The 72,089-nt window shown below is 34.8% G+C and overlaps 4 protein-coding genes across 7 annotated transcripts; 3 read left to right on the top strand and 1 right to left on the bottom strand.

Annotated features, from left to right (window-relative positions):
* Positions 1-11,756: 11,756 nt before the first annotated feature.
* Positions 11,757-21,302, top strand: LOC132285138 (monothiol glutaredoxin-S15, mitochondrial). Of its 2 annotated transcripts, none has more exons than XM_059787304.1 (7): positions 11,757-11,877; positions 12,034-12,154; positions 15,545-15,679; positions 15,851-15,950; positions 19,907-19,973; positions 20,865-20,943; positions 21,023-21,302. In XM_059787304.1, exons 2-7 carry the CDS (start codon positions 12,068-12,070, stop codon positions 21,080-21,082), a joined length of 528 nt encoding a protein of 175 aa, XP_059643287.1. In that variant the 5' UTR covers positions 11,757-11,877; positions 12,034-12,067; the 3' UTR covers positions 21,083-21,302. The 2 variants fall into 2 exon arrangements, with proteins under 2 accessions (XP_059643287.1, XP_059643288.1); XM_059787305.1 differs by having other exon boundaries at positions 11,771-11,914.
* A 2,904-nt stretch (positions 21,303-24,206) lies between these two features.
* LOC132285136 (ABC transporter G family member 32-like) lies at positions 24,207-36,274 on the top strand. Of its 3 annotated transcripts, none has more exons than XM_059787301.1 (25): positions 24,207-24,588; positions 25,380-25,500; positions 25,591-25,679; positions 25,762-25,846; positions 26,334-26,493; positions 26,617-26,693; positions 27,534-27,587; positions 28,029-28,119; positions 28,218-28,519; positions 28,606-28,884; positions 29,217-29,533; positions 29,640-29,800; positions 29,878-29,981; positions 30,773-30,932; positions 31,286-31,405; positions 31,494-31,591; positions 31,677-32,009; positions 32,083-32,373; positions 33,224-33,307; positions 33,413-33,546; positions 33,632-33,859; positions 34,241-34,412; positions 34,513-34,767; positions 34,899-35,207; positions 36,061-36,274. In XM_059787301.1, the coding sequence occupies exons 1-24, from the start codon at positions 24,314-24,316 to the stop codon at positions 35,169-35,171; spliced, it is 4,263 nt and encodes a 1,420-aa protein (XP_059643284.1). In that variant the 5' UTR covers positions 24,207-24,313; the 3' UTR covers positions 35,172-35,207; positions 36,061-36,274. The 3 variants fall into 3 exon arrangements, with proteins under 3 accessions (XP_059643284.1, XP_059643285.1, XP_059643286.1); XM_059787302.1 differs by having other exon boundaries at positions 31,497-31,591; XM_059787303.1 differs by lacking the exons at positions 24,207-24,588; positions 25,380-25,500; positions 25,591-25,679 and having other exon boundaries at positions 25,763-25,846; positions 26,341-26,493.
* An 8,392-nt stretch (positions 36,275-44,666) lies between these two features.
* On the bottom strand, positions 44,667-45,230 carry LOC132281388 (uncharacterized). The gene has a single exon (XM_059783096.1). The coding sequence runs from the start codon at positions 45,228-45,230 to the stop codon at positions 44,667-44,669; it is 564 nt and encodes a 187-aa protein (XP_059639079.1).
* A 9,907-nt stretch (positions 45,231-55,137) lies between these two features.
* LOC132287153 (protein TIFY 8) lies at positions 55,138-70,386 on the top strand. The gene is made up of 7 exons (XM_059789673.1): positions 55,138-55,327; positions 55,486-55,791; positions 56,460-56,638; positions 56,753-57,204; positions 57,302-57,389; positions 69,159-69,390; positions 70,054-70,386. The coding sequence occupies exons 2-7, from the start codon at positions 55,524-55,526 to the stop codon at positions 70,149-70,151; spliced, it is 1,317 nt and encodes a 438-aa protein (XP_059645656.1). The 5' UTR covers positions 55,138-55,327; positions 55,486-55,523; the 3' UTR covers positions 70,152-70,386.
* The last annotated feature ends 1,703 nt before the right edge of the window (positions 70,387-72,089 follow it).

Below are 72,089 nucleotides of genomic sequence, written 5' to 3' on the forward strand. Positions count from 1 at the left end.
ATTTTGAGTTACCTTTTTAATATTTTTATTTTTTATTTTTCTTTATTAAGTTGACTTGGATTGGGAAAAGGAATATGGTTATTATTTAGCCTATAAATACACAATTATAGGTTGAAAAAGGAGTGAAAATATATCACGTAATATATTATAGAGAGAGAGAGTTAGAGAGAGAAAGAGAAATAGGAAAAAAGAAGGAGAAAACCCTTTAGAGAGAAGATCAAGGAAGAAGAAGTTAAACTTTCAATCCGAAAGTTTAAGGCAAGTTCTTCTTCTATCTCTTTCCCTTTGATTCGTGTTTCTGTACATGCCTAGGAAATTCCAGGTTTTATTAAACACATAAAATTAAATAATTATGCATGTTTAATTGGTTTAGAACATATGTTTTATGAAATTGGTTCATATTTGTTCTTGTGTTATGAATTGATAAATGCATGATTTTGATTTGATTTCCGGTGTGAATTTTTATATGTTTACATTATGTATTTTTTTCATATCTGTGGAATAATGGAACGTAGAAACATGCCTAGGATTCCTGAACATTAAATAGGAACTAGGTTTGGGTTTAAATAAATTTAAATAGACTCAATCATAATGATGCTTGCTATTTGAATGTTTTAAACAAACGAATGAATTTAATCTTTTAATATGTTTAAGCAATTGAGATTAAATGTGTAGGATGAATTGAATACGGAGAATGCTTATTTGACGGTATAATAAAATATCATCATGTATAAGATTCAGTTTGTGTAGGACATATGATATAGGAAGCTTAAATAAATAATAAGTCATTCCTATTTTGTGATAATTTGATATCATATTATCATAGTTATTTCTGGATTGTTTGACGTATTTCCTTAATCGTTACATTAATGGTTGGATTGTGTGGTTTAATGCACCGGTATGGGACGGTGGCATTCTAGGGACGGATTAACTTATCAGTTAAGTCCTACTTATTTTATATAAGAGAATGGATTAACTAAAATGTTAAGTCCTACTTATATTCAAGTCAGGTCAGCTGAACAAGTTGAATGACTTATGGAGGATTAATTTATTATATAAGGGAATGGATTAATTAAAATGTTAAGTCCTACTTATATTCAAGTCATGTCAGCTGAACAAGTTGAATGACTTATGGAGGATTAGTTTATACTGAATAGGATGGTTACTAGATTTTATATATATAAGTATGGTGCCATGATATGAGCTTGAGTCTCAGGATCAGTGGTTAGGGTGCGTATATCGCCAGGGATGTATAGCTAGTTATAGTGTAGCTGTGTACCCTGGTAGGTCTAGGTACTCATGCCCACTATATGTGCGTTTTGCATGTTACGTACTATTCAGGTTGAGACAACCCTATAGTCTAGTGAGGTTCCTTTAGTGTGTATATATATATATATACGGACTACTAGTTACTGTTGGATTGACTATGATGTATACGTGTATCGGATCTCTGCTTGGACTATAGTAGAGTAGAACTTGTTTGTGGGCCTAACCCACCATTATTTTTCAGGTGTTCGTCAGGAGTAAAGGTTGTGCTGAGCGGGAATCAGTCTACTTCATTCTTCCGATGCTACATAGGAGTTCCTTTATGATTCAGTTTCCTGATTTAGACAGTTATTGCTGCCATTTGTTTAGTTTGATTTTCTTGGGGTCCACACAGTATAGATTCCCGAGTTGTATTTTGGAGGATCAGTTGTATCAGAAGAGTTTATTAATTAATGGAAATATATTCTGAGGTTTATTATTAGATTATCATTTTAGTTTCTTGTCAGCATTTTATTTATTCTTCTTTATTTTTTTGTACTTTGTGTTCGTTTATTATCAATTTGTTTTGATATCCTCGGGTATTCGGGCGTGGGCCTGGCCAACCCGCATTCGGAAATCCGGGGGTATCACAGTTGGTATCAGAGCACTCCAGGTTCAAGTGTCCTTAGGAGTGTCTTTCGTTATGTGACTTCCGCGTTGCGTCTCTTAAAACTTAGAGCCCGTATTAGGATTCATTGTACTCTATTTACGGTTTGTTAGGAGGAGCTGATATCAATTATATTCTATAGTCATAGAATGGTTGGCACTAGGAAAAGGATGGGTTCAAGGCAAAAGCGATAAAGACCCAAAGGAGTAAAGGAGTACGTTATCGATTTCGTTGCCAGAAGGCAGAGTTAAGGATCGATGTTTAGGTTCGTTTGGCGTTACTTTAAAAGTATAAGCCAAGGAAGGATTTAGGTGTACATGATAGGTCACCGCATATCAGGGCCAACACGACTTCAGTTGATCTCAAAAAGGAGACAAGCGAGGAGTAGGAGCTGAAGAGGATCCTAATGGAGGATATTTATGTGCATCTAATACAGAGGGTACTAAATCTTGAAGATGGATGATCGCGCGAGGTGATCTGAATTGCTAGTAGTATAGCGAATGTTATTAGTAGAATTGGAGTTGATCAATCTACAAATAATTAAGCTTTCTTACCATCTCTAAAAGAGGTATATAAGAAGTATTGTTCAGGAGTTTGGGGATCGGATGTGTTCTTATCAGAATGAAATACATAATTTTTAAATCACATACAAGAGGGCATAGGTATTATGTTTTGACGTTCTAATTCGCTTTAAAAAGCCAAGTTAGACAGTTTACATTCCACATATAAGAAGGATGAGGGTTAAGTCCTTGGTATTTGCTTAGGCAAACATTTGTGTTTTTAAGCTATGTTTTAAAGGATATGTTTCGAGGTTGGATGATTATTTACGAAACTATAAAAGAAAATTTTGAAACAATCTAGTAAGGTTGATTTCAAATGAGACTTTCTTTTCTAGAAATAACGATGTCCTAAGCAGAAGTATATTTTGTTTTATTGTGTTTATCATACGTGTTTTATTTTTTTGTTAATTACTCGGGATTTGGTATGTGGTTTAGTTGGGGACACAAGTGTGTGATCAGCTAACTATTGTTTTAATAACATGGACTAATAGCACTATTTACGCTAGATTTGTGAGCATAAGGTCGTAGGATTTGGTAGACACACATAAATCTAGCCAATCTATTGGACCTGGACATGTGTCATTATGGTATGTTTTGGGATGGGATAATTAAACCATCACTACGAGTCAAACAATCTAGAACGATTAGTTTGATATATTTTACGCTAGGTATGGATTCGTATCATATTACAACGCCATGATATTGGTGATTGTTAATGTTTCGGTATGCATGAGGTAGTGGTAAATAAAGATTACTATAACGCCATGATAATATATCAGAGGTGCTGGATTTGCTGAACATCTTCTTGAAAATTTCAGAAGTTGTTACCAAGTCGGAAGGAGGATTTAGTATTGGATTAAGCACTTATTGGAATGACACCGAGTGAGGATAAAAGACTGAATAAATATTCATCAGTAAATTCTTAATCAATAATTTATTCAAGAGGGTGTGTCATTAGGAGGAATTTGCCGGTGTTGCACATAGAGGAAGAAACTAAGACTCTTTATTTCCATAAATAATATGGAATTATATTTTTTTTTAGTCATAATTTGCAACAATTAGCTGTTACAAGGAAATTGATGACTTATGTAGAGGATGGAAAGATTTCATATTCTTTTGAAGTTAGACAAAGAAGTCGGATTGTCGTTAACTTATCTTAAAGAAGCAGGGTGTGTCAAAGATAAGATGGTGAGACCAAACACTTATATAAAGATGAGGTGCATGGTATATATGGAAAGGTCGTAGTTTGTTGACTTTTGTTGAGTTAAAGTCATAGTTGACTATTGATAAATGGAATTACCGATTGATTTTCAATATCGGCAAGTTTATCATGAATCAGTGGTGGATAGATTTAGTTACAGAATTCGCTTTTGAAGATACTCCAATTTAAACGTTGGGTACAGACGAAAGCTAGTGGTACCAGACTAACGGTACTTTCTATAGACAAATTGGATGGAGGATACACGGACTGAGTTTCACAACTTTTAGTTCTTCATTCTGGTGGAAACATGATGCTTTACGATAGGCAGGAGAAGGGACATAGTGATTTATCTCCAAGTCTAATATTTATTAGATAGTAGAGATGGACCATCAAAGATCACTAGATCCTTTGCAGCCATTTCCTATACTAAAGTGGAAATGAGAGAGCATTTTACAGATTTAGTAGCGGGATTTCTGATTTTACACAAGGGTCAGGATTCTGGATGGGAAATTGGTTGACTAATACATTAGGTCAGCTTGATTCTTGTCTATTTCAAACTGCTAAGACTTCAGTTCATACGAATAGAATGGATCACGAGACGGTTTAGATGGATTATAGTGGTGATTCACACTTTATATCAAATTCCGTCTGGTGGAAGCAATGATGTAAATGGATGCTCTCAACAAACGATAGAATATTTAAATTTTTCGATTAGTTGTTAAGTTATCAGATGCATTTATAGCAAGTGTAATAATAACACTTGTTACTACTACGGTAGTTGAGAATGTCAACTTTGAATATTGGAGCTGACCTTAGAGACGGTATTACCTTACTCAGATGGAGTTTAAGGTACTCGAGGAGGATTTAGTAGTTTCTGTAAATAGTGATATGACGATCGGGCGACTAAGCTGGAAAGTTTATAATTTTTCTTGGTGTGCTCAGACGGTTAGAAGGTACATCATGACATCAAATGTCGGTTTTGGTGAACAGATACGGATAAGGATGCATATATAATTGCCCTAAGTGTAAAACTTGCTACAAAAGTGGAAAGTTAATCATCAGATATCGTAAGAATCTTTAGCCACTTCCTATAACAAATATGGAAGTTGAATTAAATAGGAGTGACGGTCGGTGGGAAGGATCGACATTGATTTGGAATTTCAATTTTCCAGGTGGTGGATTGAGAAAGATCGCTTGAGGATATAAATTTGAGTGATGCTTATTTTAGAAATTCATAGTAATTCTATAGTTCAGTGATAGTGGTGTTATAGCATGTGAATGTCCATTATAATGGATGCAAAGTGCTATTTCGAAGGAGCTTTATAACGATTTTGGAGCAGCAGTTTTGCTTCATATCTATAGACAGAGGAATTAATCGAGAGATTAAATTAGACTATAAAGGATATGCTTGAGGCATATATCCTATGTTTTCATGGACAATTGGAAGCATTTACTTCGCTTTTCAGTTTTTGTCTGTGGTATTATTGGCACAAGGAGGTTGGGGTGACAACATTTGAGGTTTTGTATATTACCTCGTAGATACCTCTCATTTGTTGGTTTGAAATGGAAGTAAGGGTTGTACAATCAGACCTTGACTTCATTTAAAAATATGCCGGAAAGAGATACTTTCCTTTGTATTGAACTGCGCGTGGTTAGGAGGCGACAATGGGCTGTTGTAAATAGTTGAACTCGTATACTGGAGTTTTTCTATCAATGAGTAGTTTGCTCGTTCTGTTTTCCATGTAGGAAGAAAGACGATTTTTGGAGAAAGGTCAATTTTACTTATTACATTGACTTTTAGAGGATTGTGTTTCGCAATTGAGGCAATCGCCTATGAATTAGCGTTACCAAATTATTAGCGCTGGGTGCATAGGAGTTTGTTCATATATTCTATGGCACTTGGAGCTATGCAGATCATTCCCTTGTCAACATGGGAGGATTACGTTGTTGTTTGATACAACTTATGCATTGTATGATTATTGTGTTTCTTAAAATATGGGAACCCTGTATACCATTTGGTATATTGGAGTTAAGTGGAGCCCTCATAGTGAGGTTGCATCTACTTAGGACTAGGAGGATGTTTTTTTGCTCATAGTTTCCAAGCATAATGGAAGAAAGTAAGGGCGAATTCCGAGGACGGAATTCATTTTGTTAGGGGGGAAGAATGTAATACCCCTAATTTTAAAATGATAGTCTCGGTATTTATTTATTTGTTTTAATTATATTTTTAATTATTTAATTGATTATTTGACTAATTGTTTATGTGTTTAATTGAATTAGGTATTACTTGATTATTTGATTATGTGTCTATGTATTATTTGTATTTGTCTATGTATTAATTGTTTAATTAGATTACGTACTTAAATGGTATTTTGATTAATTGTAAATTAAATGTTTTCGTTTCTTTTATTATTTTATTTTATTTTTCTTTTATGGTTATGGTTAGTGGTAATTGGCCAACCAATTGGGTCCCATGGACTGCTTGGATAGGAGGTTGGATGGGTATGGATAATTACCCATGGATAGTTGTATATGTATATATATAGATATATATGTATATACATATATATAAAAAGGAAAGTAATTTATTAATATTATAGTAACTTTAGTATTAATAAATAATCTGATGTATATATTTTATATATTTATATAATAAGGATATATATATATTTTATACGTAACATGTTTTAAGTTACCTTTTTAATATTATGGTAACTTTAGTATAAATAAATAATATGATGTATATGTTTTATTTATTTAATGAGAATACAGATAGATTATATACGTAACATGTTTTAAGTTACTTTTTAATATTATGGTAACTTTAATATAAATAAATAATCTGATGTATATATTTTATTTATTTAATGAGGATATAGATAGATTATATACGTAACATGTTTTAAGTTACCTTTTAATATTATGGTAACTTTAGTATTACTAAATAATCTAATGTATATATTTTATTTAATTAATAAGGATATACATAGATTATATACGTAACATATTTTGAGTTACCTTTTTAATATTTTTATTTTTTATTTTTCTTTATTAAGTTGACTTGGATTGGGAAAAGGAATATGGTTATTATTTAGCCTATAAATACACAACTATAGGTTGAAAAAGGAGTGAAAATATATCACGTAATATATTCTAGAGAGAGAGAGTTAGAGAGAGAAAGAGAAATAGGAAGGAAGGAGGAGAAAACCCTTTAGAGAAAAGATCAAGAAAGAAGAAGTTTAACTTTCAATCCGAAAGTTTAAGGCAAGTTCTTCTTCTATCTCTTTCCCTTTGATTCGTGTTTCTGTATATGCCTAGGAAATTCTAGGTTTTATTAAACACATAAAATTAAATAATTATGCATGTTTAATTGGTTTAGAACATATGTTTTATGAAATTGGTTCATATCTGTTCTTGTGTTATGAATTGATAAATGCATGATTTTGATTTGATTTTCGGTGTGAATTTTTATATGTTTACATTCTGTATTTTTTCATATCTGTGGAATGATGGAACGTAGAAACATGCCTAGGATTCCTGAACATTAAATAGGAACTAGGTTTGGGTTTAAATAAATTTAAATAGACTCAATCATAATGATGCTTGCTATTTGAATGTTTTAAACAAACGAATGAATTTAATCTTTTAATATGTTTAAGCAATTGAGATTAAATGTGTAGGATGAATTGGATACGGAGAATGCTTATTTGACGGTATAATAAAATATCATCATGTATAAGATTCAGTTTGTGTAGGACATATGATATAGGAAGCTTAAATAAATAATATATCATTCATATTTTGTGATAACTTGATATCATATTATCATAGTTATTTCTGGATTGTTTGATGTATTTCCTTAATCGTTACATTAATGGTTGGATTGTGTGGTTTAATGCACCGGTATGGGACGGTGGCATTCTAGGGACGGATTAACTTATCAGTTAAGTCCTACCTATTTTATATAAGAGAATGGATTAACTAAAATGTTAAGTCCTACTTATATTCAAGTCAGGTCAGCTGAACAAGTTGAATGACTTATGGAGGATTAATTTATTATATAAGGGAATGGATTAATTAAAATGTTAAGTCCTACTTATATTCAAGTCAGGTCAGCTGAACAAGTTGAATGACTTATGGAGGATTAATTTATACTGAATAGGATGGTTACTAGATTATATATATATAAGTATGGTGCCATGATATGAGCTTGAGTCTCAGGATCAGTGGTCAGGGTGCGTATATCGCCAGGGATGTGTAGCTAGTTATAGTGTAGTTGTGTACCCTGGTAGGTCTAGGTACTCATGCCCACTATATGTGCGTTTTGCATGTTGCCTACTATTCAGGTTGAGACAACCCTATAATCTAGTGAGGTTCCTTTAGTGTGTGTATATATATATATATATACGGACTACTAGTTACTGTTGGATTGACTAGGATGTATATGTGTATCGGATCTCTGCTTGGACTATAGTAGAGTAGAACTTGTTTGTGGGCCTGACCCACCATTATTTTTCAGGTGTTCGTCAGGAGTAGAGGTTGTTCGTGCTGAGCGGGGATCAGTCTATTTCATTCTTCCGATGCTACATAGGAGTTCCTTTATGATTCAGTTTCCTGATTTAGACAGTTATTGCTGCCATTTGTTTAGTTTGATTTTCTAGGGGTCCACACAGTATGGATTCTCGAGTTGTATTTTGGAGGATCAGTTGTATCAGAAGAGTTTATTAATTAATGGAAATATATTCTGAGGTTTATTATTAGATTATCATTTTAGTTTCTTGTCAGCATTTTATTTATTCTTCTTTATTTTTTTGTACTCTGTGTTCGTTTATTATCAATTTGTTTTGATATCCTCGGGTATTCGGGCGTGGGCCTGGCCAACCCGCATTCGGAAATTCGGGGGTATCACATATATCACCACCGACCTCGAAATTCAGATCCTCACCGTTGGCAAATTAGTCGTCGGTCATCACGTGACTCAGTCCGCTTCACCATCTCTGCTGGTTTTCACGTTGATGGAGCTGCAACTGGGTATTTCTTCACCGTTCGATTTGGTCACCACCGTTAGGTCGTTCATGCTCAGGTCTTCTCGCCATGGGTGTTTGCAATCGCTGAAACTGGGTCGCCAAAATCTTCACCTCTTTCGTCGTCGACAAGCTTAAACCCACTAACCTCTTGACCTATTAAAAACCCTAGCTTCTCATGGAGACGAAGTTTAATCACAGCAGCGACGAGGTTCGGGTTTAATCACGGCGACAACGTGGTTCATGGCGACGGCAGGTTCATAACGACATGATTCATGTGCTGGGTTTCAGTTGGGTGTTGTGGCTTTAGGTTTTGTTTTGGGTGGGAGTGGTGGTAATAGAGGTGTTTAGGGGTTGTGGTGATGGAGGTTTTAGGTGGGTGGTGGTGGTGGTGGTGATGGAGGTTTTGGGTGGGTGGTGTTGAAGGCTCTTCTAAGTCAAACCCAAACCGATTGTACTACTTTAATTCACGAGAACTCGCCAAATCTTCTAACCATTGTTAACCAAATTAATTTCCGGTGACCACAAACCCAAAACCCATCAAACCGTCATCTTTTCCGGCAGATCCCTGTGAAAAGAAAAAAAGAAAAGAAAAGAAAAAGAAATGCAATAATATTAACAATTTTATTGACGAAACAAAACCACTTGCTTGTGAAATTGGGGGTTTCGATTCTCTCGATTGGTCTTGCTTTTAGACTCTTCTCTCTCAAGCCTGTGGGTTTTTTAAATGTTGCAAAAACCCATTTTCTCCAGAAAACTTGAACACACAACCACCACATAGATATATAGTGTGTGTATATAGATATATAGTGTATATATGTGTGTTTGACTATATTTATTAATTTTGTGTATAAATTAAGGTTTGGTGAGGGAAAGGAAAATATTGTATATGTGTGCGAGTGTGACCGGTTTTGGAGGTGGCGGCCATGGGTCTGTAACATTCTTGATTGATTTTGGAGAAGATGAACGTAGAGAGGGGTGAGGTGGGTAAAGGGTATTTTTGTCCTAAAAAAAATTAAAACATCCTACTTGTAAGTCAACAATTAGTCAAAGGGGGTAACATAGTCATTTTGCATGTAAAGTACTTTGCCCACCCATGAAAAATGACATTTGGGGTGTGAATGAAATACTAAACCACTAATTCAAGTATAAGTGAAAACTAAAACCAAAATCTTCATTTAGCTGAAATATGTCTTAACCTCAGGTGGTCTATGTGTAATTTACCCTAAAATTAAACATTAAGAAAAAAAGAAAAAGAAAAAGGTTAGGACAAGTCTCAAATTTTAGAGGGAGGCAGGCCCATAGGTACGAGGAAGAAAAAAATAAATAAATAAAAGTTTGGGCAAGTTTTTCAGACGACACAATCTGCTTCGATACTCCGTAGGGCTCAACCTCCGCTATCGCCTCAGGCTCAGGTGACACCGTGACAAGGTATGTTCATCCTCTCTTTTCTCTTCTCTCTCCTTCTGCATGAATCGATCTTTTTGTTTTCCTCTCCCTAAGTTCACTCCAGTCTCACAACAGCAGCAACCATACCCATTCTCCTCATAATTATTTGCATTTTCACATTCAATCCTACGAAAATTAAGGATCCCTTCTAGTGGGTTGAGGACCTGAGGTAATAATTAACTTTTTCGATCTCTAAATTGTGCTCATACTTAAAAGAGCCGAGTTAAGGGTTTTTATTTTTATTTTATATGAAGATACATGCCATCATTATCGAAAAAAATTTTACTTATAAAAAAAAAAAAAAAAAAATTGTTTGTGTCATCAATATGTCATTTTCCAAAGTTTTTAGATAAAAATAAATTGAACTAATATTGAAAAACATAAACAAATTGGAATTGAAAATCACAAATTTTTGACAAAAAAATTCAAGCACTCCTTTGTCTATAGGGTATTCCAAACCTCACATTTCATTTTAGAAGATAAGCTACATACTTTAGGTAAAGTTTAAGACTATGTATGGTACACCGAAAAAGAAAAGATAGTATAAACATCAGTGATGAGAGAAAATAAAAGAAAGTAAATGATAGCATATTGTCAACCACTTATTGTGTTTGATGAATTAATAAAGGAAAAGAAATGAAAAGAATTAATATCCAAGTTTGGAAAAAGAAGCATATGACTGGATAGTCTAGAGTGTTAGTGCCTTCGGTGGACTTTGGAATGTCAGGCTTTGACTCTTTGTATTTATTAATTTAACACTTCTTGCCTTCGAAAAAAAAGAAAAAGTGAAACTATTTTAATTAATTTATTACCATACCCTTTTTCATATATTTTGTCTTTTATAAAAATAAATGCAAATTTAATATTAGCAAAATTTTATTAAAAATGTTAACCTTTCTTCTCATTGACATGCCTAATTTTTACCCTTCTCGTCCGTTTCTTTTCATTTACTTTCAAAATCTATACCAAATATAATATTCACCTTATTATAAAAAAAGTAGAAAGAACTATTAGGGATGACAATTTATTTCGACCCGTGGGTTTCCGCCCCGCCCCCGCCCCTAATGGGTGGATTTGGTGTTCCCTTAAATGGGTTTGGGACAAATATGGTAAAATAATTGAAAACCAGAAGCGGGTTTGGGGAGGGGGCGGATTTAGTGATGAACCTGCCCCGACTATATATGTACCTCTAATTTATATATATATATATATATAATATTTTTAAGACTCTTGTTACTTTGCTGGAAGTGTCCGTTAATATATTAATATTTATTATTTAGTAATTTAAAAGTTGGGTCAACTTATTTATCCGTCCAATTTGAACACATTGGGCTAATTTTATTTACTACGTAATAAAAGTGACATAACCCGACCCGTACCCTCTGCGCCCCGCAATTAAATGGAGTACATGGGGCTGAGTCGGTACTTTGTTTACCGGAGTAGGGGCGGGGTGGTATAACAATTACAAACCAGTTCTAGAGTAGGGGCGGAGTTGGTATGATTTCGCTCCTATGCCATCGGAATTATTTGAATATTTCTCATTTTTTAAAATAATTTTTAATTATAAAATCGAAGGTGAAATATGTAAATAATCACTTTTTGAGTTTTTCGTGTGATTTATTAACCATAAAGGAGTTAAAAGTTGAACATGTACCACGTCCTTGTTGCCAAACCAGAGAAAACCCTAACCAGGCAAAACCTACTCCGCACTACTTCTCCGACACCATAGAGGTATCCATTTCCTTCTGGATTCGGATCGCAAGTCCATGTAGGAGAGATTTATATATATAGATGTATATGTATATATATTTATATATATCTTGAAAATTATACAGTAATTAGCATTATAATTGTCTAAAATTAATTCGCTGTTTATCAATTGTACAGCTAAACAAAGTTTGAGGCAACAGATTTCGTATATATGACAAACATCATGGCCAGGTCTTTATCGAGCGCACTCTTTAAGGGTTTTGCGGCTCTTCCATCAGCTCGTTTGAGTACTACACTTGTGAGTTTAGAGCTTTTCTGATTGTAAATTAGTTTTTTTAATTGAGGTTCTTTGATTAATTTGTTTGGAATTGATTTTGTAATGCAAAAAGAATATGAAATACAGGATGTTTATGCTAGCGTATTTGTTTCTATATGGGTTGAAAATGTGAATATATATATATTTCGTAAGTAAAATTTTATTACCAAATGTGAATAAATTGATTTTAAAATAAGCTTGCAAGGCAAATGTGCAACTGAGATGTTACAATTTAGATGACAGGGAAACTGGTATGCAGCCTCAAGGGGGAAAAACTTGTTGCTAAAAAATGTTTGAATCACCCAAGAATATGGGTTTAGTAAGATTGTATTTAGATGCACCAAGGCTGGAGAGTGGATATTGTTATTTGATTTTTCAAATGAGGCAGCTAAAACATGGAAGGAGGGACAAGTATTTTAGGATGGGGGAGTAGGGCTGCAAAAGGATTCAAGCTGAGCCAACTTTGGGATTTTTGGGCTCTGCTTGCCATACTCAGATGAGCTTGAGATTGGCTAGTCTGAGCTTTGTTTTTCAAATGAGGCAGCTAAAACATGGAAGGAGGGACAAGTATTTTAGGATGGGGGGAGTAGAGCTGCAAAAGGATTCAAGCCGAGCCAACTTTGGGATTTTGGGCTTGGCTTGCCATGCTTAGGGGAGAGCTTGAGATTGGCTAGGCCGAGCTTTGTTTTTTATTTTCCTCTCCAAATATTATTTTTTTTCTTTCTAAATACAAAATACATGGATGATGTGTAAGCGTACGTATCGATTCTATATATATAATACAGGAAAAAAGTCTACAGAGAATATTACAGGAACAGGGATATGATACATATATTTGATACATAATGGAATAAAGTGAGATGAGATATACTTACCAATTGTGATCTTCTTCGCCTCCTTTGATGTTCAATTCTGATCACTTTTAACTTTAGTTGGAAAAGAGATGCACAAGAAAGAGACAAGAGTAAGATGGAGGCCATATCAGAGATAGAGATTGCAAAACATGAGAGAAACAAGGGACATCAGATTAGAGAGTAAAGCAGGAGGAGGGGGGGAGAAGAGAGGATAATATTACAATCTTATCTATAGCTGGATGGATATAAATGTATGACTTGGGCCTTTTGACCACAGTGGGTATAAACATTGTTTGTTTGGTTATAATAAGATATGAATTTAAGACACCTAACAAGATATGGACTTGATGGACCTAAAGTTTTTGAAGAAAAAGAGGCTATTTGACTGGCCTATATTAATGGGTTATATATATATATGTATGTATGTATACGTATTTTACCAAGCTCAAAAAGAGTCCTTAATCAAGTTTGTTAATGGGCTTGTTCATGAACAAATGAGCAGAGAGATGTTTGAGCTTAGCTCGTTTAATAAACAGGCCTCAGAAAATTTCAAGATTGGTTTGTTTACTGTTGACAAGGCCGTATACTCTAAAAGCTTAGAGCAGGTGTAACTTTAAAATGTTAAATCCTCTAACACATCCCCTCATGTGTTCTTAATTATCAGAGTGACTGTGATGTTTGAACTTAGGATCTTGCCTGCTCTGATACAATGTTAACTACCGTCTACTCTAAAAGATTTAGCTTTAAGAGTGGGTGTAACTTTAATATTTTAAATCCTCTAACATTTACCAAACAAACGAATACTAACTGAGTCCATATTGGCCGAGACAAACAGTTTGGTTCATTTGCAGCCCTAGGAGGGAGTACTTCTTATTAGGGAATAATGTGACTTTTATTTGTGAAACAATAAGTTGACTGTATGACAAAATATGTGAATTAATGAGTTCTCTATGTAACAGGTTTTGTTGAACTGCTAGCTATATTTGTAATTGATTTGTTAGATGGTGAGATACTTTCATTACATTACTCACTTATGAAATAACATAGGTTGAAATACGATGGGTGGTTCTGACTTATCAAAAAAATAAATAAATACAATGGGTGTTTTTGGTATTCCTTCTCTTTTAAAGCCAATCTTTTCTCGCATAGAAATCTAATCATGCTAGTACATCAATTTGTAATAAAAAAATTGGTTCCGGTTGAGTTCGATTTAAATCCCTTTACTAGCAAAAACTAAATACTGTTTTTTGCAATAGGGAAAATTACCCTTAGGTGTAATTAATGGACTCTAATGATATTGACATGGAAGGTGGTTTCTCATAAAAATGAAGGTAAGAAAATATTTGAGATGAGGTGGAAAAACACTCTATATATTGCCTGTCTTGCCCTTTGGGCTTTGAAGCGAGATGACCAGAATTCCCCATTTAACTATCTACCATCATTAGCAACGGTACATAATTTTGTTCACAAAATTTAGTATTGGTGCCCAAGCTTTACCATAGCTTCTTGCTATTTCTCCCTTGCCTTCTTTGTGTAGGCTTTTAGTTTAGTTTTCTTTGGCCTTGTTTTTATGTTCTTGTATTGCAAGGGTATGCCCTTGTCGTTAACCTTCTACTATGCTGTTTATATCTATAATTTTTTTCCACATTATCTAGGGAATTTTTTTTAGTATTGGTGCATAAATTTTTGTCACTAAATGTAGTGCATAAATTTTTCACTAAATGTAGTGCATAAATTTTCGTCACTAAATATGGTTCATGCATGCATTAAAAGTAGTATAAACACATTATAAGTGGTACATTAGTGCATTGGTCCTTAGCTGTCCTAATATATTATGGCACCATTGAATAAGTTTCTGTCACAACTAGCATCGGTGCTAGTTTTATTCACAAAATTTAGCACTGGTGTGTGATTGGTGTACCACTTTCTGTGCACCGTTGTATCGCTTTTAGCGATTGAAAGTCACACACGGATGCATAATTTTGCGGATAAAGTTATGCACGGATTCAAATGGTGACAAAAAGTTAACTGAGGTGATTTTGGTCATTTTAGTTCAAAGCCCGAAAGTGAAAGATGGAAGAGAAATTCAGAAAGCCCATGAATAGTACCTCATTGTATAGAATTTTTCTTACACAAAAAATTGGTGTTAAAACTTTAAAGTATGAATTCCTTTGTTCCTTACCTTGAAACTATGAATTAAATACGCTTGCATGTTTTACTAAATTTGAATTCACAAAAAATTGTGGTTTCTTATCAAGAAATTGTGAATTAAGTACTTTTGCATGTTTTATTAAACTCAAATTCACAAAAAACTGTTGTTAAAGCTTAAATTCCTTTGTTCATTATCATGAAATTGTGAATTAAATACGCTTGCATGTTTACTAAACTTTAAAGACTTGATACAACAGTTGGTGTTATTGAACTTAAAGCAACGGGCGCACCAGATCATCTGTATACAATACATCTTTATTGACCACACCAATGGGGTGTGTTATTTGTTGTTTTCATTTGTTAATAGGGATCTGTATCATTCTACTTGCATGGAATGCAATTCTCAACTACTGTTCCCAATGATCCTGACACACATGAGGATTTCAGACCCGCTAATAAGTTTGAGAGTTCTGGCCTTTCCTTAAAGGACATTGTTGAGCAGGTAAATACTGTCATCTGAAGTCTTCACATCATATTTGTGAAGTATGCTCCATAAGCTATGTGTTTTCCATGGCCTCCTGTGGATTATTTATTTATTATTGTTACTATTATTATTATTTTGAATTTATATTTAAACTGTCCATATATTTCTTGTGGTTGGCTTCTTATGTAGGATATAAAGGACAATCCCGTGATGATATACATGAAAGGGGTGCCTGAGCTTCCTCGGTGTGGATTTAGCTCTCTAGCAGTGAGGGTGTTGAAAGAATATCGTAAGTATTCAAATGTTCATCCATTCCTTGTTTTAAGTTCATTGAATATAAAATTATTGAAAGAGATGAAAATTCGATTTTATCCCTAAAAATGGGAATCGGGCAAGAATACGATTTCACCCTTAGAATGAAAAGGTGAGTAAAAATAAAATTTTACCCTTTAACTTGAAAAAGAGATAAATATATATGCGTGCGCGCGCGCGCGCGCGTGAAGGAGAGGTATTGTCCTTGGTTAAGGTATGGCTGTCCAACCAGTTTTGATATAATGGACTTGCGAGAAGCAAGTAATATCCTTTGGATTAAGCTTTTGCTAGATCAAAAAAATATACATATACGTGTGAAGGAGAGGTATTGTGGTTGGTTAAGGTATGGTTGTCCAACCATTTTTGATATAACGGACTTGAGAGAAGCAAGTAATATCCTTTGGATTAAGCTTTTGCTAGATCACAAGAAATGGATATTAGGCTTATCCCAGACTACATATTGTGTTTCTGATCAGTTTTGCAATGCAAAACTCTAAGGTGGGTTGTGGGCTAAATAGGAAACGAATAAAACAAGCAGCACACCACGTGCATTGAGTCCTATGAGCAATAGAATGCTCATGCCTTGAATGTTAATCCATTTCTTGATTTAAGTTCATTGACTGATAAAATTATTAAAAGAACTCATAGAGTGAGGTAACTTTGTTATGTGAACTTGACTCATAAAGTGAATATTTGGTTTAATCATGGTAATAAAGCAAGCTTTTTATTTCTAAAGCTGAAACAATAAATTGCTTGGACCTTTCTGTTGTTCATAAAGAACTCGTTATCTTTTGTTAGTTATTACATCGTTAGATTTAATTATTTAATTTGGGGGGTCATTGTTCGGTGTGATGGTAGAAGCTCGATTTGACAAGCGTTAGCACAGGTTTTAATCGAACTGTAGTCATGTTGTGCAAAATATTGCCAACGGTCCCCGAGCGAGAACCCCTGCTCCTTGGTACAAAAAATACAATGATATCAGAGCTTTTAAGCTCGAGATTCCAGGAAAGCTGGACAGTATGATGATGAAACATTACACTGGAAAGTTAAAGATCATGTTAACTCTGAAGGGATAGGACTCAATTCATGTTAACTCTGAAAGTGTAGGACTCAAAAAAGAAAGTCCCATTATCTCTTTAACTTAACTCTGTTGAGACAACCTGTTACAGGTATCCCTAAGGTTCTCCTTCCACAAGAAAAAAAATCGTAAGTCATGTCCTCATCTTTCGTGAATGGATTAGAAAAAGAATAATATGTTGTCAGTTTAAAGAAAGCGGATTCATAGTTATCGTGACACCACCTTTATTTTATCGTTTTCTTCAAAATGTGCATATGTGCATGTCTAAGCAAACACATTTGCGAGCTACCAGAAGTTGGCAGCAGGCGTTAGGCTGATGGTCTCTTCAGCTTAAATTAAAAACTTCAGAAAATTTGCTTGAATACACCTTTTTACTGTTACCAAAGAAAAATATATGACATTTTAATTTTCATTTTTTATTGGATAAAAATCAATTGCATACCCATGATTTTTTCCACTCTCTCCTGGGGTTGGACAATGTCCATATTCCTGGTTTCAATTTTATTAAACCTTATTTTAATTAATGTTGGAGATGCATAGAATCACTGGATTGGATGTTATTTAATTTACTACTACTATCTAATACGAGATTCTTTTCATATAACTATATATGTTTTTGGAATAATATAATCTAGCTCAGTTAATGGGTTTTAGAAGATTATCTGGAAAGAGTCACTTGGTTGAAGGGATATTTAAAAAGATTTTCAGGGTTTGCTGGGAATATTTGATGAGTTGTGGGATGGAGTCATGAAAGGGAAATTCTAATAGATAGATGGGGCCAACTAGGGCCATTGCTTAGTGCATCATTAATATTTTCAGTCCATCTCCCCCAGCATCCTTGATTAACTGGGCTTCACTGTGTAATGGCTCTTTTATTGATGGGGATAACTTAATTTTTGAGAAAAGAGTAAGGTAGTTGTCAGATTTATAAAGAACCATGCCATAATTTAAATGTAAGCTTGCGAAAAGGTTAGGGAGGCCACCTTATTTTAGTTTACTGTCCCAAAGTCATGACATTTTACAAAAGCACAGGGATGTTCTGGGCTTAGGGGGGTGGGGTTTCACAACATCCCTAACAGGGCTGTAAATGAACCAAGCTTTCAATAAACAGCTGGAGCTTGTCTCACTAAGAGTTCGGTTCATGTTCATTTGTTTAATAAACGAACCAAGCTCAAATAGAATTTTCAAGCTCTATCAATAAACAAGCCAAGCTCAAACACCTCCCTGCTCGGCTCGTTTGTCCGTGAACGCGTTTTTGAACAAGCTTAAGGCTCGTGAAAATACATTATATATACATATATATGTTATGAAATATATATATTCAATCCACATTAAATACCCCAAAACTTTTAATCTCTTACGTGAAAACCATACAATTTTGTTCCTTTTACAAAAACAAAACCAAGATGACCCAAGCCCATCATATATACACATCTATCTATTTAGCCATAGCGTTTGTTTCTATCTTCCATTTTCAGAGCAGCCACAGTTCTGTCACGCTACTTCGATGGCCACCGATTGGCCATTTTTTTCTGTTCACATTTCTCTCTTTCGCACTCCCCCAAAAATCCCTTTCTTTCCTTCATTTAATCTTCTTTTATTCAATCCGATGATGGGATCTCATTCAAACTGATTTTGGAGCTTCTTGTTGATGGTTGTTTTGTGTCTCTCAACTATCAATGGCGTCGGCGTTGTCCATCGATAATCAACTCTGGTAAGTAAATTTTTACCAAATTTAGCATTTTTTTTTTCTCTATTTCTCTCCCAAACTTTTTCTCTTGTTACTGCTCAAAAGGCATCCAGCAACTTCAAACGAACTGCTGGATGCCTTTTGAGAAGTAACAATAGAGGAAAAAATAGAGAGGAAAAAAAACATAAGAAAACAAACTATCGAGCCGAGCTTGAGCTTTGTCAAACATAGCCGAGCTGAGCCGAGCTCAAACATATTTTGTGGGCTTGAGCTTGAACAATCCACTACTCAGCCCAGCTCGTTTACAGCTCTATTCCCCCAACCCCTAAATCTGCCACTGATAGATATTGTCCATCACAATAGAGTTACAATCCAAACTGTACAAGCATTGAGATTATAATGAAATTGATTTAGTATTCTGAACCATCTAGCACAGCCACACAGGCATTGATGCTTCTCGTGTCAGTTTTCTCCTAGCATAAGAAGGCCTTTTTACCTGGCGTTGATTCCATTTATGTAGGATGCCTTGGGTACAATCCTAGTTTCTGGCGTTATTTTCATGAACTGGGGCCTTTAGCAAACAAATTCATGCAACACAACTTGATCTCTTTCCGTACGAGTTTATATCTTCTTTTTTTTCCCTCTCTTGATGAATAAAGATGGAGTTTCATCTTGATGCATGTCAACAACAAAATAATAGAAAAAACGAATAGTAGAGATGGAATGGGGAAAAAAAGAAAAAGAAAAAATAGGAGAGAAGGGCAAGATAAGAATTTGGCTTATAAACTAAATACAAGATGAACTAAAATAACCTTTTTTGAGCAGTTGATGGCCACATCTTTAGAAATATTGTTGTGGGAATTTATGTTTTCTTTTCTTTTTTTATTTTTGATTTCTAAGATGTTATTGTTTTCTATATGCTAGTCTTGAGTATCTTCTGTAATTCATGTTAGCAGTCATATTGTGTGTGTGTTTTTAACTAAATAATCCTAGAGATTACCTTTTTTTATTTTTATTTTTTATTTTAAAGGTGGAAACTTGTGTTGTCTATGGGGCTTTTGCATGTCCAATATTTATGAACTTACTCTATTGGTAGCACTTTTACCTTCCTTGTAAATGAACACTCTAAGCTATATCTGGCATTCTTATTATTGGCCTTCTACAGATGTTCCTTTGAGTGCCAGAAATATATTGGAAGACCCTGAGCTCAAGGAAGCTGTTAAAGCCTTCAGGTAAGTTGGCATTGGGTGACATCATACTCGTAATAATATTTTATTTTGTCTAATATACAACTAAATAATAGTAAGAATTTCTACTTTGCATTAGAACACCACCCCTCTGGCACTTCTGTGTTTTATTTGATTATATATTATCAGAGTATGGTGATTAGTAGTATCACTGTGTGCGTAGAATTTTGTTTGTACCGAGGTCACTTATTCCAGTGAGTTGGGATATCAGCAGACATGTTCCCTACAATCTTGCAGGGTCTCTCTCTCTATTTGGTTAAAAATTGCGTCCTCTTGTTTGGTTCAAGTTTAGAGACCTGAGGCAGGGGCATCTTTTGCTGCTCATCAATTGACATTGAGCGTTACCTTGAAGAATTGAAGATAACTGATTCTTTGAGATAAAGTATTTTCGTTATCTTGATTTTATTATATTTTTGCCTGTGTAGGGATTGGGGTTTGTTGTCGTGTTTGGGCAGAAAACAGGAGGAAAAGCTTAAAATGTTTTCATTTGTGTTCAATGCATTGAGAAACTCCCAAGTTTTTCTTCACAACATTGAAACATCAATAGACAAATTTTCACATGGATGAGAAATTTGTCAATTCATTCGTCAAATAACACTCTATTTTCTGAAACGCATTTCACCCACTCAATATATTTGGAATCAAGTTTACCTGTTCAGACAATTTAATAATTTATTGAAATTCCCACCATTTCAACAAATTACTCTTTTATGTTTCCTATTGAATTTAGGGTGTCTGCTTGTCTATATTGGCATCTGGTGTTTAAGCCATAGCCTGTTTTAGTGAAGTTAACGAGGAATTTATAATTTTTGTGAAAAGAAAATTCAAATTGCATGGTATGCTTGCTTCGCTAATACGATAATGTTCCTATACCAGCCATTGGCCGACTTTTCCTCAGATATTCATCAAGGGGGAGTTCATTGGTGGGTCGGATATCATTCTTAACATGCACCAGGTAAAGTTTCGATCTTCTAATTTAGCCCTCCTGTTTGCTGTGGAGAATATTGCCTTCAGCGGTTTCGTCTATCTCGCAGGCCGGTGAACTGAAGGAAAAACTCAAGGATATTGCAGCCAACCAGAAAAAACCGGAATGAGCTATTTCTTATTGAAAATGTAGAGCAAATCTTGCTTTTATTTTTGCTGAATTATTATGAGAAAATTGAGTGGTTATGCTTAGTTCTAGCAACATAATGCACACGAGTGACGGTTGTTTACTTATTTCAATAATGAATGTTAACCCTTTTGGGGGGCTTTGTTTGATATGGATTTTACCGTTTCATATATATATATATATATATTTGTTTTGTTGTCTTATATCAACACAAAATATCAACAAATTGACGTTACGTTTTTAGTTTCTTTTAATTTTCTTCCGAGTTGAACTCACACTTTGCCCTTGGCTTTTTGTAGCATGGAAATCACTTAGGCTCGTAAAATATTATTTTCGGAAAAGATTTTTATTTTTGAGGTTAAATATTTTTAGTGTTTGATAAAGGTTTAAGTCGAGATTAAAGTTGAGTCTATCGGGTGTAAAATAATTTGTGAAAAATTGATGAACAAATTATTTTTGTTAGTTTTTAATATTTTATTTTTTCATAAATATTTTACCGACAACCAAATATTTAAAAATAAAAAAAAATATTTTACAAAAAAATATTTTACATCTAAACAAATATCCCTTAATTATAAAAAAAAAAATGTCAAAAAGGCTTAGGCTTTGTTTAGGTGGTGTGTTGGTTAAAGCCAGGCCAGGTCCTCGCATTGGTTTTAGGGCCACGTAAGGTCCACGGTGATGTGGACCAAATTGTGTCACTCCAGCTCATGTATTGAACAATCAACGCTTTAGATCATTACCGTGGTCCATATCGACAACGAGGTACCAAGGCTTTGGATGGAGAAGAACATATATTATAGTAGCTTTCATAGGTAAATGATATATTCCTTTGCACAAAACGACTACTGAATTTGACATTCGAGCTACCCCAAGGGGGTGGCGGAGTGAACAAGAGTTCCATCTTAAAATCACAGGTCTCATTGTCAAAACTTCTCCACACCTAAGGGATTGCTCACACGGGCGATTATACGCGGGCACACTTGACTTGGGTGAGCATACTAATGACGGTTCGGGAAATTGCTTAATTGGACTTTTGCCTATCAAATGGAAGCTCCCTTTCCCACGCTAACCCAATTTCCAATTCACTTTTATGGGTAAACTTGTGATGCCAACCTTTTAGGTCTCTAGGTCTTCTATGTTCTCATAAATTCAACGGTAGATATCCATCCCAATACTACCATTCTATCAAGAGAGAAGTTCAACGAACATGAGAATTATATGAGATTACTTCAACAAATGAAATGTAAAATCAATTACTTCTTGTTATCATTGCAAATTTACAATCCTAAATCTCATTTTCACCAATAGCTTTCCATATTAATACTATATGTTACAATAATACATAACATATTACATCAAGTATAAAGTTTTGTTACAGGTGTCTCGATAGTTTAGCGGATTAATACCTCCAATGGGTTTTGGAGTGTCAGGTTTTGACTCTCTGTCTCACTAATTTAACTTCTTACCTTTTAATATATATATATATATATATATATATATATATATATATATCGAAAATATTATTCCATATTTAGTAAGCACATTTATGATTTATATCGTAATTAAAATTGACAAACAATAGTCGGCAGACAGAGAGTTGCATGGTGATAATATCTCCATTAATGTAGTCATTTAGTGAGGTAGGTATAGTTAATACAAAGGCCAAATAAACCAAATTTAAACCAATGCAAACTCTTCACATGCAAGCTGTGTAGAGACAGCTCCACATGGAGGATCTGAGGCATTTCTTTTGTCTTGTAAGGTAAATGATTGATCGAGGGGCTAAATCCAGTTGAAAATAAAAGTAACGAACATGTTCCGTATGCATTTTGTTTTTGACGTTTTATTTTAATTTAAAACAAAATAAGTGTTTTTGTGTATAGTATTTTGAATGATAATCGAAAACATGTTTGGTAACTTACATTTATTGCAATATTTTTAGAAGTCAAAATGAAAATATATTTGGTAAAAAAATATTACAAGTTTGAAAAATATAATGGTTAGATTAAAAATGTCATTAGAGAGTTTTTTTTTTTTTTTTTTTATAAAAAAAAGAAGAAATTATTGTTCATCACTATAGTGCTAAATGTTACCGTGCAAAAACATATAAAAACACAAAATTAGTATTCCGTTTTTTACCACTATTCACAAAATGTTTTGCATGCAAAACAAAACAGTTTTTTTACCACACACCAATTATTTTCCTGTTCACTGCTACACTACCAGACACAAGCAAAAACACCAAAAATTAAAAACATACCAAACAGGTCCTAAATGTATAAGCGTTCGCTAAAAAAACTATAGAATAAAAGACACATGCTTGTTCATGCATTCAAGGAAAGGGAATGATAGAAAATCAATTAACATTATATGGTACCCAACATGGTGCCACACTTAATAAAAATAGTAAATGGAAGTAAACAAGTTCTCAATAATTTAAGGCTCCGTTTGGATTTAATGATTTGAAATGGATGGATGCATATCCATTTATTTGAGAAGTTAGTGTATTTTCAATTCACCAAATCACAAATACACGAATTTAGATCATATGTGGTGATTGATCTCACTTTAAAAATATTTAAATTTAAATTAGAATTAAAATTAAAATTAAAAGTAAAAGGTATGTTTCTAACATTACTTTCATTTTTTTTTTTTTTTTTTTTCCCAGAAATTTCAAAAGTAGGTTATAAGTAAAAGCAACCAAAGAAACCCTAGCAATTAGCAATCCTCCATCAAAATAAATAAATAAGCAATAATTAAAAAAGAGAGAAAAAAAAAAAAGTTACTTTTTTTATTTTTATTTTTCCCAACCGTTTTAACTACCTTTGAAAAACCCAAATCATTCTCTTCACTAAAGTCTCACCAACTTCTTACTAGTCTCTCTCAGTCTCACACACCACCATCACACTGATCCTCTGAGTAAACCAAGTAAATTCCCAATCCATGAACAAGAAATCTAGAGAGAGAAAGTATGTATCTATAGAGAGAGAGAGAGAGAGAGAGAGAGAGAGAGAGAGAGCGCCAATTAATTCAACAACCACTATGAGCCTGCAAAGTTGTTGGATGGACACATCCAACATTACCACCCATCCCACAGTACTTCCTATTTGTTCACTCATCAATCCATCAAACCCTTCTTTAAAACCCCCAAATTCGCCCACTATCATTCAATATAGGGTTTCGTTTCTCTCATTAGAGATTTCCCATCTAAATGTGGAATTCCTCAGAAAATATGTTCTCAGAAAAAGCCGTAAACAGAGCCGATGACGACGAGGAGGAAGCCCTCCGGTGGACGGTAATGCAGAGGTCTCCGACCTACGTTCAAGCCCGGACGGCCTTCTTTCGCAACATTGCCGGAGAGTTATCGGTGATCGATGTTGGTGAGCTCAAAGATCAAGAGCAAAAGCTCGTCTTGGATCAGTTGGTTAATGCGGTTAATCAAGATACAGAGCTGTTTTTCAATAGAGTGAGACAAAGATTCAATGCGTAAGTTCAATCACTGTTGCTCTTAGTTTAGAGAATTTCTGATTATTGGGTGATTGTTATTTGTTAACAAATTGGACTTTGGCTTTTCATCCATTCATAATTTTCTGTTTGGTCGCTGAGAAAATAGAGGGGGAAACGAGAAAGTCAGCAATTCCCCATTAGCCCAATGAGATAACCTCTCCTCCCATAAAGGGAAGGTGAGAGGCTCGAGTAATCATTATCACTTGATTTTAGTTGGTTGCAAAAGGCATGGTCATGATAGTATATCTCATTAATGATGTTCTGGTGCATTATTTGTCCGTGTTATTAATTAATTCATCAAGTCAATTTATCACCAGGCTAGGAGTTGCAGGGTCAGTTTTTATTTTGAATTTCATAATAATCAGGATTTTACAATGGTTATACGGTACAGTACTTTTTTATTCTGAAGTTCTTTTTACAGGGAATTTTTATTTTTTTTAGGAGGAAATGAAGAAAGGTTTTGGCCAAGATGTTGGACTTACATTGTATTCTATTAGGGAGCATGTTTCCTTATTGTAATTGGTATTCGAATTCAAAACTAAAGACTATTGCATGTCCGGTTTCTTTTGATAACCATTTCTTGTAGTAAGACAGTTGGCCTGTCTTCTGTTTTTGCTCTTTGAAGTCCTTGTTTACAGTTCTTTCATCATTTATGTTTTCTTCTTCTTCTTCTTCTTTTTCTTTTTTTTTTTTTTCTTTTTTTTTTTTTTTTTTTTTTTTGGGTCCTATTTATGTGTGTTTCCCCATGCATTTCCTTTTGGATATTGTAGTGTTGATTTGGAGTTTCCGAAAGTTGAGGTTCGATTTCGGGACCTGAGGGTGGATGCCTTTGTTCATGTTGGAAGTAGAGCATTGCCCACTATTCCCAATTTCATTTTTAACATGACTGAGGTAAGCTTTTGCTTAACTGTGATCCATCTACAGTTTCATTAAATCGTATGAAAGTCTGACTAGATTGCTTCGTGGAAATATTTGGAAAAGGCTTTCTTGAGGCCATTGAGGATTTTTCCTGGCAGAAGAAAGAAATTGTCAATTTTAAATAACATCAGCGGTATTATTAGGCCTTCCAGGTAGTGTTTATACTTCAATATACTGATTGTTGATTTTATATGTCATTTTTCTTAACCCGATGGAATATGGTTGTTTTTGTAGATTGACTTTGCTCTTGGGTCCTCCAAGCTCAGGGAAGACGACATTGCTTTTGGCGCTTGCTGGGAGACTTGGACCCAGTCTGCAGGTATCCAGCCTTCTTATTTTATTTTTAATTTTATGGGAAGTATTTCTTATTGTTAAATTCGTGCATTGAACATTACTTGGTGAAAATGTGGACAAGTTTGGTTTGGGGAGTCTCTAAACCTCAATTCTTTAACAAGTTGTGGGTGCTTGACTTTGAACCTGATCTGTAGACCCAAAAGCAAAGTCATACAAAACGGTGACAAAGTATCTGATATGTTTCTGCTATATTATGATGTGGATCACCTGAACATGTCACCTTTGTCACAATTAACATGTTGGCACAAGGAATACTTCATAAAGGATATTGATAACTCTGTCATAGGTAGACTGTATGTGTCCAATAGCCTTGTTTGTGTAACGGGTTGTCATATCTTTCTCCGATTTGAAAATTGATTATTGTTGCCCCAGCGAGCTACCTGTGATTAATTTCGAGGGAACATTGTGATAGTTTTCCCTTTGAAGATTTTGTTAATTGAGTTACTTTAAAGATGTCAGGGAAAATCTCATACAATGGACATGATCTAAAGGAGATTAGTCCCCAAAGGACTTCCGCATATGTTGGCCAGCAGGATTGTCATATGGCTGAGATGACAGTCAGAGAAACAATTGAGTTCTCAGGGCGTTGTCAAGGTTTCGGATTTAAGCGTGGTAAGTTCCAGACTTCCAGTAAGTCTATTTTTGTGCATCTTTAATGTATGTATACATCCTTCTGATTTGAATTTTTTTTTTTTGGTTTCAATCATTGCATGGAATCATGAACACTTGACATAGATATGCTTTTGGAACTTTTAAGAAGAGAGAAGGCTGCTAGGATGAAACCTGAGGAAGATCTTGACGTATTTATCAAGGTATGAGTTAGGGTAAACTGTGAAAAAGACCCCCTGAACTTTCACACTTTCATATATTGCTCGCCTATCATAAAAAATAACTCTCCAAATTTTCAAAAGTTAGCAAGTAACCTCCTAATCGTTAAATGGAAAAAATTATGGAAGTGAAAATAGAAGAAGTTAAACTAAAAATATGAAAAATTACATTTTGGTAAGAAAATAGGGAATAATTGTAATTGTGTAATATAAAACACTTTGTCTTAGTTTTTAACCGCCATCACACGTCAGGGGGTATTTTCAAGTTTTTCTAAAAATTTGAATTATTTTTCCTGGTTGGACAAGCAATGGACATGGTTGGGACATGCCAAGAACATTTTTAGGACAGGACGGAGTAGTTTTGTAATTATTTTTCTAAGAAGATTGAAATTCCAATGCAATTTTTAAAAATATTTTGGGTTAATTAGAAAAGTAAAAATAAAGTTTAGAAAGCAAAAACAACATCCATCTAGCTCTAAGCTCCAAATTAGTGATTTCATTCATGATAATGTGGATAAAATGAGCAAAAATTATTATATAATAATATATTGCAGTATTATTTTTTGATGTATTCCTACCGTATCTGTGTCCTCTTTTTAGATTTGTCGCATTGCAGTGTCCGTACCGTCATACTTGTTTCCCCTATCCATATACGTAATTCCTAGATAAGGGGGAGTACTTTGTATTAAAATAAAAGTTTAGGGGAATTTTTTTGCAGTTTACCCTGTGTTAGTTACTATGGGAGTTCTCTTTTACCTTCTGTTTATGTTTCTGTGTAAAGAGCTCATATCTGTATTTATACAAGCATTGTTTTATTCTTTGTAGGCATTAGTATTGGGAGATCAGAAGACAAATCTTGTTGTAGAGTACATTATGAAGGTACGTTATTGAATGATGTATATTCTTTTTATTTAGTTATGGCAAATAATGTTTTTGCATTGCAAGGCCTACGCTGGCACAATCTTTCCATGTATTGATTATATTATTGAGCTTGCAATTGTAGGCTTTGGTTATTGTATCTTGATTCTCTTCCAAATGAGCTTTTGGTAATTTTAACCAAGAAAAGAAAACTGTTAACTATGGAAATCTCAGTCTTCCTCATTCCTACTATTTCATATAAATGTTATCCACGTAAAATTAGCTCACATCATCTTGTATTCTTTCTTGATTGTTATTATATACCCGAAAGCAATTCTTTTATTTCATCATAATCGTAAACTTATCTGCACATATGGTTGGTGTATTCTATTGTGGAATGGACATTTATGCGACTAAGAAAAAAATTACACATTTTGAAATCCTCCTGAAATATTTACAAAGATTTTAGGACTGGACATTTGTGCGGACACATTGGTGGGAGATGAAATGCTCAAAGGGATCTCTGGGGGCCAAAAAAAGCGGCTTACTACTGGTAACTACTCTGCATACCTTTAATCTTTACCGTCTTACTTGTCCATTGTTGTGGAAATATGTGGCTTGAATTCTCACATGGGCTCATGTATGTGACAGGTGAATTACTAGTGGGTGCATCTAGAGTGCTGTTCATGGATGAGATATCAACTGGCCTTGATAGTTCAACTACCCATCAAATTATCAAGTATCTTAAGCATGCAAACCATGCTCTTGATGGGACCACTGTCGTCTCTCTGTTGCAACCAGATCCTGAGACTTATGAGCTTTTTGATGATATTATTCTTTTGTGTGAAGGGCAGATTGTATATCAGGGACCCCGTGAGGCTGCTCTTGAATTCTTTGCGTCTATGGGATTTCGTTGTCCAGATAGGAAAAATGTGGCTGATTTTTTGCAAGAAGTATGTATATGGTTGGGCCCTGGACTTTTTGTTTTACCAAATCATAATCTTACTTTTTCCCTTTCCTATTTAATGTTTGAACACAGGTTATATCAGAAAAAGATCAAGAGCAGTACTGGTTCTCTGATTTTAATTACCAGTATGTACCTGTGGCGAGGTTTGCAGAAGATTTTAAGTCATTCTGGGTTGGTAGTTCTTTGTCCAAGGAGATGTCATGTCCTTTTGATAGACGATATAGTCATCCAGCAGCTCTGTCAACTTCCACTTATGGTGTAAAGAGATCAGAGCTTCTCAAAATTGGTTTTTCCTGGCAGATGCTACTGATAAAGCGCAATTCATTTGTCTATATTTTCAAATTTATACAGGTAAGGTTTTTGTGCAGCTTCATCAACTTCCACAACAGCCCATGCTTACTTTTTAGAGAGAGAAATTTTCAAGCAAAACTTACTGCAGTTGGAATCTTTGCTTAGTTGTAAAATGGCATACCTTGGTTAAAAATTGAGTTGTCACTGGTCAACGGAGTTAAATCCGGCTAAGTCAAAAGAATTGTTCCCCATTATGTCTCGCAAATCAACTTGTATAAGTCCATTTCCGCTGTTTTGGTGGGTGGTGCTCGATCAGCTAAAAAGAGAAATATTTTGTTACAATAAGTTTGGTCATAAATGCTAACATAAGAGCAGTGTGTTGCATTTTGCAGCTTCTTTTTATTATTCTGATCATGATGACTGTATTTTTCCGAACAACGATGCATCATAATACATTAGAAGATGGAGGAATTTATCTTGGTGCACTCTACTTTGCTATGGTTATGATTCTTTTTAATGGCTTTATGGAGGTTCCAATGTTGATAGCCAAGCTTCCTGTTCTTTACAAGCACAGGGACTTGCGCTTTTATCCATGTTGGGTTTATACACTTCCTTCATGGATTTTGAGTATTCCATCTTCACTTGTGGAATCTGGTATCTGGGTGGCAGTTACATACTATGTGGTTGGGTTCGATCCTCAAATAACTAGGTAAGAATTTTCTTTTACAAAGAAGAATCTCAGGATTTTAAAAATACTATTTTCCTTTGGAGTTGAATTGAATTGAATTCATTTGTCTTACATGGTAATTATGCAGATGCCTTCGGCAGTTCTTGTTGTATTTTTTTCTGCACCAGATGTCTATAGCTCTTTTCCGTACGATGGCATCCTTAGGCCGAAATTTGATAGTTGCCAACACTTTTGGCTCTTTTGCTTTGTTGGTAGTCATGGCTCTTGGAGGATTTATTGTTTCAAGAGGTCAATCTTAAAGCTTTTCTCATAGTTTACCTATTAGCTTCCCTCATTTTGTGCACTTAACATTCTTACTGTGACAGAGAGCATTCCGCGTTGGTGGATCTGGGGTTACTGGTTTTCCCCTTTGATGTATGCTCAAAATGCTGCTTCTGTAAATGAGTTTCTTGGGCATTCTTGGGACAAGGTAATGTGATTTTATGGTTGAATATTTCTATGGATCTTTTCCATCAAAGATTACTCTATCTACAGTATTTGACTTTATATTTTTTGTTCTCTTTAAACTGTTATAGATTAGTACATTCTTTATGGATATGCAAATTGAATAAAGTCTAGGGAGATTTCATCCAAAAGAAGATGATGTTTTCTATATCATAAAAAATATTAATGAATTGTGTGTTGAGATTGCTATATGGTTCTTCGTGGAGTCACTTCAGTAAAGCAGCACACTATACCATTCCTGAAATTCACAGAGTTTGTGACGATACATTAGGTCTCATGTTCTCAGGCTTTTAGCATCAGTTCCTTCTCTTTTCTGATGGATAACTTCAGTTAAAATGTTCCCTTCCAGGATGCATTACCTCTTTGACACTAAATGAGCTAATTTAAATTGATTGAATTTGGCTAGGAGCTTTGATGTAATGTATAGTTGGCAGTTTAAGTTTTATAATTTGATAAGGTGTTTGAAAATACACATATTGACTCATTTTCTTATGCCAGTTCATGAACTTATTCAAACTAAACCAAATGACCATCAACCTTTGTTTCTTTAACAACTGAATTCAAAAGTTACGCTTGAGCTCAGTCATCTAGCCATTATGAGCAAGTTTGACTGCGCTATAGAAGCAATTATGTTCAATAAAGGCTGTAATTCAATTGTTGCTGGTTTCAATGAATTTCTAAGATGTTTCAATGAATTGGAACTCAATATGTTTGTCTTTTTTCTTCAATAATTCTTTTCTGTTATATGACTTGTAGAAAGCTGGGAACAACACCAGTTTATATTTGGGTGAGATGTTACTGAAGGCCCGAAGTTTATTTCCAGAGAGTTATTGGTATTGGATTGGACTTGGTGCATTGCTTGGTTATACAGTTTTGTTCAATGTCCTCTGCGCGCTCTTTTTGACATTCCTCAACCGTAAGCTGCATCTCTTGGAACATCTTTTATGAGTGTTTTTCCTTGTTAGAATGGGTAGCATAGCAGCTTCTTACTTCTACATTTTCAGTGGCTTGCATTATTGACGAGCAAGCTCAGCATGATTATACCAGCAGACCTCCGCATTAAATTTTAGTTCTATAATGTGTTTGTTTTAATACTAATAGTGGCACATCTTTAAGCCATGGGAGTTTTCTGGAACCTTTTCCAGGAACTATTTTTCCAAAGTACCGATTGAAATTCTCAACTTCTTAACGATATACCATTCTAATTGAAAGAGCTTATTGATTATTATAAGGAGCCAATTTAAAACATATTGTTTTCTATCTATACAGCCCTTGGCAAACAACAAGCTATTGTTTCTAAAGAACAACTCCGAGAGAAGGACAAGAGAAGGAATAGTTCTGCCATTATTCAGCTAAGCGAATTTCTGGAACATTCACATTCATTTACTGGTTCGTTTAAAAGCGTACTATTTCAACCTTCTTGTGGTTTCCGATTTCAACAAAAAAAAATTAAATATTATATTATTTTATCACATAGCAGGAAGAGACATGAAAAAGCAAAAAGGCATGGTTCTTCCATTTGAACCTCTTTCCATGTCTTTCAGCAACATCAATTATTATGTTGACGTGCCCCTGGTATATCAATATCTTTTGTCTCGGGTACAATATATTTTCTTATTTTGTTGATAAATTCTTTATTATTAACCATATTTTGCTTCAGGAACTGAAGCAACAAGGTATATTAGAAAACAGGTTGCAGTTATTGGTCAATGTTACTGGAGCATTTAGGCCAGGTGTGCTTACTGCATTGATTGGTGTAAGTGGTGCTGGTAAAACTACTCTCATGGATGTTCTCGCTGGTAGAAAAACTGGAGGAATAATTGAAGGGAGCATACATATTTCTGGATATCCAAAAAAGCAAGAAATTTTTGCTAGGGTTTCTGGCTATTGCGAGCAGAATGATATTCATTCCCCTTGTTTGACTGTCCATGAATCACTTCTATTCTCTGCCTGGCTTCGATTACCATCTAATGTCAACTTGGAAACACAAAAGGTAACTACTGGCAATTGTTCTTTCAGCATTCGGCAATTGGATCATAGATTAACCATCATATATTGTTTTGCAGGCATTTGTGAACGAGGTAATGGAACTTGTTGAGCTCACTCCATTAAGTAGAGCTTTAGTTGGTCTACCAGGGATTGATGGGTTATCCACAGAGCAAAGAAAAAGGTTGACGATTGCTGTTGAACTTGTTGCTAATCCTTCTATCGTGTTCATGGATGAACCCACTTCAGGACTGGATGCCAGGGCTGCTGCCATTGTAATGAGAACTGTGAGGAATATTGTTGACACTGGACGGACAATTGTTTGCACGATCCATCAGCCAAGCATTGACATTTTTGAATCCTTTGATGAGGTTTTCCTCTCTTACTCCTTGGTAGTTATCTTTTGTAGCAAGTCTTTGTTCTCTCATGAAGATAGTTTAGAATACTCAGCAACATGAATAGTTGAACATTTCTAGATTCAAACTCAGAAATATGAATAGTTGAACATTTCTAGATTCAAACTCAGAAATATGAATAGTTGCAATTTTCTAGATTCAAACTTGGTCCCTAATTCACGCTGAAGGAAACTTTGCTTTAAGTAATATGGCTATTTTGACTCAATGTTTGGACAAAAGATCCATAATAGATTGTTCAAATATTTCAATTTTTTTTTTAAATTTTAAAAAGGGCATCTAAATAAGATTCAATCCAAGTATGTTTTAGAAGTTCATGAAAATGTCAATGAAGCTGGAATAAGTCAAAAGACTGGAAGTTGGATATTCGCTAAATTTGGCTGACACTCTAAGAAACAGAGTTAACTGAAGAGGGAATTCATCATTAGTTTGAGAATCCAAGTATTGCTTAAACATAAGGATCCTTTGAAGTAAATGTTTTCATGCTCTGTACATGTATGCATGCACGCACATATTTCTGCACGTTCAGTGTGCTCTGTCCTTGGTTTATGCTTATATGAAGTCTTATCCTCGACTTAATTTGGTTTCAGTATTACAGTGTGGGAAAGCATGTTGGTGCATTATGACTTGCACAAGCAAGCCATAAACCATTGTCTGGCATTTTTAATTCACATTGCAATCTTGAGTTCATGTCATGCCTGTTACACAGGGAAATACAATTGTAGATATTTCTTTTAAATCTTCTTCTACATGAAATGTTCACATGGTTAGCCATCATCATGACACCTGATTGTTATCCTTATCACAGCTTCTACTCATGAAACGAGGGGGGCAACTCATTTACGCCGGTCCATTGGGCACCAGGTCTAACAAGATTATTCGATTTTTTGAGGTAAATTGAAGCTAAATTAGTTACAAATGCATCTTATTGGACCACTACGTCAAAAATGAGTTTAGAATGTCCTCAACATCTTAATTTATGTTTTTGTTTTTCTAGGCAGTTCAAGGAGTCCTGAAGATCAAACCTGGCTATAATCCTGCTGCCTGGATCCTTGAGGTCACTTCTTCTGCAGAGGAAATTCGACTTGGTGTGGATTTTGCAGATGTTTATCGTAGATCAAGTCTGTTTCAGTATGTGTCTCTTATCATCTTCTGCAGAGGAATCACTATTTCACCTAGACTTCTCTTGTTCTTATGTAACTGATTGCTGTTTCAGGAAAAATGAAGAACTTGTTGAAAATTTAAGCAAACCGAGTAGGGATTCAAATGATCTAAGCTTTCCGTCCAGATATTCTCAACCATTCTTTTACCAGTTTCTAGCATCTCTTTGGAAGCAAAACCTGTCTTACTGGCGGAACCCGCAATACACTGCTGTACGCTTTTTCTACACAGTTATCATATCATTGATGTTTGGAACGATATGCTGGAGATTTGGTTCTAAAAGGTCTCTTAATGGAATTCTCAACTCTTTCGTTTATTGTCATAATTTCCTGATATATGATGTATACCTATCATCATTGCATATAATTTTTTCAATATATATAAGTTTCTTCAAACTTTTGAAATAAGTAGTCCTTCAGTAGGTATGACATTAATGGTGCATCCAGGGGTTGGATTGATTTTGACATGGTTCTAATTATCTAAATGCGCTCTCACGTCATGGCAACATGATGGTTAGCACTTAACAAAAGACGAAAAATGCCTCAAAGGGATTATTACATTTATTTATCCAAATATTATACCATTTGGACTTGTTGAGATTCATCTAGAGGAAAATTTTGATTACTCACAGTTTCACTTATATTGGTCACCCTTGTTTTTACAGGGAAACTCAGCAAGATATTTTTAATGCTATGGGATCCATGTATGCAGCAGTCCTTTTCATTGGAATCACAAATGCCACTTCTGTGCAACCCGTGGTTTATGTTGAAAGGTCTGTTTCGTATCGAGAAAGAGCAGCGGGGATGTATTCTGCTCTACCATTTGCATTTGCACAGGTCTGCCTTGTTGCCATTTTCATTTTCTTTCGATATTTTCGCAGAAATTGTTGGTCTCCAAATGGTGCGCACTCTAATATTGCTTAAATATTTTCTGCAGGTTACTATTGAGTTCCCTTATGTGTTTGTACAGTCAGTTATTTACAGCGCTATCTTCTACTTCATGGCCTCTTTCGAGTGCAGCCTTTTGAAGTTCATTTACTACTTGTACTTCATGTTTTTCACCTTATTGTACTTCACCTTCTTTGGAATGATGACAATTGCTGTTACGCCCAATCATAATGTCGCTGCAATCCTTGGCGCACCATTTTATATGATGTGGAACCTTTTCAGTGGATTCATGATTCCTCGCATGGTAACGCACTGATAATTGATTGCTCCTTCTGTCAGATAATGCATGAAATTGAACATTTATTGCACTTTTTGCCCAATGCAGCTATTTTCTATGTTTCTTCTCATAATTGATTTGTCTTTTCACTTCTTCAGAGAATCCCGATATGGTGGAGATGGTATTATTGGGCGAATCCAATTGCCTGGAGTTTGTATGGCCTTCTATCATCCCAATACGGAGACATTGATGAATCAATAAAGCTTGCAGATGGAGTCCAGACAATGCCAATTAAACAGTTACTCGAGGACCAGTTTGGATACAGGCATGATTTGCTGGGCATTGCTAGCATTGTAGTGGTTGGCTTCTGTTTGCTCTTTGCAGTGACTTTTGCTTTTGCAATCAAATCCTTTAACTTCCAGAGGAGATGAAGATGAGGAATGTAACTTTGTTCGGCTCAATATACGGTAACCACTTGTAGTTCTGTTGATTCGATCTATAGCTCTTTTTTTTTTCTTTTTCTTTCCCTGTTTTGTCATTGCATTGCTTTGCTAAATTCTCATACTAGAATTTGATTTGCAAACCACTTTATCGATGTCTGTCACACACAATTTAACTCCATATTTAAAGGACTGAGGAAAGACTTTGTCTCACTCCAGCTTTAGTGAAAAACTAGATTATAGAAACACAAATGGTCTTAGAAACTCACAATACCTTTCTGATACAACTCACAACACCTTTGCTGTCTGCATCACAAGAAGATCAATCTTTTCGTCATCCTGCAAATCGAGGAGAGGGCTTCGTATCAATACTTCAGGGTGCTATGTTCTAGGAAACAGACTTGTTTCTACCTCTCATCCACGTCGTGCTATTATTTTACAAAATTCAATTCAATGAAGCCTTAATCCCTTGGTAATCATGTGTATTTGTTCAAGTACTTGAACTAGAACACCCGAAACCTCTCATCTAACAGCAGTAACGGTCCCTTTTTTTAAAAAAAATCATACTAAATTGGAACAAACACTGCCTCAGAATTCTTTTCAAACATTTTCACACTTCTATTTTTCCTGAACTGTCATGAGAATCGCGGTTTCTTTGTGGTGCACTTACTAGCCTTGTTATAAGAGAACAAAAAAGTGTAAATTTTTCTGTTTTGTTACTTTTTTGCAAAATGAAATCCTTTTCATATGCTGCATATGATGGTGCTACTCAAATTTACACAGTTTTCTCTTTTTTTTTTTGTTGTTAATTTAATCCTATTTCGTTCGGGATAGAGAATTCTCTATCACAATGCTGATGAATGTTGTGGTTTATATGCAGCTCTGTGACTAAGAATTTATGGTTTATATCTTAGAAGGAAGGAATTTGAGCTCAATCCTGAGAGCATCATCAACTGAACTGCCAGACCAAACAAGGGTCGATTGGAATATATAGTAGAGTTCCACTTAACATTAAAGGACTTGATTTTGTTTTACACATTGAACTACAATGTATATGATAAATTAAATATATATGTAATTGGTTTTTATAGCAATTACCATTCTACTCTTATAAGTTGTATTCTGTCCCTCTTAAAGCCCACGAATATGTGGAATTGAATTAATTTTCTTCAAGGCTGTGCTCGGTTGCACAGAATGGAGTTTAAAATTGAAATTGGTGAATTAGGAAGAGCAACTCAGAAAACTGAATTAAAATTTAATTCCATGCAGCCGAACACAGCCTCAAGGAATTAAATTGTATAACAGATATGCAACGAGCCTATCTATTAGTAAGAATAAAAAAATAAAAAAACCTTCCAAAAAATAAAAAATAAAAAAGACATGCAGCCTATTCTCATAAAAATCAATGGCCATAAACTTATTCTTCAATTTCAGTGTTACCAAATGGAAAGCCAAAGAAAAGCTTGATTTAGATGAATCATGATTCAATGCACTATAACGAAGGAGAGGAATTCCTAATAACACTATTGATAAACCATGAAACCAGATGGGTCAATATTTATGTCATTGTCCATTGATATAGATAATATGATATATATATATATATATATATGTATAGGAATGGAGTGCTGATATGTTGAACAAAAAGTCCAAGTTGAATTTCTCTATGGACTTTTGAGGTAACACATGCTTTTTTTTTTTTTTTAATAAACACAAACGCGGTATTGAGTGTTTGGTCTTCTCAATGTTCTCATACTAACTCCATCCTTACAAATAAACAAACGACAAAATCATTTTAATTATCAAACTAAATATATATAATCTAGTGTACTTTCTTACGTTTTTCAAAATAAAGGTAAAAATGTTTGAATATGTGAATTTCTTGTCAAGATTTATATATATATATATATATATATTTATTGAACATGTCATGCTTTAAATTCCAAAAATTTGAGATATGAGAATAAAAGAGTAATCTAACCGTTATTATGTTTTAATATAAATTATTAGGGTAAATTGAGGACCAGTAGGGTATAATTTTAATATTTAAATTATCTAACATGGTGTAAGACCAAAAAAAAAAAAAAAAATTTGACAAATCATTCTCAACCAGGAAAATTTTAATAAAACCTTAAAAAAGCCATATTTGATATTTTAAAATTATGCAAATAAGACATTGGTTCAGTTCTTAAATATATATATATTGCCGTCAACCTTAATTTGTTCATAAATTTTGAAAATTCAACACTAACAGAATGTGACATATTGTACCATTCTAGAGAAATAGTAGACTCGTGATGCTACCTAAATATAAAAACTTTAGAAATTGACACAAATGGCTACATAAATATTATATATATATATATATATATATATATATATATATATATATATATATATATATATATATAACCAAAGACGGCTCAAGAGAAGAGTGTATATATGTATAGACCAAAGACGGCTCTAGAGAAATCAAAAGCTTTGCACTTTAGGGTGTGTGGCCCATCCTTCTACCAATTTATGAAGGCCATGTTTGGGTTTTTTTGGAGCACATTTCAACTCTTTGCTTGGAGTAGTTTAGGAATAGGATATGTGTATGACTTAATTTTTAATTAACGACCCTCTCAAAGTTACTAGGTGTTATTAATTCAACAATAATATATATTGAATTAATCATACATGCATACATAATTTAGATATTTTCATCGTATTAGACAATTTAGTAGGCAGTAATCATACATAGATATATATTTTTGAACTACCTTGAATGTTCCATATTTTATTTTTGAGAAGCAGAAGACATAGCATTGAAATCAAAATATTAAGATATCACTTCGTGATGTAACACCACGTCATGAAAAACATTTCAACTGAATCTCAATCCATTCTAAAGCTCTCTCACTCTAAATTTCATGGACTTCAAATTCTTTTTTTGAATATTTTCTCCTCGTAGTCTATATTCAATAATAACATATAAAAAAGCTGCCAAATGGTGTGACATGACCTACTGATTTTTTATTTTATTTTTTTGTGCCGTCTGATTCAAAATTTGGACCAAAGGAAATATTCCAAATGATCCTTGTCCCATTTATTGTGGGACATTATTTTCATACATATATTGCATTATTCATAGTGAATTCATATAGTTGAGTGTAGATGACATTTTGCGATCCAACAACCTTTGCCTTCACGGAACAAAGGGTCCACAAGATGCTTTGTGGATGTATGAGAATGCCAATCATATAAAAATCATCTGTGAATGTGTGTGTGTTAATATATAGAGTTATACACCTATATTGTTTTGAGATATGAAGCTAATTATTAGTGGGACCTTACCATCATGAACAATGTAATCACATCATATAGTATTTCAATTATAACATTCTCATGGTTAAACGTCATGCACAAAATAAACCATATAATTGGATTATTATTAATTTAATTCTATGTATCCGATTTGTAAATAAAATACTATTAGGTGGGAATCTTATTGTCGAAAACCGACAAATCAAACAAATTCATCTAGTGATGTTTATAATTCTTGTGATTCTTTGTAGATTCAATATTATTTTCCTTGTGGAGTAGATCTATAACTAATTTTATAATAATATATGATACTATAAATATCAATAATGTAGAGTATAATGAATGAAATTATGCATTCAAATCTTTGTGGATTTGTTGATAAGCATTTTAGATAATTGCTTCTTGTCTAATATTACCTAAAAGGAATTATTGGAAAGAAAACAAAGTTTTGTGAATATGCTCAAGAGATGAGTATGAATATCATGAGCTTTTCTTAAAATCATCACATGAAAACACAAAATAATATAAAGTTTGATTGATGTGAGTTGTGAGATCTTATATGATAAGGGGAGAGATTGTCAGCACTTATATGTATGAATACATTTTATAAATGTTTTTTTTTGAGAAAAATTGCAAGTAACAAAAGAAGAGCGTGCAAAGTGGATAATGTCTAACAGATTGGGACGGGTCGTGACAGATGGTATCAGAGTCAATCTCCAGTCGAAAAAAGGAGACTGTGCACAAGGCCACGAGGGAGGAGGTCGAGTTCTAAAAAGGAGTAATTGTGAGGTCCCACATTGCCTACATCGGTTGAAGGAAAGATGGTTGACGTTTATATTTGTGAACTCTTCCTCACTATATAAACGTGTTTTGAAAAAAATCGTGAGCATACGAATTGAAGAATGTGCGTGAGCAACGACTGGAGAGTGCAAAGCGACTCTTTCAAACGCTTAAGTCCACGTCTTAAAATTTGACACATAATCTTAGTAACAAAATAAAAAAATAAAAACTCATGAAGTGCTATAATGAGGTACACCTCATTGTTTTTCTCCATTTAAAAGTTTATTAGTTGATAAGTATGACGGGCATTACTCAATCGCCTAATTGGTAGTATCCAATTCATAGAAATTAGGTAGTATCCAACTCACGAAACGAGTATATATGTGTTCGAATCTCTCTTCTAATTTACTGGGATAAAAACAAAAAAAACAAAAAAAAACTTTTGATAAGTACGAGAATGCTAGATTTTATCTAAGGGAATCGAGTAAATGCATCGTAATATGAGCATTGCCCTGGGATTTTTACATCCCAAACACTCCTACCTTTGAGCAGGTATGTGCTGATCCATTGAATGTATAACATTTCCTTGGAATTGATAACATGCCAAAGATGCTTCATCGTAGCAACTCTATTCCAATGGTAGAGATTAGGAAGACTAAGGTCACCAACCCTTTTAGGAAGGCAGCGAGTCTCCCAATTCACCTTAGAACCTATTTTTTTTAGTGATGGCCCAGACCAAAGAAATGATCTGAATGTTGTATCAAGCTCAGCAATGATGCTCATTGGGAGAATGAATTTAGAGCTCCAATACATCTGAGTAGAGAACAGGAGTGCTCTTATGAGTTTTAGTCTGCCAGCAAAGGAAAATGATCTACTTGTCCAATAAGCAATTCTTGAAGTTATCTTGTCAATGAGCCCCCTGCAGTCAGTGGTTTTAAGCATTGTAGTGACAAGTGGTACACCAAGATACTTCACAGGGAGTGATCATTTCTCAAATCCAAGAGTGGATAAAATAGCAGTTTCAAGTTGCAGATTAACACGAGAGAGGAAGACTTGACTTTTGCTGTGATTCATCCTCAGGCCAGAAAGATGTGAGAAGGTGTCCAATACTTGTTTAAGTGTTTGGATTGATGCAATACTGCCATGGGAGAAAAGCATAAGATCATCAGCAAAAATTAAATAGGTAAGGGACATAGCTTTATATCTCCAGTGGTGCTTAAATGGCTTCTCCAAAGTGAATTTGTTGACAATTAAGAACCCCTGCATAATAATAACAAATTGTGATACCTCTTGATTCTAGAGCTACGGGTGATCAAGTCCGGGCACAGATCCGAAGGATACCAGATAGTCAATACATAAACAGGCAGGAATAAAACTGAATTAAGAATAAAATAATGATATGCTGAAAAGAATTCTAACTGTAAAACCTCCTCCAAAAATAAAAGTTTTAATATAAACTAACTTTCCAATCCGTACAACTCGGGAATCCAACTAGTGGACCCCTAATAATCTCAACTGATAAAACTTTACAGAATAAAATCCAAAACTAAAACCAGAAAGAAAAATCCTATTTAGTCGGAAGAGTGAGTGACTGTATTTGCATCGCCACGATCAAATCCTAAGCCTGGTACTCACGAACACCTGAAAAATAAAGGTGGGTCAGGCCCACATGCAAGTTCCATCCTACTACAATCCGTACATAAACCCGATACGCAGATACATCCTAGATAGCTCAACAATAGCTACAATAGTCCATAGATATATAAATACACATTATAGGATGCTCACTAGCCTATAACATAGTTCAGCCTGGGTAGAAGGTGACCTATAAAACACGCTTTTCAGTGGCCAAGTACCTAGACCTACCAGGGAACATTTGCTATATCTAGCTACTCAACCTTTGCGATATACGCACCCTAACCGTGATCAGGAGACTCAAGCTCGTATCACAGTACCATAAATATATATATAAATTCCTTCCTAATGCCGAAAGATAAAACAAGCATCCATTATGTCATTCAACTGTTTTAGTTGACAGGACATATATCCATGTAGGAGTTAACTATTTTAGTTAATCCATTCCGTATGTAAGAAGGGGTAGGACTTAACTTTTTGATCTAATCCATCCCTGATATGTCACCGTCCCATACCGGTAAATATAATGCAAATGATCCATAAACGATGCACATTCATTAGAACATCAAATAAATCCAGAAGCCAGCATAATAGAAAACATATATTATTAAGATCCTATTATGCATCCAGTATATGATTATAATCATTAATCCTCCAAATAAATTGTTAAAGTATTGATAAACAATTTATATTATCCACATCCATACAATTGATAAAACAGAAGTTAAACAGTTCATCAATTAACATCCATAACCTGTTATAATGATCAGCCAGAAATATGAACTAAATACATTATACTAGATATCCCAAACCATCCTCTCATACTATATTATTTAAATTGTCAAAACAAAGACAAGTAATGAAATCCTCCACAATCCTTAACAGCATGAAAGTTAGCATTTACACCACATGACGTCCCTTTGATCCTCCACTCCAAAACCTGTGCCTGATATAATATGACACTCTGAATTCCAAACTGCTCATTATATGAAACCCCAACAGTATTCCCATACTAGTCCATTTAGTTTGCTAAACCAAAACTAGCAACTAAAATTCTTACCACTCCTGACAGCATACCATTTAATATCTAAGTTAATATTGTCTATGCCCATATCCTACACCGAACTTTCTGGCCTCCATTAAAGCATATAAATAATTTATATAACATCCCAAAAGTAATTCGATACCAGTCAGTTTAAGTTATTAAAACAAACTTATTAACTTAAACATTCATCCTTCCTTGACAGCATGCCTATTCCACGTTTCTGTTTCCTGATGCCCCTTAAGATTAGCACCCTAGCATAAACCAACTATTTAAGGGTCTTAATAGGTTAATTTTAACATATTTGAAACCCCCTTTAATTTTCAGTATTTGCGTTTAACTCCAGAACTCCAAAAAAATTGCAGAAAACACTCCGTAGGGGTTTTTTCCCATGGGAGCCGGCTCCCCTTTATTGGAGCCGGCTCCTAGGCTTCTAGAGCCGGCTTCCCCTCATGGAGAGCCGGCTCTCTCTTCATGGGAGCCGGCTCCCACCATTCGGGAGCCGGCTTTCCCCCCTGAGAGCCCCTCTGCCTCGTCTCTACTTCGTCCGATGATTTTTCTGCGTTTTCGGCGAAGTCCGACGTTCTTGTCCCAAGTATTTTAACATTCCTAGGGTTCAATTTAAATTCTTAAAGTCCTAGAAACTTCTCACCATCCAGCATGCATTAATTGACAAAAATCTAAAACAAAAAACAAAACCGTATCAAAAAACGCCAATCATAGTTAACTGAACATATGAACAATCTAAAGTCTGATCACATGTGTCATAATTCCATTTTAAAGGTTAATTAACTTCCTAACCATCCTAACAACACCTCATATTCCATTATGAATTAATTTACAGAGGTTTAATACATAATCTAACAATTTATGCAAGGAAAGCCATCTTCAGTTATTATACGTTAACCAAATTTCAGACTAAACTAATATGCATAAAATTTGTTTTAAAAGTTTTAATTAAATTCCTGGAGTCTATTTAGAATGCACAGAACACAAGTTTACAGGAAGGAGAGAATGAAACTTGCCTTTAGATTTCGTTTTGAAACCTTACAGCCGCATCGTCTCTAAGTTTCAGAATGTTTTCCAAGACCTTCCTTCCTCTACTCACTGCTCTAGTTCTATCTTTCCATCAACCTCTTCCTTCCTCCTAGACATGAGCTTAAAACCATAGCCAAAGCCCTTTCCCAGTGCCCTTCACGTTTTTCCCTCACCTCTCTGTTTCTCTGTTTTCTAATACGCGAATAAGGTGTCTCACAAGAACCCTTGCTGACATATAATGTTCTATATATATATACCTATGAACAACCCTAATCCTAAGTCCATCCCAACTACAAGTCGGCTATCCTATCTACATCAATTAAAACCCTAAATTTACACTATATATAAAACCAAATAAAACAAATAATCTATTTAAATCATAAATTAATCAAATAATTAAATTAACTCACAAATAAAACAATTACAGTTAAAACCACAAACTAATCAGATAATTTAAATTAAAACAATTTCAATTCAACAATTAAATTAAACACATAAATTATAATTAAGCAATTAAGCAAATACACATAAAATAATTTCACCAATTAAACAATTAATTTAAACAACTAAGTCATATAATTAAATACAAATGAAATCAAAAATCTAAATCTAAAATTTAAATTTCCATTTTATCCTTTTGAAAACTAGGAGTATTACACAAATAAAAAGGGTGACAAGGGATCTCCTTGTCTCAGTCCTTTAATACTCCTGAAATGACCATTGAATTCACCATTAACAAAAATGGTGAATGAGGGAGAGGTGACACATGCTTGGATCCAGGCAATGAATTAAACAGGAAAGCTAAAGAGCTTGAGAGAATCAAACAAGAATTCCCAAGACACGAAATCAAAGGCTTTTTGTAAGTCCACTTTGAGTGTACACCTTGGTGAGTGACCTTGCCTATGATAACCATTGAGGAGCTCCTATGCAAGCAGAATGCTATCATCAATCAATCTTTCTTGAACCAAAGCAAATTGTGAGGGCCCAATGATATGAGGTAGTATGTGCTTGAGTTTGTTAGCCAGCAATTTAGAAATGCACTTGTAAATAGTTGAACAACATGAGATTGGCCTAAAGTCATTAAGTGATGAAGGACTGGATAATTTAGGCACCAAAGAAATGTAAGTTGAGTTAACTTCCTTGAGTAGCCTTTTAGTGAGAAAGAAGTCCTTAATTGCTAATGTAACATCATGCCTAATTATGGACCAAGTATTCTTGAAAAAGAATGTATTGTACCCATCTGGTCCTAGTGCTTTGTCACTATTTAGTGAGAACATGCACTCTTTGATCTCTGCTTCAGGAGGCATGGCACATAGCATGGTAAAGAATTGTGAAGGAGTTGTTGGTTAGATGAAGGGTTGAAGTGATGCTGAACCAGGATAGGGATGGAGGTTCATTCCAAGTGCATTATGGAAATAAGAGACAACTTCCTACTTGATAGTTTTTTCATCATCAAGGACCCCACCATTGACAGTGGTGATAGAGGAGATTTTGTTTCTGTTAAATCTAGAGGCAATTGAGCTGTAGAAAAAAGAAGTGTTTGAGTCCCCCTCCTTGAGCCACACCACCCTTGATTTCTGTTTACAGGTAAGTTCTTTTGAAGATCTAAGGCTTGTATAAATGGAGAGGAGAGCCTTTTTTTGTGCTCTAAGAGAGTAGTCATCAGGATTAACATCAATGGCTAGCTAACATGCAGAGAGGGAGTCCTTTGCAGCCTGAACCTCACTTTTGATTGCATTGAAGTTCTTTAAAAATTCCATCTTAAGGGGTTGCTTGAGCTTCTTGAGCTTGGTTATGACTTGAAACATGGGGTAGCCTTCAACATGAGACCTCCAGATAGATTCAACCAGTGGTAAGAAGGAATCATTCTTACTCCAGTAATTAAAGAACCTGAATGGAACTTTCCTCTGTGGTCTAGGATTACCAAGGCTGATAATCATTGGGCTGTGGTCAGAAATTCCAGGTGGAAGAAACTGACAATGGGATAGTGGGAATGAGTGGTTCCAATGCTCATTAATAAGAACTCTATCCAGTTTTTTTAAGATGTTGGAGACACCTGGACTTTTGTTGGTCCAAGAGTAGAAAATACCTGAGTAATTGAGGTCCTCAAGGTTGGAGTTGTGAAGGCAATGACGAAAATCCAACATAGCTTTAGTAGTTAAAGTTTCCTCCAAGGATCCAAGGTGTTGAGATGGTAAATGAATGTGATTGGATGTCAGACCAGAGGGTCTCTCTCTCAATGCATTCATTTGCAGCATAAATGAAGGAGATATGAAAGGATGTTCTGCAACTTATAAGTATAACTAGGCAGTGCATAGCTTGTCTAGTAGTTTGAAGGACTTGGAGGTTTATTTTGAGTGGATTCCAGAGTACCCAAATTCTTCCCAATTCTGAGTATTGGTAGTTGTGAGCAATTTTTCAATTTTTGGCAATGACCTGATGAACCATGTCAACATTGCAGGCTTTGATTTTGGTCTCAATGATAGAATCAATTTCTACCTTGTGTTCTCTGAGAAGTTGCTTTACTTCAACTTGTTTTAAAGGGAAATTGAGACCCCTTATGTTCCAAATGGCTATTGATACCATTTGATGGTATTGATAAAGCTTCCACCTGGGATAATTTTCCCCTTCTAAGGCCCTGAGGGCCTTCTATTTGCTGCATTCTTCTTGCTTTTGAAATCTTTAGTAGCTTTGCTTTTGCTCAAAATGGGAAGACTAACTGTAGAGTTAGTATCTGAAAGACTAGAGCATTCATCTTCAATAGGAGGGAGACAAGATGTAGAGATGAGGCACTTCATGTTGGAGGGACTTGGTTCAGCACTTATAACTGATGTGTTCCTTGGGATGTGGATATGTTTGATAGGGCTGAGGTTAGTAATGAGTTTCTCATTAGGTTGGAAGTAATGAGTAATGGTATTCTGGCCTTGATGGATCAATGTGATGGGTTAAGAGTCAAGCACAATTTCCTCTTGGTCCTTTTAAATACTAGTGGAAGGTTGAGAAGCTGAATTCATTCCAGCATTACAAGGGGAGTGGTAGTTTGAATCTCTATGAGGAATGGTCTGCCATTCAGAAGATGGGGCTACAACTTTGCTTTTGGGGGTTCTAGAGTAGCAAGTTTTGCTCGAATGTCCAAACCATTTGCAAACCCCACAGCCCCACAGATTGCAGGACAATTGATATATTCAATTATGACATTGACAACTTTTCCTGATTTGAGATGGAGCTTAAGAACATTGGGGAAGTTAGAGGTGGCTTTGACCTCAACACAAACCTTGGCAAATCTGGTTTTGTGTTTCTTCTCAGTGTAATGATCAGCAAATAATGGTTGACTAATGCTACTTATGGTGTAGCTTAAGCCCGGTCTTGTCCAAAGGTGGAGGGTAAGGCCAAACATCTTGAGCCAGATGGGAATGGAAGAGTGTACCTTCCTCTTGAAACATGGCTCCCAATGGTAGAGGAATAAGTGCTTATTTGCGAAGAACCATGGTTCTCCTGAGAGAATGTCATTGCATTGGATTTTGGATAAGAAATGAAATTCAAAGATGCCCTTCTCAGCACTTGTGACTCGCAAAAGACCTTTATCAAACCACAGGTCAGAGGAGATAGATTTAACCATACCAAAAGGCAGTGGTTTGTGCATAAAATATCCTAGGAGGCTACATTTCAAATGATCCAGACCAACATCTTCCACTTCTGCTGGTGGTTTCATGATATTGTCCACTGGATTTGTATGTTCCATATAGGTTAAAGTTAGCCTAACAATGACAGCCCAAAATGGATGAATGTGACTAGTGGTAGCACATGGTAAAGCTGTAGTTGTAGCACATGGTATGTGGAGTTGGTCAGTGGTAGAGTGTGGTAGGGGCTCAGTAGGTGGAGCTGCAGTCTTGTCTTGGTTAACCAGAGTAGGAAAAAGCACACTGTGTGTGGGTGAAGGGTGAGGTAGGATTGTACCTATTATGAGATGGTCCAACTTTGAATTTGAACCTAGTTCCTGAGACCGTTGACTGATGTGAAGACTGGTAGAGTGGTTACAGGAGTTGGAACATTGCCGTGGAGTCTGAAGCACTTGGCAGCATTGACCTTCCTCAGTAACTACAATAAGGAGAAGTGGTGGATGTGGATGTGATACCTGCCTTGGGCTGCAGTGGCCATCATCGGCTTGTGGTTGTGGATGAGTCTCCTGCCTTGGGTGTAATATCCCTAATTTTAAAAGGATAGTCCTGGTATTTAATTAATTGTTTAAATTGCATTTTTAATTGTTTAATTGTTTATTGGCGTGTTTTTTTGCAATAATTGATGAATTGTTTTGTTTAAGTGAATTGTTTTATTTAATGATGTTTATTTGAATTAATTAATTGTTTAATTGTATTTTGTTTTTCTGTAATTACATTAATTGTATTATTAGTCTTTTCTTTCATTGACGTAATTGTTTTAATAAGTTAAAATGCGTTAATTGTAATTTAGGGTTTTGTTTTATTTTCTTCACGTTGTGGCCGACTAGAATTTAATTAGGGTTTTTTGTCTCTAATTATAAGTGGACTAGGGTTTTTATATTAGCCTATATAAATAACAGTATGTCTGTCAAGGGTTTGTAAACCCAGTTCCCGTATATAAAGAGACAGAGAGAAATAAAGAGAAATAGAGAGATAAAGGCTAGGGTTTGGCTTAGACTAAGACTGAACCAAGGAGGGGAAATTGAGCTTGCTCATGGGTTGAACTAGGAGCAGCAGAGGTCAGTAAAGGCAACTAAGGCCCCGGAGTTGTCAGAGACGACAGTTTAAGATTTCTAAACTGCAATCAGAGGCAAGTCTCTATTCTAACTCTTTCCCTTAAACCTGTGTTTTGTGCATGCCTAGGTAGACTCTAGGGGTTTAATTAATGCTAAAACATATCTGTGATGAATGTTTAAACTGTAATTTGCTTCGTTGAATTAAACTGTTTTGAAAATTTGTAAAGCGTTTAATTGTATTCTTCTGTATATGCTTTTAAGCCTTGTGTAATTGATATTGTTAATGCATAATGATGTCTTATAAATAATCTGGGACATTAATTGAACACTGGAACAAGTATTAAAAGAATTGCAGAGGCTTGGGTATCGCCGGAGGCGAGAAAGACGAAGCAGAAAACGCAGAAAGGCTTCAGGGAGTGAGAGAGCAGGCTCCCAAAAGGAAGGAGTCAGCTCCCTCATCAATGGAGCTGGCTCCAAGAAGTGTGGAGCCGGCTCCTAGCTCTATAGAGCCTGCTCCCAAAGTTAGGGAGCCGGTTCCTATGCCAATGGAGCAGGCTCTCAATTTGTGAGAGCCTGCTCTCGCTCAGAATTGCGTACTGTTGGTTTTTAAGGTGCTGTTTGGACTGTACAAGGTATTTTCAATTTATTAGATTGATTTAAATGATGTATATGATTGTCATAAACCTGTAAAAATATAGGAAAACAATAATTTATAAATAGATTAAGGAATGGACAGTGTGAATTTAGAGAAAAATTCAACATGTTGCACTTTGGTTGTTAATCAACTTACGTACGGGAACTTAGAGATTCTTGTAAATATAATTTAATACTGTTTAAACATATTTAAATAGAGATATAAGTATAGTGAATTACTTAAAAATAACTATGCTTGGTTGGGATTAAATTGGTATTTAATTTGCTATAAACTGTATCAATTTATGAACGATTTGGAGGATTTAAATGCTTTAATTGATTTTAGCAATTTAAATAGTTCGAACATGATTTTTATGTTCTACAATGAATGCCTAATATCATTGTATGTGTATTAATTTATATTGATGCATACTTTGGAGAATGGTTGATGAATTCTTAGTGCTGTTTTTATCAATTATGCTAATTGAAGGATTGTATGCACCGGTATGGGACGGTGGCATACTAGGGATAGATTAGTTTGAATACTAAGTTCTACCTAATTTGGATTGAGGTATGGATTAACCATAAAGGTTAAGTCCTACTTATTTTTGTGTCATGTCAATAAAATAATTGAATGACCTATTTTGGTTTCTGAATGGATTGTTATACATATATCAAGCCACTATACCAGATGGATGATATTTTGTATTAGGAGTATACAGACTTTATATATTTATATTATGGTGCCATGGTATGAGCTTGAGTCTCAGGACCATGGTTAGGGTGCATATATCGCCTAGGATGGATAACTGAACAGTTGTTGTTGTTCCCTGGTAGGTCTAGGTACACATGACCACGTTATGTGCGATTTGCATGGTATTTCTACTCAGGCTGAGACATACCTATTGGACCTATAATATGTACTTATACATATATGAACTACTCTAGTTATTGTTGAGCTATCTAGGATGTTTCTGCGTATCGGATTTCTGTATGGATCGTAGTAGAATAGGACTTGCATGTGGGTCTGACCCACATGCAAGTCCTACCACTCTCTTATTTTTCAGGTGTTCTTCAGTTCCAGGGTTAGAGCTTGGTCGTGCAGAGCAGATACAGACACTCATTCCTCCGACTACGTAGGATTACTTTCCATGTTTAGCTTTATGTTGTGTTTCAGTTGTTTCCTTTCCAGTTCGGGATTTTATTAGGGGTCCACCGGATGGATTCCCGAGTTGGTAAATAAATAGAGGTTTTGGATTAATGGATTTTAAGTATTTAATTTTTAAGGATTATGTTTTAGAATTCTTTCAGTTTTTAATTATTTATTTCTTAATTCATTTTGAAATCTGTGTTCATTTAAATATTAATTGTTTGATATTCCTAGGGATGACAATGGGACGGGGCGGAGATTTCATTCCCCATCCCCATCCCCGCTAAAATTTTCAATCCCCATCCCCACCCCCATCCCCACTTAAAATTTCACCACCACCCCCATTCCCGCCCCCACCCCCACCCCTGAGCTCTTATCCCCGTCCCCGCCCCATCCCCGGCCCCGGCCCCGGCCCAGGCCCCGGCCCCGGCCCCGATTAACATATATTATTTTTTTAAAAAAAAACATAATTTTTCTTATTTTCATATATATACTAAATCGAATTTAGTAATAAATTATTAAATATAAGGGTATATTAGTTATTTAACCCTTAATCGGGGCGGGGCGAGTTTACTCCATCCCTGGCCCCGCCCTCGGCCCCGGCCCCGGCGGGTTTTCAAAACTTACCCCCATCCTCATCTCCGTTTACATAAAAGGGTCCCCATCCCCTCTATAAACGGGGCGGGGCGGGGCGGGGACCCGGCGGGGATGGGGAATTTGTCATCCCTAGATATTCCCTTGGGTTTAGGCTTAGGCCTGATCAATATTCCCTCGGGTTTAGGCTTGGGTCTGATCAACCCATGTCTGGAATTCGAGGGGTATCTCATTAGGCTACATTCACCTTCTTTAGTGTCCTCTTCCGGATCAACAAGTGGAGGGACGTCATGGTTGAGAGCAATGATAAGGTCGCTGAGTTTGTTATTCCTGGCTCTCAAATCAGCTTGACATTTGAGGCCATTCCCAATAATCTATCTGAGCCACTCAACCTCTTCAAGAAGATAGGAGTATTTGAAGTTGCTTTTGTACTCAGCAAGCTCAACTCTCAGCCTAAAGATTTCATCGATTATAGCTTGTTTGTTATTCGGATCAATATTAGCGAGAACATTGTTGTGGTCATCAATGAAACGAGAGGTACCAGGCTGGTGTATGACAGTAGAAAATATGACTTGCTTTGGATTAGGAGGCCGTGGTGGTTTACGTTGGTTATGAATTGTAGACTGAACAGGTTTTGATGCAACATTGGTAAAGGTTGATTGTTTTGATAGCTTTTTGAGAATGGATAAATGAGGCTTATCATTCGTGGCATGGAACTTGAGTGGCAGAAATGGTGGTTTAAGATGATTTGGGAGTGGGTTTTGGAAAGATGGTCGTAGAGATGGATTGGGAGAGGGATGGAGAGAGGGTGGAGGAGGCACAACATTCCTTTTCCCATTTAATGTATTATCAAACACTTAAAACTTTTTTACTACCGCCAATTTTTTTACGGTTCTATTGACAAAAAAATATATATATATTTTTTTCATTCTAATATCATTGACAAACGGCCCCCAAGTGTAGTTAGATGAATTGAAATAATAAAAAAATATGTTACGGCTATGCTTGGCAGACATAAAATTAGAGTTTTTGAATTGAAATTGATAGAATTAGAGAAAAGAAACTCAAAAAATTGAACAAAAACTTTCTCCAATTCGATTCCAAAACTCAAATTCTATTCCGCCAAACATAGCATATGTGTATTTGACATGAAATTACAATTTTATAAATAAATAAACGTTTGCATAATAATTCATGTAAGTATGTAACTAGCATGAGTAGAAAAGAGTTTGTTCAGTTGGTATGTAACTAATTCCATTTGGTTTTAATACTTTTGTTAATATATATATATATATATATATATATATATATATATATATATATAGTATTGGCAAGAAATACATCTCCACTCACACATTTTGGTAATACTTTTGCTAATAAGGTTGTTTTGAATTCTAATAATATGAAAAACCACACACAAATTGCAATTCAAAAACCTTAAGAAAGTTAGGTAGTGCAGCATCAAGTATATTAGTAATAGAAAAAATTCAAAAGCATCTGTTGTAGTCTTGTTTATTTTATCTAGGTTTAGTTCTTTTAAAATTTCATTTCTCAACATTTGCTTTGAGTAGATTAAACATGTATTAATAAATTATTTCCTTATCTGAGCATTGATATGAGAGTCCAATTTATATTGAAATTTGTTTGCAACATGAAAACTTATTACTGACCAAAAAAAACATTAGAACTTTTACCTTCTCATTTCTTGCTGAGTTAGACAAAAGATATATATCTATTTTAAATAATTTTTACCAAAGAAAATTGTTATGAACAAAAGGAATGTCAAATTATATGAATTTTAAATACTTTTATTTTAGATATTCAAATAATATTAATTTGTTCACCTGCACTAAAAGCTTAGAGAAAACCTTGTAATCTTAAATCCTCACTTTTTTAAAAAAAGTGTAACTAATTTGTTTGGATGCATGCAAGAAAACAAATGAAAATGATAGAAAAGAAAGAAAGGAAAGAAAATGACTACCATTGACCCATTTCCAAGTTTAAATATTAAAAAATGAAAGAGAGATAATAATCTTTCATTTTTTTAAAAAAAAGATAACTAGAAAAATGCAGAGCAAGACAAAATTGTATTTCATAAAAATAGAGTCAAAGTCTAAGAATAGTGTGATGAATTTGCTATTTCTATTCAGAGGCGGCTTTTTTTAATCAATTTTTACTGTTCATAAATGCACGGAGACCAAATTATCTTTCAGTGTACTAATGTAATGTAAAACTCTCATTTAAGAATGTAAAACTCTCACTTAAACAAAGTAAAACGTTTAATGCATTTAAGTATTGCACAAATATACAGATTTTGCTTAAGTAAAAGTTTTACATTATTTAGTAAATATCGTTTTACATGAGTGCAGTGAATGATTATTTTTTAGTGTTTATATTTTAATAATTAAAGCTTCCTTAGATGTTTCTTTAAAAAAAAAAAAAACTAAATTAACCCTTTTCTAAAAACAGAATCAATGTTACACACGTTTCATAATAATCATTTGTTTTTCAAATTTTATAAATGATATCTAAATTGATCTAGATCTTTCACTTTATTGTACAATATACTTAAAATTAACACATTTATTTATAAAGTAATGATAGAGAGTTCAGCTAGCTATCGGACACATTTGACTAATTTTATGTGATTAGGGATTGATATCATCATGATTCGACAATTGAGCACATTTTATTAAATTTATACGAGTAGAGATTCTAAAGCACTATCCTTACTTATAACGTTGGGGTAAGTTTATTAACATTAGATAGTCTGATCATCAAATATATTTGATTAATTTTATATGAGTTGGGACAGATATCATATAATGCAGACCCTAAATTATTATCTTTAGAGAATTTAACTATCGGATACATTCAACTAATTTTAGGTGATTAAAAATTGATAATATTACAATGCAAACGCTAAATCATTTTCTTTAAGGAGTTTGATTATCGAACACATTTAACTAATTTTATTTAAATAAAAACTGAAATCTTCATTATAGGAATTCTAAATCATTATAGTTACTTATATATTGATATTAATAATCGCAAATCATATAATAATAATAATAATTTTGGACCATGTAATAATTAATTTATCATATAATTAGATTGTGGTAAGTTTAAGGTTGTTTACATTGGTGACCACAAAGGGGAAAAGGACGGTTGGCTAAAGGGTAGTAATGAATGAGGTAATGGGGGATGAGTGTGAGTGAGGTTTGGTGGACACAGTCAACTAATGTACTTGAAAAGAATCAATACTTCATCAATTCCACCCAATCCTCCACTCCACATACCAACAAAAATCTCCCTTGCACCACTCCTCTTTTATCTTTTATATATATATGCGTGCGCACGCACACACCTATGTTGTTTAATCTTTGTTACTGTATTATAGTATATCTTTGTTACTTGAGTTAGATCGTTAATTCACCTTTTATTGCAGTTATTTACGGAGTATTTTATTTCTTAACATTTTTCTTTTAATTACATTCAACCAACAACAATTGGATATTAGCCATTTTACCCTCGAGCTTTTACAATTTTGCATTTTATTTGTTTACAAGTTGGCATTTTGCAGAGATGCCCTTTGAGTTTCACACATGACTACTTTACTCTGAATCTCTTAGGCATCAAATTATCTTATTTTATGTTTGAATTATTAATTTGAAAACAATTTAAAAGTTTAAGTATTTTTTTTTTTTTTTTTTTTTTGGGGTTGCAATTTAAAATTATTGCATCTGGTCCCTGCACAAGGGTAAATCTACCAACTTGCCCAACTAAATTTTTATTTTTGGGAAGATATTTTGCATAATTGCACTTCAACATGTAGACAAGGGTACAAGCAATTTCTCAAGAAAGTTACTCCTACATAAATTGGTACATAATTGGGACGCACATTGGCATTCTCCCTTTTTATTTATTTATTTATTTTTATTGTACTCTACTTGTCTTTTTAATAAAATAATAAAGGGGTTTCATTTCTTGTCATTTCTTATTTTATAATAACCCAATTATCCTTTATTTTACCATGATTTATAAACTCTTAATTAAGCAATATAGAATACATCTTGTTCTCTATTTCTATTTGGAAGAATATTGAGGAAAATGATTTTGTTTCTCCAACAAACTAAAACAATATGTCGATGTCTCTAGTAAACCAAAGTCATCGTTTAATAGCGATTTTGCTTCAATTTTTGATTTGTAAAGAAAAATTGAAGATTTAGTTACGATTCGAAACTCCATTTACTACATCCCAAAAAAAATCCATTTACTACATATTCTTCTTCTTATTATTATTTTTTTAAAAATATGGGATTGCAAAATGACTTTTTTCTCCCCTAATATCACTTCATAGTTTTAGTACCGTCCACTTTTTGTTAAGACTGAAAGGAAAGTTCTTTAAAAAAACTATTAGATAAGTTGTTTTTTATGGAAAAAATGGAACAAAGAAACAATATATGAATAAAGCCGAGAGAAATGCGAATATTGAGATGAATGTGTGATAAGGCAAGAAAGAATAAATTTAGAATTGAACATATTTGTGAGTTGATTTAAATAACAAAATTAAAGATAAAAATGAGAGAAAATCAATTAAGGCGGGTTGTTCGTGAGTAAATAAAACCATTAAATGAAAGTAACTCTAGCGGGGAGAGGGGGTTCAAATTCAACATAAGCAAAATGTGTGCACGTTTAAGGGTTTAAATACGACATAAGCAAAAGGTGTGGGCGTTTACTTTACCATTCAAAAACGAAAAAATAAAAAGACCATATAAACTTTTGTTTAACTGAGATATGATTTAGATAGTGCAAAAAAAAAAAAAAATTTCTTGCAGCCAACTCTAAACAATTGAAAAAAAAATCCTTTACATAGGGGCCGGCAGAACCGAAAAAAAAAAAAAAAAAAAAAAAAAAAAATTGAATAAGAAAGAGATATTATCTTACACTTAAGAGGAAGAAAGCAATTTATAGAAAAATTAAGGGATGCATTTATAAATAACAACAAAAGGCAGCAGTACTACACAATATACATAAAACCCAAACCCATCTTCTCTCTCTTCCCCCTCCCTCTCTTTCTCTCTCTCTCTCTCTCACACACACACACACCCCAGTGTAAGAAGAGCAAAGATGCCAGGGAACAGACCCAACAAACATACCCAGAACACAACAGCAGCTACGGAACACTTTTAGAGAGAGACATAGAGAAACCCATTTAATGCAAGAGAGAGAAAGTGAGTAACTTTTGCTTTTTAATGCTCTCTCTCTCTATATGCATATGTTCTGAAAAAGTATACTTCTTTTATATTTTTCTGAAAATCGTGTACACCCTTTTGATGTTTTCGTTGAGTGCACTCTTTTGTTTCTCTCTCTAACATTCGTACTTTCTTAGGGAGCTATGCAGCAGCTTGATGATGATGTGCAGATGAGATGGCCGTGTCGGTGCTGATGATGTCTCAGTCTCAGAGTAAGACCAATGCCAACAGAAACACCGACGAAGTGAAGCCCACGGTCTTCCATGACTTTATGGGTCGGAACTGTGGGTCAGATTCGTCCCCGGCGGCCAAAGCGGCCGGCGATTTCGGCGGCGATGCCAGGCTTTCGGAGCCGTCTCAGTCGGCCTCTGCCTCTGCCTCTGCTGGTGCTTCCTCTGGCGGTGGCGGCCGTGGACCCATAACCATTTCTGATCTGGGTTCTGGTGAGTTCATCAATTTTGTTGCCACAATTTGTTCTTTACTCTGTGTACTTGAATGGTAATTTGTATATTCATCTCTAATTAAATGGTTTTTTTTTTTAAATTTTTTTTTTCCCATGTATTTTATCTGTATCTCTCTGGTGGAGTGGGTATTTTGTTATGGAGTAGGTTCAGTGAGGTCATCACTGGTGCTAGTACCTTTTATGCTCTCTCTCTCTCTCGCTCTTATTTTATAGATTTTATTTGCCTATGGGTATGCTTCATTTCCATATCTTCTCTCTTTTTTTTTAGGCATCCTTTAGCTCTAGTTTTATTTTGCTTATTATTTAGTATGTAGGTTCAACAAATGTGATTAGTTTGTTCGTCACTTGATGTTGATGTTGTTTTTGCTTCTCATAGAATCATATAAAGTTCATTTTTTACACATTTGGGGCATTTCGTTTTGATAATACTTGTGCACTTCATTATCTTGTGAGTCTTCATCAGTTAATCATTAACGGATGTGATTAACAGATGCAGGTGGTTTATCATGATTCATGGAGCTTACTGGTTGTAACTGTAGTTGTGATTGTATTGTTGAACTGCCTCAATTTTGAGTTTGTTGATAATTCTTGTCTTAGGGTTTTTAAGATTGAAATCTGTAATGATAATTTTCTCATCAATTATGGTAGAACGACAGGTCGGAAATCATTTTGAGGGGGTGCCACTGTATGGCCCCAGAAGTGATCTTTTGGGCCCTGAGATAAGTAACAGGTTAGTGGGAAGTAAGAGAAGTAATTCAGATTCTGCTTTCATCGGGTCATCCAGGGGCGGGTTTCCACAAATGGGAGAAAGCTCGCATTTGATGAAGGTATGCATCAACAGCATTTTTATGTTTTTCTTATCACATTGTTAAGTTGGCTTAAGCCCATCAATATAATTTGTATTCATAATCTCTGACAGTGGGAATCTTCTTCATATTCAGATGCTTCGGAATGCAGGGGGAGAGCGACCTAGACCGTCCTGTGATGAGGAAATGTTCTTTGGTATGCATCAAAGGAACCCAACTTCAGCATCTCTTATCTTGCAGGTGCCTGCTGGAAGTAGGAATGATGCCAATGTTTCCAAATGGGAGCGTGCTCTTCCCATAAATGTTGGTCCTGCAGTGCAGTATCCTCCACGTGCAGGTCAAGTTGCAAGTTTTGGGTATCAAATTCCTTCGAACAGATCCAAGGATACAAATGCAGGTCCATCAGTAATTTCTCAAGCAGCTGCTGATGAAGGATCGAGGACTGGAATTAAAGGGTCTGGACTTTTGAGCTCCATTAATGCTAGTGGTGGAGTTTCTGAAAGACACCCATCAGGGATGTTGTCAAGTGAAAGCAAGCAGAAGTCTAAGACACATGTTGCTGACCCAGAATCTTCTATTCCTCCAAGGTAAATAGTTAAATATCATTTTACAAGTTATTATACCTTTGTAATTTGGGATGTGAAGGAAAATTGATGACTTGAAATTTCATCCATTTGGTGGCAGCCGACATGGATTGACATCTGCAAGTCGCCAGATGACTATATTTTATGGCGGTCAAGCACATGTGTTTGATGATGTTCACCCAAACAAGGTTTGCTTTCTGCTTGTTTGTGAAGATGACATCTCTGTTTAAAGTAGTTGGTCAATATTGTTTATCAGATTTATATGCTTATCTTGCATGCTTATCAAATAATTAATTGGTTATAAATGGAAGTGGCTAAGAGAAGGATATGTATGATTGATGCTCAGCTTGGCTGAATTCCACGACATAATCAATTGGCATTGAATATTTCTAAAATAAAAATAGCTATAATGTTAACTTGTAGCTTCAGTTTTATCGATTGTTTCTGGTTCTTCTGATCTGAGGATGTTTCCTGGTTGTACTCATCTTATTGAAACCATTATCTGCATCACACATTTAAACGTCCTTTTTAAAATGCTGTACCTGATATAGCATAAAAAGGCATGTATCGCAGATACCTAAGTACGAATATCATATGGACTCCATTCTTAATTATTTTTCAACTGTAGAAGATGATGTTTGAAGATTGCTTAATGAATGATTGTGCTTTACGAAGTATTTCCAACAAATGAATCAAAGTTGGGGATTAATTTCGCTTTCGATACTGAAATTTTGGATGGTTCTTCTTAATTAGAGGACCATTTTCTCTGGCCCTACTTTTCCTCTCTTTGGCAAAATTAGGCCGTCTCAGTTAGTCTATTTCTTTTTATCCTTTCTCTCTCTCTCTCTCTCACACACACACGCACTCACACAGACACAATTTTGTTGAATCTTCCATTTTACTAGCTCTAATGCAATTCTGCTTTAAAGAACTCCTTTCAATTCACTTATTAATAATGGCTTAATTGTCAAGCATGATTAACAATACTGCACCTGTTTCTACATTTTTTTGTTTTTTTAATTATTATATATATATATATATATATATATATATATATATATTTATGCTGAAATCATGCTTGAATATATTCTGTCATGATTTTTACTTAAATCTCTATTTTGAAAACCAGCCTCAAAACTTAAATTTTCCATTTCAACAGAACCAATGGCTTTTTTTCTTGCTGTCTGGTGATAGTGGATATCTCTTGCTACTCTTGGTGGCCGAGAGAGGCATACTTTGTTCGCTCCTAGGATCCATGGTTTCAGTTAATGGAAAAAAAAAAGAAAAGAAAGAAAACTGCTATTTTATTTGATGATAATAAAAAATGATTTTTTGAATCAAGAAGTTGACGCATATGATACACACATATTTATTTATATGTCTGTGTATATAAATTTTTTTTCATACTTAATGTTGGTATTAAGGACCATTGGCTGGTCAAATGGTAAAAGGCTCAAACTACAAAGCATAAGAATGCGGTTTGAGTATGAGATAAACTATTTTGTGAAAAATAATGCTAAAGTTTAAGTTTGTTTCTAGTCCACCCTCCTAGCATTCTGCTGAAGCAGAACCAACATGAGTAATAGCCTTTTTTATGTTTAATGTTGAAAATTGGCATGATGTCCATGCACTCATGCATACAGTCTAAAAGTAACCTATACCATGACAAACCTTCAAGGGCAGGTTGCATGAATCTCATTCTCATCCGTTTCTTTATAGTAATAAGTTTTTATGTATTTTATAACTATCTCAGATTCTCAATGCAATTCTCTTTTGCAATCGTCATCAGTACTCTTACACTTGTGGCATATTGTTTTTAACTTGTGGTCTTTATTGAAGACTGAAACATCCTAGTCAATATTTAGAAGGAAGACTTTGAATTTCTTTTGGCCTGTACATGTGCTATTCTTTTGTGATGTTTTGATTTTAAAAATTAAGTATGAAAAGAGTTTTCTATTATATTCCATAATTCATATATAATACAACCTTATATATTTCATATTTGTAGGACTTGTAATTACATTAAACTTAACTTTTGGATTGTTAAAGTATCCACTGTCTTTTGGTTCCTTCACAGTAGAAGGGCCTTCCCACTTAGATGCAAACTTCAAGGCAAACTGTCCCCTCATAATGTGGCTGGCTGTTTCTGAACTAAGTATCATTCTTTAGTTTCTTATGGAATAACATTGCATTTGTGGCTTAAGACAGTTATTATATGCTCACGAACATGCTTGGGCTCAGTGTCAGGCCCTCTTGTAGCGCCCCTAAGTTTGTATGCATTGAGTAGTACAGTACAACGCCCTCGAGTGTGAGACCAGCTGATGGTACTGCGAATTCTATGCGTAGGGCCGTCTTGTCACCATAGTGTCACGCCCCGCCTATGGAGGTTGTGCCACGCAGGCGACACGCAGACGTTGAGGAGGACGCTGCATGGCAACTGCATGGCGAGTGAAGTTTCTAGAGTCTTCCGGAGTTGTCTAGAGTTGTGTGAAAGATTCTAGATATGTGTAGTATATTCTAAAGTTCTCCAGAATTGTGTGGAGTAGTATGGAGAGTTCTAGAATATTGTAGATACTTGTGGATAAGTATGGAAGTGTGAAGAAGGTGGGAGAAGATTCTAGAGAATCGATCTCCACTGTTGGTTAGAATGCATCCTAGCCATCCATTAGGGATGGGGATGCCTATAAATAGGAGTAGGACTTCATTTTGTAGCCAACAAGTCCTAGAGTGAGTCTTGAGAGCCTTGTAGAGAGTTTGAGTGCTAGCCTTGTACAAAGCATTCTTTGAAGTAATAGAAGTGTTCTTCCTTTGCCAACTTAAGTGCCTTAGTGTGCGTGAGTGTGCAAGCCAAGTGGAGAGAGGGCGAGGGCCACTACAACACTAGTAAGCGCACGAGGGGAGTGTGTTGGCTAAGGTGTGCATGGGAGTTAGGCTGACCAAGCACTTGCGAGAGTAGAAGCAACGTCTTGGTGCCACACGGGAGTAGCTAGAGTGGTGCTTAAACTCTAAGCCAGTGACAATAGGCTAAGTTCAAGGTTGTTTTCTAAGTAGATTTCTTTGGATTTTTGGTAGGTCTAAAGAGCTGGGAGTTTGGTTGGCTCAAGACTTGTGCTTCCTATCACAGTGGGAATGCTATTGCCAAATCTGCAAATCTTTGAAGATATATTTGCTCTTAGGATTTACAAGTGATGATATGTGGATAAGGAATTTGTGTATGGATATTTCAATAGGTGATGCAGTATTTTTCTTTTCAGAGAATTTTGGGGGATTTAGAAAACATATTTTAGGTCTTATGTTGCAGTTATGTTGGGTGGACGTGGAGTCAATTTCAGTTCACTTTGTACTTGTAGGATTTTGTAAAGCATACAAATAGCCCTGTTGGATGATAATTAGAAAGCACTTTAGAGATGGATGAATACAAGAAATTGTTGAAATACCTCTCTTTTCTCTTGTCTATGGATATTCAGAGGCTTGGAAGTTGCATTGCCCTCTCTCTCTCTTTTCATCTTTTCTGTTCTCTCTTTTTTCTTCCTCCTTTTGTTAAGAGCTATGTTTCATCGACTCTGGTACGTGTGTTGGGTGTGGGTATGTTTTAAAGCATTGAACGTATCTAGGTAGAAATTGTAATTCCATGGAGGAGATTGTAGATTTTTTGGACTCCTTGAGAGTTTAGAGGCCCTATTTGGCCTTGTGTAGCTTTTGATGGATGCATTCCCCTTTTCAACACCTTCTTTTTAATGCATATATTACTTATCAAAAAGAAAAAAAAGCATTGGACATTCAAGGAAAAAAAAAAAGAAAAAGCATTGGACATATCAAATTTCCAGATGGAAGGACACATGGACGCTGATAAATATTTATATTATTTTGTACATTTTTATTTTATCTTTTAGAATAAAATAATGTCTTTATGTAACATAACATTCAATTTAGGCATTTCAGTCGATTTGAAGTAATGATTATAATAAAGTGAACTATTGTATGTATTTTATAGGGGCATGTCTAACGATATAGTTTTTGGGTGCATGTCCAACCAAAGTGTCAAACACATCTCATATTCATGTCCAAGTATTGTGTATCCCGATACTTCTCCTACTTTTGAAGAGTCCATGTAACCTAGAACTAGTGGCTTTAAACCTCACTTTCATATCTCTTTTCCTCCCTGTTATCTTCACTCGCTTTCTCATCATACTCGCCATGCAATTAAAAAATTGTTGTGAGAGACAGGTTATATAACTAATGTCATGAAGGCTATCCAACAATGCCTAGGAGATGAGGTCACCAAGAAGGCCTGTCTAAGGCAATGCCTATCTGGAAATATACATATCCTGATTTCTACCTCGATAGGATTTTATATTGTTGGATTGATGATTGATAAAAGCACTACAAATTGGTTATTTTCAAAGATTTACTGCTATGACTTCTTATGAAGAGCATTTTGGGGAAGATACAGAGGTTTTTTTTTTTTTTTTTTTGATAAGTAGGGAAGATATAGTGGTTTTGAGTTAGAGAGAGAGAGAGTAGACAGGGGGAGAAAAGAATCCTGGTAAGCAGTCTTCTCTCGGGCCTCCCATATTGTGTTGAGCAAAGGTTGGAGTGAATTACCAACAGGTCAGTGGCCTAGCGGTACTAAGCTCCTACTTCCCAAAGGGAGGTCAGGGGTTCGAGCCTCGGTGGAGGCATGTGTGTGTGAGTACCAATTAAGGAAAAAAAAAAAAAAAATGTTACAGTGAATTAACAGACTGATGAGATAGGTTTTTGGGGTGGATTTTGACAGCAAGGTTCAGTGGGTTTATAGATTTGTAAAAATAACTTTTTTCCAATACCTAGGTCGTATCACGGTGTGTAATTGGTTTGTAATTACCAACGGGCTAATGGCCTAGCGGTATCAGCCTCTTACCTCCCAAAGGGAGGTCAGGGGTTCAAGTCTCAGAAGAGACAAGTGTGTGTGAGTACCAACTAGGAAGACAAAAAAAAAAAAAAAAAAAAAAAATTGGTTTGTAATTCTATTTTTGGGGTTTCTTTATTCGTATCTTGTTTTATTTAGGTGACCATAGTGGAAAAGTTTGTTGGTTTGGGAACTTGATATCTGACAAATGGGCTTAAACTTATATATCTACATAAGAATTTAAAAGAGTTAAAAGCTCAAAGAGTCTAGTAAACACATTGATTGTTTGAGTTGCTGCTGCGGTTCTATAATATTGTACAATTATAATTTGTCCTCCCTGTCTTGTCAAATTAATTTCCTCTTCCCCTTGATAAGCTGTGTTATTTTATGTCAAGGACCCAAGGTAATGAATAATTGAATATCCACATTCCCCCATTAAACTGGAATAGGCAGGCACTCATGCACTCACCATGTGGCAGTGATTGTTGGCTTAACCAAATATGTGGAGTCTCTGGAGAGTATCTTATTATGAGTCAATACCATTATATGTGCGACACTACACTAAAGACCCATTCTGTGGAAAAATACACCTTCACCTTGGATGGTCAAAAGCTTTAATGGCTGGGCACTGTCTAATTGTAGCCTTGCTACCGCCATCCACCCTGTGCCAGGGATCTGCCGTCAGTTAGGTGAGGCCACTCTGAGGATGCTAATTTTACTACATGCTGCATAATGCAGATGGTGTCTTTTGTTTAGATGAGGTGAGGCTTAGACTACATTAATGCACATGTGATTCCATCTGAGCAGCATGCATCTGTCCCTAGTTTACTCAAGGTGCTCTAATATGATCTATATTATTGACCTCCCTTGCTTCACTTGATAGACAAACAAAAATACATTAAACATGCCAGGCCATAGTGAAGATTTTTCTTATAGCCTAATTTTAAATTTATTACTGATTTGATATCTTTGACGTATAGATCTGCTGCTTCTGTAATCGTATGTTGCGTCACAATTTATTTCCTTCCACCATGTGAGTTTTAGTCCTGATATTTACAGTTTCATTAAGAGCATTTGGTACTGTTCGGCATATGAGTCATGTGTTGGCAATTTCCTACTCAAAAGCTTTAATTTGTAATTTGTGAAAACGTTGCGAGTCGTATGGGTACAACATTGAAGACAATATAGACAAAGGTTGGCGATGAACACGGCAAGGAATCAACATGCTTAATCACACATCTAGGGCACAAGTAATTTGACCTAAGACCTTAAATGACCTAGTTCGATCTTGGAGTGGCTCAAAGTTTTATTCATTTATTTTTATTCTTTCAAATTGTTTTTGAAAAATTGGTTTTCAAATATAAAGGGTTTCAACAAATTTTAAAATTGAGTGTTTGCTGATAAACACTAATTGAATGGTCAACGGATCAAAGCAGCATTGAGCTATTTGAGCTGTACCTTTGAGATATTGAGAGTGTCAATCGAGGTAACTCTTGAGGGTATCGGCTGAAAACTCGATTGATTGAATCCTATGGAGATTTTTTTTTTTTTTTTTTTGAAAATACACTCAAAAGAGATTGCTATAAGGATTTAACTTACCAGAATATATGATTCTCCTATATTGGCTATAAATATGAGGTTATAGTCAATCTAGGGATATTTTATAAGTCTCAAAAGCATTCAGATAGAGTGAAATTCTCAATTACTCAATCTAGAGTTTCCTTAGATATTGTTGTATGTAATTTAGTATTCATCAAAGATAAGTTCATCAGTGTACTGAGGCAGTTCAATCTAAACGATCAGAATAAGGAAGGACATTAGAGTAGCAGATTCGTGAGGAGCAAAATTTGTTGACAAAGCGGACAGACAACATAGAGAATTTGGCGTCGGTCTCTGTCAAGAGGTAACTAGGGGTTCAAGGGTGAGAGAATTGTCAACCTAGTTGTAACTTATTTCTCATATAATGAATTGTTCTTGGCTAGACTACGTCCTGTGGATTTTCCTTGTCTAGGGTTTTTCACGTAAAAGTTCAGTGTCTTTGCTCTTTCTTCACCTTTTTATGGATGCATGATTATGAATGTAAAGTTGAATTTTAAAACTAACTATTGCAAGCTAAAACTTCAAATCACAATCATCATAACTGCCTAAAAATAGGGTTTTTACGTAAAAGTTTAGTGTCTCTGCTCTTTCTTTAGTTTTTATGGATGCATGATTCAGTATGCGATGGTTGAATTTAAAAACTAACAATCGGAAGCTAAAAATTCAAATCACAATCATCATATAAGTTATATAACTACCTAAAAAAAAACTGAAATTTTAAATTAGTATCCATAAGACCGATTCACTCCCCCTCTTGGTCTATTTCACCGTTCTTCCTCTGACATGATCAAAGCCTTGGTAACGGTCACTATTGTCAATTGGTATCAGAGCAAGTTACTTAACATAGAGAGTTGATCTATAGGAAGAATATGGATATTAAGAAGATAAAATGGGTTAATTTTGAACTCGGAAAAAAAAAAAGGGTTAATTTTGTGTTTTATGATAAAAATGTTAACTTTGAAAATTTGATGCATTAAAATCACTCTAGTTTATACTTCTTCTAATAGTGGCACTGAAGGAAATTAAACTTGTTAAAGCATGATAATTCTATTTGTGATGTTTCTAATGATGAATTGAAAAATATATCATCTCATAATGAGCATAATTTTGAATGTGGTGAAAATTATCTATTTAGGCTAGCTTTTGCGGAATTACATAATGATTTCTTGAGTTTAAAATTTGAAAATTCTGAGTTGTTGAACAAATTAAGGGCAATGGAAATTAAATCAGAGAAGAATAAGTTAGAAATTGCTACTTCAACAATCTTGCTGACTAAACTTAAAGAATGTAAAAGGTGTATTGATTAGCAAGATAAAGGCTCTAGAATTAGAAGCTACACAGTCTAGGAAGTTGAATTAAAAAAGTGAAAATTAAGATCGAAAAGCTAGTTGAATTTTAGAATAATAAATAATGCAGTTGTCAAAGAGATGCTATAATCTTATGGCATTAAAGACAGAAGACTCTGAACTATAAATACATCTAACTCACTTGATCACATGGATTTGATGGGTCCAATACATATAGAAAGTATAGGTGGCAGAAAGTATATTTTAGTAATGGTAGATGACTTATCTAGGTATATATGGATAGCATTCTTGAGAGAAAAATCAGATACTTATGGTAATTTTAAATCAAATTGTCAAAGAATTCAAAATGAAAAAGTTAAAAATTTGACTTAATTAGGAGTAATCGAGGTAGAGAATTCTTAGAAGAATGCATTGATATTGTGAGCAACCTAGGTGTAAAGCATGAATTCTCTGCTGTGGGTACACCACTGCAAAATGTTTTAATTGAAAGGAAAAATAGGGTAATGCGAGAAGTGACACATGCAATGTTACATTCGAGTGGTCTAGCTCAACATTTTTGGACAGAAGCTGTAAGTACTGCGTTGTCATATCCTAAATAGAGTTTATCTTAGAAGAATGCATTGATATTGTGAGCAACCTAGGTGTAAAGCATGAATTCTCTGCTGTGGGTACACCACTGCAAAATGTTTTAATTGAAAGGAAAAATAGGGTAATGCGAGAAGTGACACATGCAATGTTACATTCGAGTGGTCTAGCTCAACATTTTTGGACAGAAGCTGTAAGTACTGCGTTGTCATATCCTAAATAGAGTTTATTTGAGGCCTAACACTAATAAGACCTCTTATAAATTGGGGTACAATAAAAGCCTAACTTAAAGTACTTCAATTTTTTTTATAGTAAGTGATGTTTTAAGAAATACAGAAGATCTAGAAAAGTTTGATTCTCATAACGATGAAAGTTACTTTTTGGGCTATGCTTCAAACAATAGGGGTTCATCATGTCTTTAACTAAGAACTAAAAAGTTGATTGAGTCAATCAATATGAAGATAGATGATGAATATTTAAAATATATATATTTTTTGTTATAAGTTGATAGAGTAAGGTTATTGGGTTTGTAAGTCAATTAATGTAAGGTGATTGGGTTTTCCAGTGAGTCAGTCATTTTTATGTATGTATTTTAAGTTTTGTTTTAGAATTGCCAGAGGGGAAGATTGTTGGGTATATGAGTCGTATGTTGTTATGTCCTACTCAAAACTATGGGTAGTCATGAGTCATACGAGTACCCAACCATTGAAGACAACACAGATAAAGGTTGGCAAAGGACACAACTAGGCATTAGCATGCTCAAATCACATTTATTGGGTACATGTAAATCAATCTTATAAAAACCTTAAATGATCTAGTTTGATCTTGGAGAGGCGCAAAGTTTTGTTTTAAATACGTTTTTGAAATTTGGCTTTTCAAATATTAAGTATTTAAAAAAAAAGTTAAAATCATAAAACCCGCATCTACTTTCAAAATCGTGCACAAAACCCCGAGTATAATTAAAAAAAGCCCTGAACTAACAAAACTTGTCATGTTACCCCCAAACCCGTGTCCAACCCGTTAAATGGGTTGTGAAATGTCAAATTTAACCTTGCTATTTAATATTAAATTAAAAGCTATAATTATTATTTTAAAATTATAAAAGTAATACGGGGCAGTAATGAGTCATCGATCGCTAGTAAGATAACAACCTATCTAACATTAAATAATATTATTATAAAGGGGCATTTTTTTAGTTTTAGCAAGTTCTAATCAGATGGGCTAAACGTGAGGTTGGTCACAAGGACATAGGTGCATATTATAGCAAGTTGAAAGACAAGTAATATAACTTCTAACAGTTACAAGACATCAATTTCCAACTATTTTGGTCTTGAACCAATACAAGCTCATGTAAGCTTGAGCCTATGAATCTTTATCTAAGAAGCACGGACACGGATACGGGACACGGATACGACACGACACGGACACGGCGACACGGCAAATCCAAAAAAATTAGGACACGGACACGGCGAATAGTATATATATATATATATATATATATATATATATATATATATATATCAGCATTAATAATTTTTTAAAAAAAAACACTGATATGTTTAGGTTGGAATATATATATATATCACTGATATGTTAGTATATATATATATCAGCATCTTTAGGACACGGACACGGACACGGCGAATTGTGGCATCTTTAGGTTAGTATATATATATATCAGCATCTTTAGGGTAGTACAAAACAAAAAATAGAACATATCAGCATTAAAAATTAAAAAAAAAAAAAAAAAAAAAAAATTAACATATCAGCATTAAAAATTAAAAAAAAAAAAAAAAATCCAGAAAAGTGTGTCCGAGCCGTGTCTGAGCTGTCCGAGCCGTGGCCGAGCTGTCTGAGCCGTGTCCAAGCCGTGTCCGAGCCGTGTCCAAGCCGTGTCCGAAAATAAAAAAAAATAAAAAAATTCCAGACACGTTTTTTGGCGTGTCCGTCACGTGTCCGTGTCCGACACGTGTCAGACACGGATTCTTCGCCCATTTTGGAGTGTCCGTGCTTCTTAGATCTTTATCATCAATACAAGGATCTGGATCTTTTTCAGAATGACAACTGATAATTTAAGAACATGAGAAAAGGGAAAATGAGTCGAAGTTTTAGAGGGTGAAGTTTTTATTACTTTGCTTGCCCCCTTGGGATTTATACGAGTATTATTATGTTTATATACACTTGCACTATTTGTGCTCCATACTTAGTTGACCAGAGTTGTAGCTCCTTGGGCCATACTTTTGAATTTCTTTTGATTATAAATTCAAAAGTTTATAATCATTGAACGTTCAAAACAGTCGATGTTCAAAAAGTTGAAATACTGCAACCCTTGTTGAACAAACTAAATACACACAACACATTCTAGGATATAATCTTTTAATGATCAGAACAGGCAAAGGTCATTACTGTAACAACGTAACTAAATAAACACTTATTTACAATAAACGTCAAGCTAGCCTATATAACCTACAAGAGGCAGGCTTGTTCAGTAAATTATACATGCAGATTACATTCTTTCCTTGTGTGCAACAATCTGCTCACTCTCACCTTTGCAATCCTAATAATTCTCTGTTTCCGTCTTTGCAACCCTAGAATTTTTGTTTTATACCTTTTGCAATATATATTCAATCTTCAGCAATGTGACATCAAGACTTGATGATTAAACATCTGTTAACATGCTCATAGAGGACTTTAGAGCCTTCTGTGGTTCATCATCACTTACATGTAGGGAGTCCACAAAGGCTTTAGGACATCACAACATTGTGTGCCTCTTTATGTTCTATAGACCAGAACTTTTTTACCCTCTTTTAGTTTAAGAACTGTTTCGATTATTCTTGATTGCTATTATTTTGTTCTATTGCTTTTATATACTGGCCTGCTTTCTTTATATTATGTTACATATTGTTCTTTTAAATTTAGTTTAATGAATGTATACAAAATATTCTGAGAAAGTTGCGTTCTATTTAATATTTATTGCCACTTAAATAGAATTTCAATTAAAAATATACATAATGCTACTGCATATTTGATTTAACAAATTTGCACCCTTATCTTGATACATTTGGTATGGTTTAAGGTGTCTCTTAATAAGGATCATCGAGCCTATTTTTGTTTTCGGAGCAATTAAATTTAGAAGTGTATCCCGTCAAGGGAGGGAATTCATGCTTGGAGTTTGTTGGGCTTCTCTATGGTGCAGTTGCTTGTCTGTTGCACCCACCACATACTACCATTTTTCAACATTTGGATGTTTTGGTTTGAGAAGTTCATAAATGTGATTCTTGAGATATCTATTGATGGATGAAATTATTGTATTGCGAGCTAAATTTGAAACATCATAAACATTTTCACACTCTATACTTAACTACTAAATAACATATCACTTGCAATAATCCAAGATAGCCGTGAAGTTCACACTAAAGAAATATATGCCAGATCTTGGGTATTTCATACATTTTTCTTCTTCTCACGGCTTTTAGACTACTGTTAGTCTGTTGACATGTAAGTTTCATCATTAAAATTCAGAATCTGGATTGCTACTCACACATGACATGACCAGTTTGCCTCCTGATCTATTTCAGGCAGATGTTATAATGGCTTTAGCTGGATCAAATGGAGGATCTTGGTCCACAACTTACTTGCCAAAGTCTGCTGTGCGGCCATCCCCTGGTGAAAGTTATATCCCGAGAGGAGAGAATGAAACTGGCGTGGCCAGTAACTTTGCCTTACCGCGAGATTTCCATAGGAGGTTACTTGTCACAGGGAGTCCCAGTCAAGGGTTTGGCTCTGGTGATCGAATCTCAATGGTGCCAGGTGATCCTCTAACCTGATCCTCCAGGATGTAGTGTGCTGATTCTTGGTTATCTCTTTTGGTTATCTCTTTTTTTTTCAGTCAAAAGGTATGGGCTACACAACGGGCATAGTCATTTTCGTACACATAAACACCACCCAATTCCATGACTACTATTATTACTTGAACTCTGCACCTTGTCTTAATGAAGTAGGAAATCCCCTGAGCTAGGCAAACTTCAGAATGTTTATTCATTGTAAAGAGTCTGACTTGATCTGGATGGTATTTATAGGTACCCTTTTCTTTCTTTCTAATATATATATGTATAAGCAATTCCAGTGATGTGCCGTTTCATGATTTTAGGCATGACCCTGGTTTCATGATCTTAGAAGCTCCTCCAATGCCCTCTTGCATCTAAAATAGGGGGAGATATCACCGTATTCAACACACACTCCATTACAGTTATGACCTAGACTTGCCAAAACCGTCCGCCTCCTAGTTGCTTCTCCAATTTTCCTTGTTGCCTATTGTAAAACATGCTTTACTTGGTTATGAGTCTATTCATGTAAAGAAAATGCATCTTCACATGCTGCAAATCTTAAAATGCAACTCTTCTATTTTCTCCATGTGTTTGTTGAATGCCTCTAATGTATTCACTGATACTGGTAATCAAATGCATGCGGTAGGTGGTCATCAAGGCATTATTTCAGCTAAAGATAAACGGACATCAGGCCAAGCAACAGAACCTGGTATTGAAGAGGAACGAGAGGTTAAATTAAATTAAATGTGTTTGTAGCCTTTCAGAAGTCAATATTTTGTTTTCTGCTTTCCTTCTTTCACCATTGGGGCTCTCTCTCCTCTCTCTCTCTCGGCTTTCTTCTTGTTTCATTTATGGGGACGGAAATAGCTTTTTTGGATTCACCACCAGAATATAAAACTAGCTGAAGTTTCCCATCTGCTTGCAATTTGTGTTTATCCTCGAATTTCCTCATAGAAGGCCCTTTCTTTACCTGGTTTAATTTCGGCTGCATTTCAATTTTTAAAGTTATATGAACTTCATTGAAGCGATGGAATCTAATTTCCAAGGTTGGTAGAATGCTCTTCCAGATTCTTGTGATCTAAGAGTCATTTGTAGTGCTTTTATTAACTAAGAATCATTTGCAAAGTTGTAAAAAATTTAGGACTGAAGAGTACTGTTCATTTAATCAGGCTCTTTTGATTGACTCAGAAAAAGCTTTTGTTGATGCTATCCAAAAAGAAGCTATGGGTAACAACTATTTTGTCCAATAAACCAGTGGACATAAAATCAGCAAGCATGAAACCATGAAAGTCAAAGAAGCCAATAAAATGATCCCAGTTTTTATGTAGGGTCAGTGTGGGGAATTGGGCTTTTAATCTCTGAATGGTCTCATTTTTTATGTCTGCCCCAATACTAGGTGGTGGGACTGGGTACTCGTGCTTTAATATCTGTTGAGAAATTTTTTTATGGTTCCGCACTAGATGGTCCCGACCAATCACAGTTTGTCACGCATACACGTGTTAGGTTTATTTATGGTCCTGGTCAATCATAATTTGACATACAAACACGTGTTAGCTTTATTTAGAATTTTGTAACTGTTGTGATTGGTCGGGATCATGTAGTCCCGTACCATGTAATAATTTCTTATTTGGTGGAGGAAGAATGGAAGAAGGGGGAAGGGAGGAGAGATGTACCTTTCCTTTTGAAGGAAATATGGGAAGTTCCTTCCCTCATTTTGGAAGGAAAGGTGTTTGTAAATCAATTTCCAAAACTAGCACTGATGTCCATTATTTCTCTTGAGCTATATATCATCTATGAGCTTGTTTAGTTTAATTTTCTGAAAAATGGTTTTATACTATTGGAGAAACTAGAACAAAAAAAATTTAGGAATTGTTTTTTTGAAATTGTTACATGAAAACATTCAGAAAAACCTAATTATCAGTGGTCTATAACTCTCTTAAAACTATTTTTGTTTTTAGAAGTTTCAAAAACTGAATCAAAGAGTCCTATGATTCAAGCAATCAAAGATAATTAAAGCCAATGTGGAGTGCACCTCCCATGTTAATATGATTGAGCTCAATTGAGCATATTAGACCCAGCTTGATTGGGCCTGTCCCAGACCCAAAAAAAAAAAATGGGCCAGGTTTAAGCCTAAAACAATGAGTTCACATATTTTAATTTTTTTATACTTGACTGAACTCTTGTATCTATAGGAAAATATGATACATCCTCCGAATTGGAGGATTCGGAATGAGATGATTGGGACATGGGAACCATTACATGATATCACAGTGATATAATGCAATAAGATCCACGTTTCCACTCACATAAATTATACTTGGCATCCTCCATATTTAGAGGATATATCATTACTATATATCTCTATTCAACGACTTATAGATGAGACTAAAAATTAATGTCAAATAAAAGATGGTCATCATCTTTGTGAGAACTGCTAATTTGAAAAAGATAATGCCAAGCCAACACTATATATATTGGGCTTATTTGGCATAATTTAGTGTTAAAACAAAGCAATATTGAAATAAAAAAAATACTACATGTTTTTCTCGATTTAGTGCGTTTGGGCAGTAGATATTTCATAAAATAAAGTTTTTGTAATTGCGTTCCACATAGAGGTAGTTAATTCCTCACTTTTCTTTATAAATACAATTTTTTTTCTTTACTTATCTACATCATTGACAC

Source organism: Cornus florida, unplaced genomic scaffold (assembly GCF_030987335.1).
Source record: "Cornus florida cultivar Cherokee Brave unplaced genomic scaffold, ASM3098733v1 CherokeeBrave_3.0.0_Hap2_Chr11, whole genome shotgun sequence".
Taxonomy (NCBI): domain Eukaryota; kingdom Viridiplantae; phylum Streptophyta; class Magnoliopsida; order Cornales; family Cornaceae; genus Cornus; species Cornus florida.

Excerpts from the sequence above, each read along its gene's own strand:
- LOC132285138 (XM_059787304.1), top strand. The coding sequence starts at position 12,068 with ATGACAAACATCATGGCCAGGTCTTTATCGAGCGCACTCTTTAAGGGT. Across the intron at positions 12,155-15,544 it reads CTCGTTTGAGTACTACACTT|GGATCTGTATCATTCTACTT; the intron begins GTGAGTTTAGAG and ends ATTTGTTAATAG. Across the intron at positions 20,944-21,022 it reads TCATTCTTAACATGCACCAG|GCCGGTGAACTGAAGGAAAA; the intron begins GTAAAGTTTCGA and ends TCTATCTCGCAG.
- LOC132285136 (XM_059787301.1), top strand. The coding sequence starts at position 24,314 with ATGTGGAATTCCTCAGAAAATATGTTCTCAGAAAAAGCCGTAAACAGA. Across the intron at positions 25,501-25,590 it reads TCATTTTTAACATGACTGAG|GCTTTCTTGAGGCCATTGAG; the intron begins GTAAGCTTTTGC and ends TATTTGGAAAAG. Across the intron at positions 25,847-26,333 it reads GACTTGGACCCAGTCTGCAG|ATGTCAGGGAAAATCTCATA; the intron begins GTATCCAGCCTT and ends GTTACTTTAAAG.
- LOC132281388 (XM_059783096.1), bottom strand. The coding sequence starts at position 45,230 with ATGAATGCATTGAGAGAGAGACCCTCTGGTCTGACATCCAATCACATT.
- LOC132287153 (XM_059789673.1), top strand. The coding sequence starts at position 55,524 with ATGGCCGTGTCGGTGCTGATGATGTCTCAGTCTCAGAGTAAGACCAAT. Across the intron at positions 56,639-56,752 it reads AAAGCTCGCATTTGATGAAG|ATGCTTCGGAATGCAGGGGG; the intron begins GTATGCATCAAC and ends CTTCATATTCAG. Across the intron at positions 57,390-69,158 it reads ATGATGTTCACCCAAACAAG|GCAGATGTTATAATGGCTTT; the intron begins GTTTGCTTTCTG and ends GATCTATTTCAG.